General features: G+C 43.5%; 2 protein-coding genes and 1 non-coding gene across 3 annotated transcripts in view; 2 read left to right on the top strand and 1 right to left on the bottom strand.

Moving 5' to 3' along the window:
- The first annotated feature begins 732 nt into the window (after positions 1–732).
- Positions 733–28,235, top strand: GP6 (glycoprotein VI platelet). The gene is given in 15 exon segments (XM_029245583.1): positions 733–850; positions 1,097–1,132; positions 6,591–6,728; positions 6,823–6,865; positions 6,955–6,992; positions 7,199–7,251; positions 13,077–13,100; positions 13,102–13,165; positions 16,685–16,720; positions 16,836–17,093; positions 20,535–20,819; positions 23,772–23,825; positions 24,952–25,011; positions 26,179–26,229; positions 27,168–28,235. Coding segments are annotated over 15 exon segments (1,395 nt in total). The 5' UTR covers positions 733–816; the 3' UTR covers positions 27,389–28,235.
- Positions 28,236–32,206: 3,971 nt separating this feature from the next.
- The window catches only part of LOC114908066 (NACHT, LRR and PYD domains-containing protein 7-like), a 582,624-nt gene continuing 553,882 nt past the window's right edge, over positions 32,207–60,948 (top strand). The window contains 7 exon segments of the mRNA XM_029244321.1: positions 32,207–32,227; positions 40,822–42,417; positions 43,567–43,737; positions 54,571–54,741; positions 56,943–57,113; positions 57,420–57,590; positions 59,170–59,337. Of these exon segments, the coding sequence (XP_029100154.1) occupies positions 40,856–42,417; positions 43,567–43,737; positions 54,571–54,741; positions 56,943–57,113; positions 57,420–57,590; positions 59,170–59,337 (2,414 nt within the window). The 5' untranslated portion in view covers positions 32,207–32,227; positions 40,822–40,855.
- Positions 53,162–53,268, bottom strand: LOC114890097. The gene has a single exon (XR_003792234.1). It is a non-coding gene; the product is annotated as a U6 spliceosomal RNA (small nuclear RNA).

Raw genomic sequence — 60,948 nt, 5'->3', positions numbered from 1 at the left:
TAGCCCCCACTCACCGCAACTAGAGAAAGCCTGTGTGCTGCAACGGAGACCCAACAGAGCCAGAAATAAAGAAAGAAAGAAATTAATTTAAAAAAAAGAAGCCTATATAAGACATCAAATACTCAGGAATTTACATGTTTCTCAGATTAAAGGAAGGTCATTGATCATCCCAAGCAAACTAAAACACTCATTTCTAGTGAGTTGATATTAATGCCCCCATCAGAGATTTTTGGTCAGGACATAAACCTTGGAATGCAGCCATTCAGGAAAAATTTACTCTTAGCTGAACCTTTTCATACCCACTATTACTACAGAGAATCCATATCCTACAAAAGATCTGATCTTCCAGGCATCTTCCCTGGACCCACATTGCTCTCCACCAAATTCTCTAGTTTGATTTAGGTCTGCAACACCATCCCTAATAGCTTCATATATTAGATTCAGTCTTTTCGAACTACATTTCACCTCATTTTTGGGGGGCTGGGTAAAGCTGCCTTCAGTTCTTCTATGGTAGATAAACAAATCATTGTGGAGAGCATGGCACAAATCTCCCACGTCTTTGTGGCTGTAAGATCACAGCAGGAAACCGACAGAGTAACTCATGCCCAGCGGGGTGATATGGTGGAGGGTTGAGAGGCAAAGCCTTAGTCTTGCACAAGGAGCGGTTCCCCTTTATGTTTAGCAGGGGATGTTGTCACTCCTCGGCAAGGGGTTTAAAGCCCCAGGCTGTTCCATCCACGGGCGTGTCCTGCTGCGAAGATTTGCTGCCCAGTTGGCTGTGCTGCATGGTGTGGAGCTGTGGACTTAGGCACTGCCATGTCCCTGGGGGTCATTTTTCTTCTTGGACTTGGTGAGTGGGGCCAGGGAAGTTGTGTGGGAGGCTGGTGAGGGAAGAGGATGTAGATAAGAGGTTTATAACCTGGGTTCCTCTTGTGGGACTCTTCCTTTATGAGGTCCTAGGGTCAGTGACTTATAGAGAGATCACCCATAGGGCCACTTTTCTTCAGTTTGGTCTAGATGTGATGCCCTGAGCTCAGGTGTTTGGGAATCATGTATTATCAGGAGACATCTCTTACCAAGTCTTTCTCTGTTTTAGTGTCTTGCTGGGATCAAAGGATTTGGGCACAAACGGGTGAGTGTTTTCTCCCTTTTCTGCCTAGAGAACTCTGAATTGGGCCGAGTGGACTGAGGGATGAGCTTGAGTAGCCTTGAAAGAATCCCAGCCTTTAACCTGCACCATCTCTTCATCCACTCGTCGTGTTATTTATTTTTAATGTTTTAATTCTTCACCATTATGCCAATCTTTGGTGGAAAACCTCTCCCCTTCTCTGGAAAGCTTCCTGATCCCCTGCTCTTGCCCATCAGCACAGATGAGTCAAGAAGGGAATGCCCAGGTTTTCAAATAATGCAGAAAGGGAACACAGTTGAGGTCGACATTCATAACGCAGACACAGAGAACTGGGGACATTTGTACGGGCACCAGACCCCACTGTGGGTATGGGACCATCACCCATTGGGTGTGTTGTGTGTCCTTTCCATTTGCTATCACCTCAACTGCTTCCATCTCCCTCATCTATGGAAGGTTTGTTTACAGGAAGGCACTCTTGCTTGGGAGGCAGACTTGCAGCAAAATGAAGACCTCGGGCTTCCCTGGTGGCGCAGTGGTTGAGAGTCCGCCTGCCGATGCAGGGGACACGGGTTCGTGCCCCGGTCTGGGAAGATCCCACGTGCCGTGGAGCGGCTGGGCCTGTGAGCCATGGCCGCTGAGCCTGCGCTCCGCAACGGGAGGGGCCACAACAGTGAGAGGCCCGCGTACCACTAAAAAAAAAAAAAAAAAAAAAGTTATTTAAAATGAAGGCCTCAACATTTACTGGTTCTGGGACATTTTGCAAGCAGTTTCCTGCATTTGGGTCCCAAGTTCCTTCTTTCTAAAATGAAATAACGGGAGTTCCCTGGGGGTCCAGTGGTTAGGACTTGGCGATTTCACTGCCATGGCCCAGGTTCAATCCCTGGTTGGGGAACTAAGATCCCACAAGCCACGGGGCATGGCCAAAAAAAAAAAAAAAAAAAAGAAGAATGGTGTTGCATCAGTTAAGATACAATGCATGTCAAGCTCAGACAACAACATTTTGCTCAGATTAGGGGTCATTGCGTAATGTTAACAATTGCTAGATAACATTTATTGAGGTTTTCCCATTGCCAAGGGCTAGTCTTAGCTTTTGTATATATGATCTCATTTTAATCTTATTAACTCCACCAAGAGGTAAGTTGATTTTTTCATGTTCCAGATATATTGAGCCCTGGATGTGACCTTGACATTGTACTATGTGTTTGGCATAGGTTTTTAATAAATTAATTAAAGTATAATTGAAGTACAATGTTACATTAATTTCAGGTGTGCCACATAATGATTTGACAGTTATATACATTATGAAATGATCACCACAATAAGTCTAGTAACCGTCTGTTCCCAAATAAAGTTATTAGCACATTATTATTGACCACATCCCCTGTGCTGTATATTTCACCCTTGTCATTTATTTATTAGATAACTTAAGGTTTGTACTTCTTAAACCCCTTCACTTATTTTGGAAGCTACCCGTTTATTTCTCTCTGGTTCTGGACTCTATTTTCATTTTGTTTGTTTTGTTCTTTAGATTCCACATATAAGTGAGAGCGTATAGTATTTGTCTTTTCTCTGACTTATTTCACTTAGCAGAATACCCTCTAGATCCACCCATGTTGTCACAAATGGCAAGATTTTTTTTTTTTTTTCGGTATGCGGGCCTCTCACTGTTGTGGCCTCTCCCGTTGCGGAGCACAGGCTCTGGACGCGCAGGCTCAGCGGCCATGGCTCACGGGCCCGGCCGCTCTGCGGCATGTGGGATCCTCCCAGACCGGGGCACGAACCCGTGTCCCCTGCATCGGCAGGCGGACTCTCAACCACTGCGCCACCAGGGAAGCCCAGCAAGATTTTTTTTAATGACTAATATGCCATTGTATATACCTATATATCACATCTTCTTTATCTATTCATTTACTGATGGACAATTAGGATTGATTCTATGTCTTGGCTATTGTAAATAGTACTGCTATGAACATCGGGGTGCATGTATCTTTTAGAATTTGTGTTTTCATTTTTTTCGAATGTATACCCAGTAGTGGTAGTTCTATTTTTAGTTTTTTGAGAAGTCTCCATACTGTTTTCCATAGTGGCTGCTCCAGTTTACATTCCCACCAACAGTGTATGAGGGTTCCCTTTTCTCCACATCCTTGCCAACACTTGTTATTTGTGGTCTTCTTGATGATAGCCATACCGACTGGTGTGAGAGAATGTCTCGTTGTGTGTGTTTTATTTTTTAATTAATTAATTTATTTTTGGCTGCATTGGGTCTTCATTGCTGTGTGTGGGCTTTCTCTACTTGCGGCAAGCAAGGGCTTCTCTTTGTTGCTGTGCGCGGGCTTCTCATTGCAGTGGCTTCTCTTGTTGGGGAGCACAGGCTCTAGGCACGTGGGCTTCAGTAGCTGTGGCTAACGGGTTCTAGAGCGCAGGCTCAATAGTTGTGGTGAACAGGCTTAGTTGCTCCGTGGCATGTAGGATCTTCCCGGACCAGGGCTCGAACCAGTGTCCCCTGCATTAGCAGGCAGATTCTTAACCACTGCGCCACCAGGGAAGTCCCTCGTTGTGGTTTTAATTTGCATTTCTCTGATGATTAATGATATTGAGCATCTTTTCGTGTGCCTGTTGGCCATCTGTGTGTCTTCTTTGGAAAAATGTCTGTTCAGTTCTTCTGCTAATTTTAAATCAGGTTGTTTGGGGTTTTTTGCTGGTGCTTTGTATAAGCTGTTTACATATTTTGGGTACTAACTCCTTGTTGGTCGTATCATTTGCATATATTTTCTCCTATTCAGTAGGTTGTGTTTTCATTTTTTAAAAATCTTTATTTATTTATTTATTTTTGGCTGCATCAGGTCTTAGTTGTGGCACGTGGGATCTCTTGTTGTGGCCCACAGGCTCTTCGATGTGGCATGCAGGCTTCTCTCTAGTTGTGATGCGTAGGCTTCAGAACACGTGGACTGTGTAGTTGTGGTGCACAGGCTCCAGAGCGCATGGGCTCTGTAGTTGTGGCATGCGGGCTCTCTAGTTGTGGTGCACGGACTCAGTAGTTGCGGTATGAGGGCTTAGTTGCCCCGCGGCATGCGGGATCTTAATTCCCCGACCAGGGATCGAACCCAAGTCTCCTGCATTGGAAGGCAGATTCTTGACCACTGGACCACCAGGGAAATCCCTGTCTTTTCATTTTGTCATTGTTTTCTTTTGCTGTGTGAAAGCTTTTATGTTTAATTAAGTCCCATTTGTTTATTTTTGCTTTTTTTCCCTTTGCTTTAGGGAGATAGATTAAAAAAATATTGCTACAATTTATGTCAAAGAGTGTTCTGCCTGTATTTTATTCTAGGAATTTTATGGTTTCCAAGCTTACATGTAGGTCTTTAATCCATTTTGAGTTTATTTTTGTATATGGTGTTAGAGAATGTTGTAACTTCATTCTTTTACATGTAGCTGCCTGGTTTTCCCAGCATCACTTATTGAAAAGACTGTCTTTTCTTCATTGTATATTCTTGCCTTCTTTGTTGCAGATTAAGTGGGTTTATTTCTGGGCTTTCTGTCCTGTTCCATTGATCTATATGTCTGTTTTTATGCCAATACCATACTGTTTTGATTATTGTAGCTTTGTAGTATAGACTGAAGTGGGGAGTGTGATAAATCCAGCTCTGTTCTTCTTTCTCAAGATTGTTTTGACTATTTGAGGTCTTTTGTGTTTTCATAAGAATTTTAAAATTATTTGTTCTAGTTCTGTGAATAATGCCATTGGCATTTTAATAGGGATTGCATTGAATCTGTGGATTGCCTCAGGTAGTATGGCTATTTTAACAGTGTTAATTTTTCCAGTCCATAGACATGATGTATCTTTCTCTCTGTATCATCTTCAACTTCTTTCATCAATGTTTTATAGTTTTCTGAGGGTCTTTTATCTCCTCAGGTAGGTTTATTCCTAGGTATTTTATTCTTCTTGATGTAATGGTAAATGGGATTGTTTACTTAATTTCTCTTTCTGATGTTTTGTTGTTAGTGTATAGAAATGCAGCAGATTTCTGTATATTAATTTTATATCCTACAACTTTACCGAATTCATTGATGAGCTCTAGTATTAGTTTGGTGGTGTCTAGGATATTCTTTTATATATAGTGTCATGTCAACCGCAAACAGGGAGCTTCACTTCTCCTTTACAATTCAAATGACTTTTGCTTATTTTTCTTGTCTGATTGCTGTGTCTAGGACTTCCAATACTGTGTGAATAAAAGTGGTGAGAATGGACATCCGGGTCTTTATTTCTGATTTCAGAGGAAATGCTTTTGGCTTTTCACTGTTGAGCATGATGTTGGCTGTAAGTTTGTCTTATATGGTCTTTATGTTGAAGTATATATGTTCCCTCTATGCCCACTTTGCTGAGAGTTTTTATCATGCCAAGCAATGATATTTGTTCTTAAGTTGACAGGGAAGACTAACATTGGATTAAAATGGGTAGATTAAAGATGATCTGCTTCAGTTGTCCAGTATCTGCTGATGGCTATCAAACTTATCACTCACTCCAGTCAAAAATGCTCCTGTGAATTTCTTATCCAATGGAATCTTTGACATCTGCTCAGACACCTAATGAGAATCTCGGCAGAACTCCCAACACATCTCAGAACCTCCTCCTTGTATTGGTCTTCCCATCTCAATAGATGCCATACATCCTCTCCAATGATCAATTCATTGAGAATGATATATGATGCTCCTCTTTTGCTCTCAGTGCCCATCTGCTCCATCTCTAAATCTCAAAGCTCATCATTTCTATCCTCAAAAACTCAAATCCATTCCCTTCTTTCTTTCATCACCACCGCATTGTCATTACATGATCATTTGTCATGTAGCTGCCTGTAGCATGTTCCCTAATTGTCCCTCCACTTTCCACCTGGCCCCTTAAATCCATTTATCACACCAGAAATGTAATTTAAAAAATTACAAGCTCACTGCTTGTTAATCCCTTTGTGGGTCATTATTACATTTAGACTTAAATCCAGACTCTTCTCCTCAGCTTCCAATGTTTTGGACCTTTGCTGATATCTCCTGACCTTTCTATCTTTACCAAGAGCCATTTTTCACATTATGTACCATTTGTCCTTTCTGTGTGTGGGTCACGCAAAACTCCTTCTCACCTCTGAGTTTGCATATGTTGTTCCCTCTTCCTGGAAGGCAGTTCTTCTTGCACTTCGGAGATCTATGTGTTTCTTATCCTTCGGGGATCATCTCCCCAAAAAATCTCTCTTATAATGCAGGGTAGATAGTTTTATCATATAATAAGAGTAACAACTTCTGTGTATTGGTTCACATGTCTAGACTCTGTTATTGGGTAGGTTCACTACAGTTTCCAAAACATCCAATAACTTGCCTCATATATGGAAGACAGACAATAAATATTTATTGAATGGATGAATTAATCCAAGAGGAGATCAATAACAGATCTTCACTGTTTACTAATTCCTAGATCTACCTGAAGTCTACCTAAATCCTCCTGGAGATGAATACCTTCCCACTGTGATTGTGACCTCAGTCATCAGCATTCTACCTTTCCTCTTCCTCCTTATCTTTCTCCTCTGCTGGTGCTGGTGTCGAGCCAAAAACAGTACGTCCTGGAGGGGGAAGGGTTAACCTGGGAGGAGTGTGGGGAGGGGCTTTGTGCGTCCCCTACCAGGACTCTGATCACTGACTCTCTGTAGGAGCCACTGAGGGTGACACCAAGGGCCAAGCGAATGATAACAGGTAGGAACATTTGGACTCTCTCAATAGACAATGCTGTGTCTGTCTCATTTCTCAGACCTACCTGAATGCGTCTATCTCCTTTCCCTTAGCTCCAGCCCAGACATGGACTTCCAGGAAGAAAATCAATGTAAGAGGAGTGAGAAGTAGGGGTAGCCAGGGTGGGGAAGATAGAAGGCATCCTAGAAGAAGCCGAGAAGGTTGGGGGCAAACCTCACTGGGTGTGACGTCACCGCCCTTCCCCGATTTCAGTCATCCATCTCTGAAATATAGATGGCAAGACTGGGTAATCTGAAGGCTCTCCCTGGAAGCCTCTCCTCTCCTCTTTTCCTGCAGATGACGTCTCAGTGGATATCCCGCCTGAGGAGGACAGACAAATGGACATGCATGTGAGTCTTTCCTCCTTCCCCTGCCCCCTCCCCCAGGTGTTCTCCCCTCACTTTGTATCTTCATGCGGGCAGGTCCACACAGAGGAAGACCCACCGGAGTCTTCTGAGTCTTCTGCTCAGCTACACCAGGACCCCCTTACAGGGAGCGGGGATTCACTCCCGTCCTGTACCACTGAGGATTCCATAAAATAGCCCTGTGTGTATGCCACCTTCACCTTGTCCAGAGAGCAGAGCCAGAGCTGGCTGTGTGGACTCCAGGGTTCAAGTGCCCCTTAAGGAAAATGGGGCTTCGTGAGTTGTCCTACTCATGTACCCACGCCACTCATCATCCTGGAGCCCCCGCAAAGGCTCAAGAATAGAGAAGCCTTGTCAACCATAAAGAAATTCTGGGACGCATCACATATCTCTCAACGGATTCCTGGTTCCTTGTGTATTTACCCACTCATTTGCTTATTTAACAAATGTTCACAGAAGCTGACGATATACATATTAGTAAGATATAGCTTCTGGTCTTTTTTTTTTTTCCTTCTATTTTGCATATTGGTTTTTATTTCAAATCAATGTCAAAGAGAACAATTGCAAAAATAGGACAAAAACTCCAATTTACCCTTCACTTGGCATAGCTTCTGGTCTTAAGGAACTCATGGTCTACTGAGAGAGGCAAATCACATGATCTGGCCCTTAGAAAGCAAAGAGGGAGCAGGCATTAAGGATGAGTTGGGTCACTGAGCAGGAACAATTGTCCAAGCATGTTTAAGGAGAACTCACTGGTACCAAAATACAAGGAGAAGCCAAGAAGTAAGAGTCGGGCTTCCTCGGTGGCGCAGTGGTTAAGAATCCGCCTGCCAATGCAGGGGACTTGGGTTCGAGCCCTGGTCAGGGAAGAGCCCACATACCACGGAGCATCTAAACCCGTGCACTACAACTACTGAGCCTGCGCTCTAGAGCCTGTGCTCCGCAACAAGAGAAGCCAATGCAATGAGAAGCCCACGCACTGCAAGGAAGGGTAGCCCCCCTACTCGCCACAACTAGAGAAAGCTTGTGTGCAGAAACAAAGACCCAACGCAGCCAAAAATAAATAAATAAAATAAATTTATAACAAGAAGTAAGAGTCAAATTGGGCAAGGAGGAGGGCCTTTTCTGGCGGTCCAGTGGTTAAGATTTGGCACTTCCACTGCAGGGGGCACGGGTTGGATCCTTGTCGGGGAACTAAGATCCTGCATGCCACATGACAAAAAAATTGGGCAAGGAGGCAGTTCCTAATGGCGTTTCAGTCTAACGTTCTAGGAGTTTCTGAGAGCTGAAGCCTTCAGAGCAGCAAAAAATGAACAAGGAAATGTTCTTTGTAAAGGAACCAAATTGCAATAATTCAACTACAGACTTGGGGAAGGGAATGATGCAGAGGGTGTTTAGGCCGGGGATTTATGGTTTTTCCCTAGTTTTGGTGAACTTCCCCCTTTAGTTATGCAATTAAAATAAATAGAACACAAACTTAAAAACTTTTGCACAGCAAAGGAAAACGTAAACAAGACAAAAAGACAACCCTCAGAATGGGAGAAAATATTTGCAAGTGAAGCAACTGACAAAGGATTAATCTCCAAAATTTACAAGCAGCTCATGCAGCTCAATATCAAAAAAACAAACAACCCAATCCAAAAATGGGCAGAAGACCTAAAAAGACACTTCTCCAAAGAAGATACACAGATTGCCAAAAATCACATGAAAGAATGCTCAACATCATTAATCATTATAGAAATGCAAATCAAAACTACAATGAGATATCATCTCACACTGGTCAGAATGGCCATCATCAAAAAATCTACAAACAGGGCTTCCCTGGTGGCGCAGTGCTTGGGAGTCCGCCTGCCGATGCAGGGGACACGGGTTCGTGCCCCGGTCCGGGAGGATCCCACATGCCGCGGGGCGGCTGGGCCCGTGAGCCATGGCCGCTGGGCCTGCGCATCCGGAGCCTGTGCTCCGCGACGGGAGAGTCCACAGCGGTGAGAGGCCCGCGTACCGCAAAAAAAATAAAAATAAAAATAATAATAGTAATAATAATAATTCAATACGTTTTGATGAGAGGAAGTAGAGAAGAAAGTTAATGGTAGGGTCAGTGAAATACAGCCAAGTGGTTTGGAGTGGAGAGTAGAAGAAATAGAGGGGAATTGAGAATGTGTGTTGATTGATGGAAATAGACCCAGGGAGAAAAATAATGTGGACGATGTTGGGGAGTGACATTTGGTGGGAGAGCATAGTAGTAAGAGCTCAGAGTCTAGAATAGATGGGTTAATTAGGATTCACATTCTCTTCTGCACCCACTAGCTGAATGATCGTGTACACATTTAAAAATTATTCTCTTCAATATCCTGTAATAATCCATAATGGAAAAGAACATGAAAAAGAATATATATACGAGGCACTTCCCTGGTGGCACAGTGGTTTAGAATCCACCTGCCAGGGCAGGGGACATAGGTTCAATCCCTGGTCCAGGAAGGTCCCACATGCCACAGAGCAGCTAAGCCTGTGCACCACAACTACTGAGCCTGCGCTCCAGAGCCTGAGAGCCACAACTACTGAAGCCCGTGCGCCTAGAGCCTGCGCTCTGCAACAAAAACCACCGCAGTGAGAAACACACGCGCCGCAACTAGAGAAAGCCTGCGCGCAGCAATGAAGACCCAACACAGCCAAAAATAAATAAATAAAATAAATTAATATATAAAAAAAAGAATGTATATAGGTATAACTGAGTCATTTTGCTGTACGCCAGAAACTAACACATCTTCAATCAACTATACTTCCATTAAAAATTAATAAAAAGATAAAAAATATAAGACAAGGGACACCAAAGATTGCCAGCAAGTCGCTAGAAGCTAGGAGAGAGGCACGCACCAAGTCCTCCCCACTCTGCCCCGACCTCTACCCCGCAGTTCTCAGAAGGAAATCTGCCAGTATCTTGATCTCAGACTTCTACATTCCAGAACCATGGCACAATAAATTTCTATTGTTTAAGCAACTCAGTTTGTGATACTTTGTTATGGCAGCCCTAGGAAGCTAATATACCATCGGACTGGCAAAGATTAGAAGGCTGGGTAATCCCACATTTTTAAAAACTTCTTACTTTATATTGGAGTACAGTTGATTAACAACGTTGTGTTAGTTTCAGGCATACAGCAAAGTGATTCGGTTATACATAGACATGCATCTACTCTTTTTCAAATTCTTTTCCTATTTAGGTTGTTACAGAGTACTGAGCAGAGTTCCCTGTGCGGTACACAGGTCCTTGTTGGTTATCCATTTTAAATATAGCAGTGTGTACCTGTCAGTCCCAAACTGGGTAACCCCACATGTTGGGGGTATTGGGGAGGTATGGGGATCCTCTTGCACTGTTGCCGGGGAAGAAACTGGTGCGGCGAATGAGGAGTTCAGTTTGGCAGTAAGTAAATGAAAGATACACTTAAGAGCTGGTTTGCCGTTGGGTGCATGTTTCAAGGACATTTCACATATGTCCACAGAGGCACATGTAGAATGGTATTTAGCTCAGAATTGTTTATCTTGGAGATATTTGGATATGATGTGGCTGTCTGTTACTGGGACAGTGGAGGGATAAATGTGTTGGAAGCAAATCAATATTCTACAGATCTATGAAATCTCTGTGGGCAATGGAAAGACGAGAGACTTCCACGGCATTGCACAATTTACAATACAGTATACATTTTGCACGGTACGAAATCACATTTTGCAGAAATGAACTAATTCACATGAGATATTGTAGAGTTGTTCCTTGGAGATGGAGAAAAGAAATGAGAACTAAAGGGCATACGTAAAGTAAACAAGGGAGAGACTCTGCCTAGATCCATGTGAACATGTGCTAAACCAAAGGAAAATGATTTATTTGGCTCCCAGCACCCAAGCTTCACCTAGAAAAGCACATTTTCTTCTAAGCTCAAGTTTTCTCACCAGAATGGGACTAAAGCAGAACCTGTTTCTCAGCCTTGCGTGAGGATCAAATGAGGGAATGCTTGAGAAGTGAGGAGTATTATAAAGGGATATTTGTGCATCCAAATTTATCTTGCCCTCTAAGTCCCTGAATGATGTAACCCAACGGTTCTCAACTGGGGGTGATTCTGCACCCCCCCAGGGGACATCCGGCAATGTCTGGAGACGTTTTTGGTTGTCACAACTGGAGGGGGCATAGCGCTAGTGACATCTAGTGGATGGAGACCAGGGATGCTGCTAGCCCTATTAATACACAGGACAGACCTCCCCTATTCCAGCAGAGTCACCTGGTCCAAATGAACTCATTTACAAAACAGAAATAGACTCACAGAGAAAACAAACTCATGGTTACCAAAGGGGGTAGCGGGTGGTGGTGGGGAGATAAGAGTTTGGGGTTAATAGATACACACTACTTATATATAAAATAGGTAAACAACAAGGATCTACTGTATAGCACAGGGAACTATACTCAATATCTTGTAATAACCTATAAGGGAAAAGAATATGAAAAGGAATGTACATACCTACATATATACATACATACATGTAAGAATACACATGTATATGTATGTATGTATAACAATTGCTGTGTGTACAAGTGAAACTAATACAACATTGTAAATTAACTATCCTTCAACTAAGAGAAATAAAAGATAATTAAAAGGAAAAGAATCACCTGCGAAAGTTGGGCCATCCTGATCTGACCCTTATAATCGCTTCAGTCTTAGTTTTCTGCTCACTTAAGTCCAGCTACACCAGTCATTTTCTGGTTACATGAAAATGCCAAGCTCTTTATTTCATCAAGACTTTAGGGCAGGCTGAACGTGCTGCCTTTCCTCTATGAATATTTCTTACCATCAGGCATGCCCTCAAACATCACCGCTCCAAAGAGAAGTTCCCTGAAACCATGCTATTACAGAGATCCGTCAGACAGTATTCCGTGTCAGCACCTTGCTCAAAACACTTATCAAAGTTTCCATGCATTTTACGCCGGTAGAGGTCTAAAATGGTGCCTTAACTTCCCATTCTCCCTTCCCGCAGCCCCTGATAACGTCCAGAGCCCTTTCTGTCTCTATGAATTTGCCTATTCCGGATATTTCATATAAATGGGATCATATAATGTGTGGTCTTTTGGGTCTGGATTACTTCACTTAGCCTAATAAAGGTTCATCCAGGTCGTAGCCTGTGTCAGAATTTCGTTCCTTTTAAAGGCTGAACAATATTCCACTGTGGTATGTATACACCACAGCTTATTGGTCCTTCCATCAATGGACATTTGAGTTGTTTCCATGTTTTGGCGATTGTGAATAATGCTGCTGTGAACAGAGGTATACAAATATCTGTTCAAGTTCCTGCTGTCAGTTCTTTTGGGTATATACCCAGAAGTGGAGTTGCTGAACCATTCACTGCTTGACGTTTTGAGGAAATGTTTTCCACAGCGGAGGCACCATTTTATACACCTACCAGCAAAGCATGAGGACTCCAACTTCTCCATTTCCTCACCAACATTTGTTAATATCTGTCTTTTTGATAGAGCCATCCTCGTGGGTGTGAAGTGATATCTCATTGTGGTTTTGACTTGCATGTCCCTAATGAATGCCAGGGAGCTTCTGGGAGTATCAGAACGCAGACGATGCCTCGCTAGGCAGACCTGCTGGGACACTGGGCTGGTGACGGGAGATAAGCCAGGCTCCTTGGAGCTTGTGTGCAAGTCATTCTACTGAGGGGACGCCTCCAGCTTGATGAGTCTCAATTAGGAAAAGCCAGGCCGATGGGGGAAGGGAGGAGAGCATTCTTCATTCCCATCACATCCTGTATCTCTGCTCCAGCCCGCACCCAGGGCTTCCCTCCTGGGCTATACAGCTCAGGACAGGCCGAGGAACCATGTCCCCAACCATGGCTGCCTTCTTCTGTCTTGGTGAGTCAATCTGCAAAATGCTGAGGGATAGGCAGTGGGCTATGAGACAAAGAATTTTTTTTAAATTGTATCAGTACAAGAGGCAAGAGGAAACTTTCAGGGCAGGAGGTGACCAAGGGTCACCGCATTTATTTGTTGGGTGGGAAAACTGGAAGATGGTGTTTGTCTGAATTACTCTAGTTTATTCATGGCTGAGTTAAAAAATAAATACAGGTTTCCCAGTGTTGACTGCAACGTTCCCACTACTCCATGCTGTTTTAATTTTAATTAATTAATTAAAATATAGTTGATTCACAATGTGGTGTTAGTTTCAGGTGTACAGCACAGTGACTCAGATATATACATATATATGTTCTTATTCAGATTCTTATAGGTTATTACAAAATATTGAGTATAGTTCCCTGTGCTATAGAGTAGGTCCTTGTTGTGTGTGAGTTTTTTTTATTAAACTGTTATTAGATTCTTTATAAAAGTTTATGCTTCTTTTTACAAGTTGTAAGAGAACATATAAGAAAACAATAAATTCTGTTCTAAGCCCCCCTTAACTCACCAACAGTAGCCAATACTTGTTTATCCTTCTACATTTATCTTAATTTTTTAGTACAAATGTGTACACATATGTACATAGAGTTTTTTCTTATAAAAATAAGAACATATGGTACACATTCTGCAGCTTACTTTTTGACACATAGCAGTAGACATGTATAATTTTTAATTTATTCTTTTAAATAGCTGAATATTATTCCACAGTATTTAAACATTTCCTTGGCTCTTCGCTTTTTCTTGTTTTTTTGTTTTTTTTTTTTTTTTTTTTTTTGCGGTACGCGGGCCTCTCACTGTCGCGGCCTCTCCTGTTGCGGAGCACAGGCTCCGGACGCACAGGCTCGGCGGCCATGGCTCACGGGCCCAGCCGCTCCGCCGCATGTGGGATCTTCCTGGACCGGGGCACGAACCCGCGTCCCCTGCATCGGCAGGCGGACTCTCAACCACTGCGCCACCAGGGAAGCCCTGTTGTTAATTTTTATTGGAGTATAGTTGATTTACAATGTTGTGTTAGGTTCAGGCGTACAGCAAAGTGAATCAGCTATACATATAAATATATCCACCTTTTTAAAGATTCTTTCCACATACAGGCCATTATGGAGTATTGAGGAGAGTTCCCTGTGCTATACAATTGGTCCTTGTTATGTTTTAATTTTTAATTTTGTTTAATGTGGATTTGGTATCAGGGCTAGATTACAGATTTAGCTTGTCAGTATCCCTCATGATACTGGTGCAAACAATTCTGCCATTTGTGACAACGTGGACGGACCTTGAGGGTACTATGCTGAGTGATATAATCCAGATAGAGAAAAACAAATACTGCAGGATCTTACTTATACATGGAATCTCAAAAACCCACAAAAGCAGAGAGTAGGTTGGTAGATGCCAGGGGCTGGGGCAGGGGGGTGGGGGAAATGGGGAGGTAGATGTTGGTCAAAGGGTACAAACTTCCAGCTATAAGATGAAGAACTTCTGGAGATCCAAATTATAGAATGATAATCATAGCTAATAATACTGTAGCATATACTTGAAATTTGCTAAGAGAGTACATTTAAATTTCTCACCAAAAAAAAAAAAAAGATAATTACGTGAGGTGATGGATGTGTTAATTAGCTTGATTGTGGTAATTATTTCACAAGTCATCATGCTGTAAACCTTAGATATATAAGATTTCTGTTTGTCAATTAACCTCACTAAGGCTCTAGTAAGAGTCCCCCTTAACAGGACTGGGGGTGGGCTCAGATGCGTTTTTACTGCCTTCTCCATATCAAGCTTTATTCTGGGCACGTGTGTGCATTATTTCCTTATTTCTTCAAAAGAACTTTATCGCTAAAAGGACCAGAGGCTCCAAGCGGCTAAGAAGGAAGGAAACAGTTGGTGTTACTGGGGATAAGAGTGTATACTATGAAAACAAACTGCCTCTCATTCACTTATTCACTCTTTAAAGACACTCATGTAGCACTTACAGATACATTATTTTATGTTTTTAAACGGACACTTACTCATTTAATCCCCATAACAGCCTGATGAAGTAGGGCCTACGATTATTCCCATTTTACAGGTGAGAAAACTGAGGCCCGGAAGGATGAAGTAACTTGTTTAAGGTCACACAGCTATGGCTCGAATACAAACTAAGGAATGTTTGCACCAAATCCACATTCTTTACCACGAAAATATGCTGCTAGTGTTTGAATCTACCTGGTCGTGGGCCTCATGGGACCTACTATGCAATATATGCTGTATATTATTTGTTGTTTACCTGAAATTCAAATTTCACTGGGAGTCCCATGTTTTTATTTGCTAAATCTGGCAACCCTAGGGAGACTTAAATTGTTAATGCTACTAACTCAGCAAAACGGTTTAAAAAAAAAAGTCTTAGCTTGAGAGAAAAAGGGCAGTTTTTCAACCTAGAGAAGAATTAGTTCAGTTAGAAGAGAAAATGGGGGGAAGGCACCTCCAAGGATAAAAGTGGAATTTATAGATGATGCAGTTTGATAGATGTGTAAAGTTACATGGAAAGGCTATTGAAAATTGTGAAAAGAATTAGATATAGGTTCAAGGAACACTATGTGGATGGAAATAAACCATACAATTATTGATCCTAGGGAAAATAAATAGAAAAATAGTATGTAGGTACATTATAATGCTCAGGTGTGAATAATATTTGCACAGTCATAATAATGACTTAACCCAAAAGCACAAAATAGGGAGAATATTGATTTAACCCAAAAGCATAAAACAGGGAGGAATCCAGTATTAATGCACCCTGAGAGCTCTTGACTTATGATTTAATGCAAGACACCACATCGGGATCTAATATATAGCATGGTGATTATAGCTAATAATACTGTAATATATACTTGAAAGTTGCTAAGAGACTAGATCTTCAGTGTTCTCACCACTAAAAAGAAATAGCAACTATGTGTCCGGCTAGAGGTGTCAGCTAGAACTATGGTGGTAACCATCCTGCAACAGAAAAATGTCTCAAATCAACACTGTTACACGTACACCATGTTACATGTCAATTACATCTCTATGAAACTGGAAAAAAGTGAGAGCCCCCTTCTACCACCCAGCTCCCACCACTCCAAAAGGAAACCTCATACCCGTTACAATCACTCCCCAATCCCCGCTCCTCCCGGTACCCGCCACCCCCCTCCCCCATCTACTGTCTCTGGACGGATTGATCCATTCTGGATGTTTCATATAAATGGAATCATACAATCATGGCCTTTTCTGGCTGGCTTCTTTCACTTCAATTACATGCATGTGTGTTTTTGAAAAAAAATTATGACAAAAGAAAGCGAACACCTGAAACTAACACGTTGTTAATCAACTATACCCCCAACATAAAATAAAAATTAAAAAAAAAAAAAAAAGCCAATGCATGCAAGTTTCTCATCCCGGTGCCCAGCACGCAGGAAGTGTGGATTCATGCTGAGGTCCTGGTGACTGACCCTTTGCTTCTTTCCTCAGGGCTGTGTCTGGGGCAGGTGATACAGGCTCAGAAAGGTGAGTCCAGATCCCTCTTCTGGGTTCAGCCAGCGAGAGGGCAGGAGGGGGTGGGAAAGCCCAGGAGGAGGCTCTGTTGGAAGCTGACCTCTGCTAGACTCTGCTTCCCTTCCAGGCCTGCTGCCCAAGCCTTCCCTCCAGGCCCGGCCCAGCTCCCTTGTGCCCCTGGGGAAGCCGGTGACCATCAGCTGCCAGGGCCCTCCAGGCGCGGACTTGTACCGCCTGGAGGAACTGATATCCCGGAAGTATTTGGACCAGGCGGAGCTCTCCATCTCGGCCATGGAACAACGCTTCGTCGGACGCTACCGCTGCTCCTATCAGAGCGGGACCAGCTGGTCTCCCCCCAGCAACCAGCTGGAGCTGGTTGCTACTGGTAACTGGGCATGGGGTGCGGCTGGATTTGTAGCCGCAGGGCTGCGTGGTCCTCAGTTCTGGGCTCAGACAGTGGGGGTTATGGTGACCGTAAATCCAAAGTCCCAATCCAGAGTCCCAGAGGCGTTGGGCTTAGGGTGGGGCAAGCGAGGCATTGGCTTTAAGTGCTAAATTTAGGTGCCAAAAAACTCAGTAATCAACATAAGTAATACGTTAATGCAATATCTTAAAAAAAAAAACCCAAAACCCAAATCAATGCAAAAACATCCACGATGTACACAATACCGCAATTTTAAGTAAAGACAAATTCCAGGAATGCCGTTCCAAGCCACATCCAAACCTGACACAAGAGGAAAAATGCGTACCCCTCTAGCCACGTTTATGCACTGAAAAAATAAATTTATTTATTTCTTTATTGGCTGCACTGTGCAGCATGCGGGAGCTTAGTTTCCTGACTAGGGAGCCAGCCCATGCCCCCTGCAGTGGAAGCACGGAGTCCTAACCACCGGACCGCCAGGGAAGTCCCACGTTTATGCCTTTTTATTTTTATTTTTTGATGGAATAAAATGTTCTCAGCATATCCTTTTCTAGCTAATGCATTTTTAAATGATTATTTTCTGAAGTGGCTTCAAAAAATATTGAGTTTGCTTCCATCAAAGCCAGGAGAGTAAAATGAAAATGAATTCTGTTTATTTTTTGTATAAATAAAATATTTAAACTTAAAATAATGTGAGTTTTAGTAATCTACTTTTAAACTTTTCAGTCTTTTTTCAGCTATGTTCATAACGTGGAAAAAATGAACCGTAAAAAGCCATAAAAACGTTTTGAGCCTTTTGCCTCCAATTATCAGGCAACTTTCACTGTTGTGGGTACTTGTGTGCCAGGCGTGGATTGGGATGCTCTGTGATGATAATAATAGCAAGTTATATAGCAGGGTAGGTTCATGTTTCAGACTTCAACATGGCTCCCCTGGGCACAGGTGGATTCTGTCTTTGTTTAAAATCTTGATATTTTGTTTCCTGTAAATGTGTTTGCATTCATTTTTATTTTAAAATTTGCGTTAAAATAATATTTATCTTGATTACTGAAGGTTTTTTTTTTTCATCCGAAGAGAGTGCCTAGCTTGCCTCACCCTAACTCCTGACTACTTGAGGTACAGTGGTCCACCAGTGTGCCTTGGGGGCTGACTCAAATACTATCTTTTTTTAATTTAATTTTTTATTTTTAAAAGAAGGTAGCTTATTTATTTGTTTATTTATTGGCCTCACCACGCAGCATGGGGGATCTTAGCTCCCCCACCAGGGATCAAACGTGCGCCCTTGCACTGGAAGTGCAGAGTCTTAACCACTGCACCGCTAGGGAAGTCCCCCATCAAATACTATCTTCTCATTATTTCCCTCACCACCCTACTTAAAATTCCATCTCGATTTAAAATGGCACTCATCATTATCTGGTATGCCATGCATTTACTTATCTATTTTTTTCTTAACTTATTTTTATTTATTTATTTTTGGCGGTGTTGGGTCTATCGTTGCTGCGCACGGGCTCTCGAGTTGCCGCGAGCAGGGGCTACTCTTCATTGTGGTGCCTGGGCTTCTCAGTGTGCTGGGTTCTCTTGTTGCAGAGCCCGGGCTCTAGGCGTGCGGGCTTCAGTAGTTTTGGCACGTGGGCTCAGTAGCTGTGGCTCGTGGGCTCTAGAGCACAGGCTCAGTAGTTGTGGTGCACAGGCTTAGTTGCTCTGTGGCATGTGGGATCTTCCCGGACCAGGGCTGGAACCCATGTCTCCTGCATTGGCAGGCAGATTCTTAACCACTGCGCCACCGGGGAAGCCCTACTTATCTATTAGCTGTTGGCTATTCTTTCTTCCTGACGGGATGTTTTTTTTTTTTCTGACGGGATTTTTATTTCTAGAGACTAATACATAATAGTTGCTCAGAGGAAAAAATTGTTGAATGAATGAATGAGCCATAATTATCAGGCAACTTTGGCTGTTGTGAGTATGGCTTTCCAGGCGTGGCTTGTGACGCTCCATGATGATAATAATAATGTCAAATTACATAGTAGGATAGGTTCGCCTTTAGGAGCAGACAGCCTGGAGCCAACCTCCGTGATTGCAAATTTCAGCTCCGCCACTTATACTATCTTGTGACCTCGGATAAGTGATTCAACATTGTGGACTTTAGTTTCATGTATAAAGTGGGGATATTTATAGGAATGAATGCATAGGTCTTTGTGAGGGTTCAGTGAATTGATAAATGGCATGGTCTCGGAACAGCACCTGGAATCTGGCACTCTAATACGTTTACAATATAACTATTGTATACTGTAATACAAGCTTATGGTATAATATCAGGTTAAGCTAGTTTGTTACTACCATTATATTTTGGGTGCTTGCTATGCACTCCGTATTCTGTTAAATGCTTAATACATATTGTTTCATCCAATCATTCCCGTTTTATAGTAGAGAACACGGAGGCACAGATATAGGGGGAGATTCGTCCAGCCCCTAAGCTGCAAAACCAGGATTTGAGCCTGGGTACCGTCATGTCACTCCTGTCATGCTCCCTTAACCACTTTGTGAGCTGGTGGTGGGAAGAGTAGCTTCTCTAGGCTGGATACAGCTGGAAAGTTCCCTAGCCTGTAAAGAGGTGGGGGAGCCTTCCCAACCCCACAGCTGAGACACTGGCCACCATCTTTATTTATTTATTTATTTTCAGTTTTAATACTTTTTTAATGGTTTACAATGGTGTGTTAATTTCTGCTGTACAGCAAAGTGATTTGGTTATATATATATATATTCTATTTATTAAAATATTCTTTTCCATTATGGTTTATCATAGGATATTGAATATACTTCCCTGTGCTATACAGTAGGACCTTGTTGTTTATCCATTCTGTATATAAAAGCTTACATCTGCTAACCCAACCTCCTACTCCATCCCTCCCCTAGCCCCTTCCCCCTTGGCAACCACCAGTCTATTCTCTATGTCTGTGAGTCTGTTTTTGTTTCATAGATATGTTCATTTGTGTCATATTTTAGATTCCACATAGAAGTGATATCATGTGGTATTTGTCTTTCTCTTTCTGACTTACTTCACTTAGTATGATGATCTCTAGTTACATCCAGGTTGCTGCAAATGGCATTATTTCATCCGTTTTTATGGCTGAGTAGTATTCCATTGTATATATGTACCACATCTTCTTTATCCATTCATCTGTTGATGGACATTTAGGTTGTTTCCATTCTTTGGCTATTGTGAGTAATGCTGCTATGAACATAGGGGTGCATGTATCTTTTTGAATTAGAGTTTTGTCTGGCTATATGCCCAGGCGTGGGATTGATGGATCATATAGTAATTCTATTTTTAGTTTTCTAAGGAACCTCCATACTGTTTTCCACAGGGGCCACCATCTTTAATACCAGAGTTTTCTTCTCTCCCAGGAGTTTTCACCAAGCCCTCGCTCTCAGCCCAGCCCAGCACAGCAGTGGCCCCAGGAGTGGACGTAACTCTACGGTGTCACACCCAGTATAGTTTTGACCAATTTGCTCTGTACAAGGAGGGGGACACTGGGCCCTACAAGACACCTGAAAGGTGGTACCAGGCTGATTTTCCCATCACCACGGTGACTGCTGCCCACAGTGGGACCTACCGATGCTACAGCTTTTCCAGCAGATCTCCATACCTGTGGTCGGCCCCCAGCGACCCCCTGGAGCTCGTGGTCACAGGTTAGGGGGTGCAGACCAAACCTTTTCCCCCAGCCTTCACAGGCCCTGGTGGAAGCTCCAAGGGGAGGGAGCAATAGGCATGAAGAAAGTGGGAGGGCAGGAGAAGACAGAGGCTTTGGAGGGTGTATGAGTGTCTGAGTGCTGCTGTAACAAATCACCATGAATTCACTGGTTTAAAATATCACAAATTTATTACCTTACAGTTCTGGAGGTCAGAAGTCAAAAAGGGGTCCTGCGGGGATAAAACAAAGGTGTCAGCCAGCCTTCTTTCTGGAGGCTCAAGGGGAGGTTTCTGGTGCCTCTTCCAGCTTCTAGAGGTGCCTACATCTCTTGGCTTCCATGGTCCATTGCTCCATCATCAAAGTCAACATCATAGCATCTTCTAATCCATCTCTGACTCTTCCTCCTTCCTGCCTCTCTCTTATGCTTTTAAGGACCCTTGTGATTGGCCCCACCCAGGTAGTCCAGGGTAATCTCCCCAGCCCAAGATTCTTTTTAAAAAATTTTTTATTGAAGTATAGTTGATTTACAATGTTGTGTTAGTTTCAGGTGTACGGCAAAGTGAATCAGTTATACATATACATATATGCAGTCTTTTATTTTATTTTTATTCTTTAAAATTTTGTTTCTTCCTTTTTCCTTTTTTTTTTTGGCCGCACTGTGTGGCATGCGGGAGCTTTAGTTCCCCGACCAGGGATCAAACCTGTGCCCCCTGCAGTGGATGCACGGACCCCTGGACCACCAGGGAATTCCCTACTTTATTTTATTAATTAATTAATTTATTTTTAGGCCGGGCCATGCAGCGTGTGTGGGATCTTAGTTCTCCGAGCAGGGATCGAATCTGCGCCCCCTGCATTGGGAGTGTGGAGTCTTAACCACTGGACCACCAGGGAGGTCCCTTATTTTTATTTAAAAATTTTTTTTTATATTTTATATTGGAGTATAGTTGATTAACTATGTTGTGTTAGTTTCAGGTGTATGACAAAGAGATTCAGGTATACATATACGTATATCCACTCTTTTTAAGATTCTTTTCCCATACATTACAGAGTATTGAGCAGAGTTCCCTGTGCTATACAGTAGGTCCTTATTAGTTGTCTGTTTTCTACATAGTAGGGTGTAGGCATCGATCCCAATCTCCCAATTTGTCCCTCCCCCGCTTTCCCCCGGTAACCATAAGTTTGTGTTCTATGTCTGTGACTCTGTTTCTGTTTTGTAAATAAGTTCATTTGTACCCTTTTTTTAAGATTCCACATATGAGCGATATCTTGTGATGTTTGTCTTTCTCTGTCCTGCTTACTTCACTCAGTATGACAATCTCTAGATCCATCCATGTTGCTGGGAATCAGCCCAAGATTCTGAATCATATCTGCAAAGTCCCTTTTGCCATGGAAGGTACCATAGTCAACGGTTCTGGGGATTAGGATACTGTCATATTCGGGAGGCCATTATTCTGGGTATACACACTAAGAAAAATAAATTTTATTTATTTATCTGTTTATTTATTTTTGCGGTACCTGGGCCTCTCACTGTTGTGGCCTCTCCCGTTGCGGAGCACAGGCTCCGGACGTGCAGGCTTAGCGGCCATGGCTCACGGGCCCAGCCGCTCCGTGGCATGTGGGATCTTCCCGGACCGGCACACGAACCCGCGTCCCCTGCATCGGCAGGCGGACTCCTAACCACTGCGTCACCAGGGAAGCCCTAAATTTTATTTTTAAAAATTTTTTGGTCATGCTGTGCAGCTTGTGGGATCTTAGTTCCCCAACCAGGGATAGAACCCGTGCCCTCAGAAGTGAAAGCACAGAGTCCTAACCTCTGGACTGCCAGGGAATTCCCAAGAAAAAAATGTTCATTGCAGCTATATTTACAATAGCCAGGAGATGGAAACAACTTAAGTGTCCATCATCGGATGAATGGCTAAAGAAGATGTGGCACATATATACAATGGAATATTACTCAGCCATAAAAAGAAACGAAATTGAGCTATTTGTAATGAGGTGGATGGACCTAGAGTCTGTCATACAGAGTGAAGTAAGTCAGAAAGAGAAAGACAAATACCGTATGCTAACACATATATATGGAATTTAAGGGAAAAAAATGTCATGAAGAACCTAGGGGTAAGACAGGAATAAAGACACAGACCTACTGGAGAATGGACTTGAGGATATGGGAGGGGGAAGGGTAAGCTGGGACAAAGTGAGAGAGTGGCATGGACATATATACACTACCAAATGTAAAATAGATAGCTAGTGGGAAGCAGTCGCATAGCACAGGGAGATCAGCTCGGTGCTTTGTGACCACCTAGAGGGGTGGGATAGGGAGGGTGGGAGGGAGGGAGACGCAAGAGGGAAGAGATATGGGAACATATGTATATGTATAACTGATTCACTTTGTTATAAAGCAGAAACTAACACACCATTGTAAAGCAATTATACTCCAATAAAGATGTTAAAAAAAGAAATTTTAATACTATGAATAATGCCTTGTGACTTGTCTAGGTAAAAAAAAAAAAATCCACAAGCAAGCAGCAAGGGTGGTGCGAGGGGAAAGCGAGGCTGTGTTTTATTCCTTAGGCAGTTCCCTTTTCTCCCCACGTGGGATGCCTGTCTTCCCCAGATGTATCCCATAGTTTCTGTCTCCTCCTCTGCTTCCCAGGAGGCAAGAGCCCGGTTTGTTCCCAGGGAAGGCAGGTAAGTAAGACGGCAGGTCACAGAGATCCAGAAGAAAGGAAAGCACTGAGGTTCGAGAAGCAGGGAAGGCAGCTGCAGGGAGTGTCATTAATCAGCCCCAGAACGTGCTAGGTGTGCCTTTCAAATGCGATTTAACACCCACGACAGTCCAATGATGGAAGCATCTTTATTTTTATTTTCCAGGTGAGGAAACTGGGTTTGCTCAGGATCCATACCTAACAGAGCACAGAATTCTCTGTCTTTTCTTTTTCTGATTTCTCAGGGACCTCTTTTACCCCCAGCTGGTTGCCTACAGAACCACCTTCCTCTGTGACAGGTAAGTTCCGGAGGATTCACCCTGGTTTCTGTGGTATAAGGCACATGGACCCCCTTTTCTTTCTCCTCTTTGTCTAGATTTCTCAGTTCATTTCATTTGCCTCTTTCACAGATTTGCTTTATTTTTAAAAATTCCTTATTTCTGCTTGTAAAGAAGGTATAATAAATGTATAGATATGACTATCCCCTCTTCTCTCCAGCCTTTCGGGGATGGTTTATGATGTCTAACCTGTAGAAGAATAAGCAGGGTGGCTTGTAAAATTGTAGATTCCTGAGCTCCAGTTCTGAGTCTCTGATTCCATTGATCAGTGGTTCTCAAACTGTAGTGGGCTTGAGAATCACCTAGAGAGCTTATACAGGACAGATTCCTAGACCCGTAGAGTTTCTGATTCAGAGGGTCTGGGGTGGGGTCCAATAATTTTCAAGTTCCCAGGGGATGCTGATGCTGCTGGTCTGGGGATGCTACTTTGAGAACCACTGCACTATCTTTTGTGTGAGCCATGGTCTTCCCAATTTTCATGGCATCTCAGCTGCTTCCGGCGGTATCGGATGTCAGCCTGTGTCTTAAGAAATAGTACGCTAGGTCTTCCCTGGTGGCGCAGTGGTTAAGAATCCACCTGCCAATGCAGGGAACATGGGTTCGAGCCCTGGTCCGGGAAGATCTCGCATGCCGCGGAGCAACTAAGCCCGTGCGCCACAACTACTGAGCCTGCGCTCTAGAGCTCGTGCTCCACAACAAGAGAAGCCACCGCAATGAGAAGCCCGCGCACAGCAACGAAGGGTAGTCCCCGCTCGCCGCAGCTAGAGAGAGCCCGCACATAGCAACAAAGACCCAGTGCAGCCAAAAGTAAATAAATAAAATAAATTTAAAAAAAAGAAAGAAAGAAATAGTACGCTAGGCTGTGACATCTCGAAATGACACCTGACACCTCATTTCTTATTAAGCCACTCAGAAGTAGAAGGCAGTATATTTTGGGCTTTTTGAGTTTGTCTTTCCTCTGTGTCTGGGCAGTGTGTGTTAGAGAAACGGGTTCCAGGGAGACTGGCTATCTGAGAAGGGGTATGGAGAGTAGGGACTTACTGGGCAAACCTGGCATTACCCAGTTCCTTATAATCTTCTTGCTTAGAATTCTCAGAAGCCTCCAAGAAACTGAACCACTCACTCGTGAACGAAGTTGCCACCACTGGTGAGTAGCCAGGCGCCCACTGCTCAGCAGAAAGGAGTTGGAGGATTGGGCTCTCTTCCATCATCTCAGGCTGTAGGCTTTTTTTTCTTTTAATTTTTAAAAATTTTACCGTGTTGCGTTTCTACTGTACAGAAAAGTGAATCAGCTATACATATACATATAATCCCCTCTTTTTTGGATTTCCTTCCCATTTAGGTCACCACAGAGCACTGAGTAGAGTTCCCTGTGCTCTACAGTAGGTTCTCATTAGTTATATATTTTATACATAGTATCAGTAGTGTATATATGTCAATCCCCCTCTCCCAATTCATCCCACCCCACCCCCGCTTCCCACCTTGGCGTCCATACATTTGTGCTCTACGTCTGTGTCAGGCTGTAGGCTTTTAATCTGCTTCTCAAAACCACCTGATTCTTCCCAGGAAAGTCCTGGGTTTGAAGATGAGGATGGGATGGAGATGGGCTCTGAGCTTGGGGGCAGAAGAGTGTTCTGGGTAATGTGGCTCTTTCCAAGATGGCGGCACCAAGGCTATCATGGGAAGGCCATTGCTCGTCCCTACACATTGCTCTTCTGACTTGGCTCTGATCCATGTGTGTAATCTCATTCCCATTGCTTCCAGGCAGAGCCCATGCTTCAGCCCCAAATAGATCATAGTTACCTGGACACAGTACATTTTTCTTATTCCTCCAGTCCAATGCAAATATGCTTCCTTTATGTTGCCATTCTCTTTGCCCTTGGCTTCCCCAGAAAAAAGTCTCCATTTCCCCCAAGATGGAAAACCTTTGACAGATCCCCAGACGACAGGTTAGATATCTCCACTGCGTCCACACAGCTCTAGCTTTTTTTAGGTTCCTGATGCCAGCAGGGTCTTTCTAAGACCCTGATGAGATTCCTCTTCACCCTTTGTTCAAAACCTTTCTGGGTTCCCAGTCACTCTCAGGACAGATAGGAAAACTGACTCATACATGTGAAGTCATTTGCCCGAGACCCTGCATCTAATAAGTGATGGGTCTGGGGTTCAAATTGGAACACCCTGACTCTACAGTTCATGCTCTTCTTATAACCCTGGAATTCCAGCTCCCAAGTGCATGTGTTCAGGATAGCGGTAGAAGCAGGGGTAGGAGAAGAGATGGTTCCACCCCTTTACACTTATCCTTTTTGTTTCCCAGAAACTTCTAGGAATATCACCATCCTTCCAAAGGAGTCAGACCCTCCATCTGGTGAGCAAGTGTCCTTCTCTGGACCAACTTCCTTTCCCCGTCCCATGTCTTTACCCAAAGCTGGCTGCTTTCCCTACACAGAAGCTGCAGCTCTGTGATCTTGGGTTCTGGTGTGTGAAGTATGAAGTGGAGGGGGACTGTTAGTGTGTGGAGCTCCGAACTGGGCAGGGATCAGGTGTGAAGGTGACCTTCTCAAAGGTCATCTCTCTCCCCACCCGTTACAACTGTCTCCTGATCCACAATTAGCCAAATAACCAGGTAGTGTCTGTGTGTGGGGTGAGGCTGTATCAGAGGCCTGCGAGGGGGTGTATGGAAGAGGTGATACTTAGACAATTGGGCTTATCTAATCCTAACCTGTGTGTGGGGTGAGGCTGTATCAGAGGCCTGTGAGGGGGTGTATGGAAGAGGTGATACTTAGACAATTGGCCTTATCTAATCCTAACCCTTGGTAAGGAGGAGAGGAACCTTCCAGAAAGGAGACTGGCATCCTAGCTAGCCGGGAGTAACAGAGCCTCAGATGAGGGATACGGCTATGAGAAACCCAATATGCATGTGGGTCTTGGAGAAGGGCTTTTTTGTTTTGCTGCACCGTGCTGCATGTGAGATCTTTTTTAAAAAATTGATTATTTACTTATTTATTTTCTTTCTTTCTTTTTTTTTTTTGGTTGCGTCAGGTCTTAGCTGCGACACGCGGGGTCTTTGTTGAGGCATGCGGGTTCTTTCATTGTGGTGCGAGGGCTTCTCTGTAGTTGTGGCGTGCAGGGTTTCTCTCTCTAGTTGTGTCACTCGGGCTCCAGGGCGCGTGGGCTCTGTAGTCGTGACACGTGGGCTCAGTTGCCCCACGGTGTGTGGGATCTTAGTTCCCTGACTGGGGATCGAACTTGCGCCCCCTGTGGAGATGGGCTTTTATCATCTGCTCCTGTCTCTTGTTCCTCCAGGTCTTGCCTTCCACTATTACACTAAGAGCAATCTGGTCCGGATATGCCTCGGGGCCGTGATTCTAATACTCCTGGTGGGGCTTCTGGCAGAAGATTGGCACAGCCGAAAGAAACCCCTGATGCACCGGGTCAGAGCTGTCCACAGGCCGCTCCCACCCCTCCCTCAGACCCAGAAGTCACACGGTTGTCAGGATGGGGGTCGATCAGATGAGCATAACTGAGGATACCATCATTAGAATCCCAAGGCTTGGTTGTATCTGAGAGATAGGTCATGGGAGTGGGGAGGGGACTTGGTGTGGAGTGTGAGAGTAAAAGGATAGAGCCTACAGCTGTGGAAAAGGAGGGCGGTGGCGGGGGATGTTCTTCTTGGTGCCCCATCAAGGAGTTGAGTCATTGTCTATTTGGCTGTATGTCCTAGGACTCTCTTTGTTTGGGATGGAAGGAATCTAGTGGATGCCATAGTCTCCTCACCGATATCTTGCTCATTGTGGACCTTGTGGCACCTCACTTGGGCCATCACACTTATCTCTTTCTTCAACCTCCCCTAATACGAGTTTCAGATCGACTTCTAATATTCCCACCTCTCACAGCTGACCTGTTCTATCCTTTGCACAAAACTCTCCCACGTTTCCCCCGTGCACACCCCGTGCTTTTTTTTCTTTTCTTTTTTTTTTAACTGGAGTATAGTTGATGTACAATGTTGTGTTAGTTTCTGGTGTACAGCAAAGTGAATCAGTTCTGTGCTTTTTTTCCTGATTATCCCCAAACCTAACCCTTGCTCTAGCCCTATCTTAAGCTGTAGTCTGAAAAATCTCCTTTTGTTTCTCGAGATGTGCCTGGTTCTTTCAGGCTTTGGGGCATTCTGTTCTTTCCCCTTAGAATATAATAATAATTATAACCAACATGCCAGTGGCTTGCCTTTATATTAGAAAAAAAGTCCAAAGTCCTAAGTTTGTGCTAAAGGCTAGAATATGTAAATCCATAGAGATAGAAAACAGAGTGGTTGGTTGACAGGGGTTGAGGGGAGAAAGGAATGGGAGTAATTACATAATCAGTATTTTTTTTTTTTTGCGGTACGCGGGCCTCTCACTGCTGTGGCCTCTCCCGTTGCGGAGCACAGGCTCCGGACGCGCAGGCTCAGCGGCCATGGCTCACGGGCCCAGCCCCTCCGTGGCATGCGGGATCTTCCCGGACTGGGGCACGAACCCGTGTCCCCTGGCATCGGCAAGCGGACTCTCAACCACTGCGCCACCAGGGAAGCCCTACGTGTGAGTTTTGAAAAGAGGATGAGATGTGACTTTTTACACAGTGAAGGAGAAGTATATTTTCAGGGTTTGTGTTGTATGTGTGTGTATAGAAGCATCAAAGTGCCAGGTACTTTTTATAAATAGTAAGTTGACACATAGCAAGATGTGATTTCACTTCCCATTGGCTTAGGCTGATTGATAAGGGCAAACATAATATTACACAGTTTAATTTATTTTCAAGGGAGACAGAAAGAAAAGTTGACAACAGTTATCAAGGTTTTTCTCCTATGTTTTGAGTAAAAATATCCAGAACGTCTCTGGCCAAAGATCTTTCAGTTTCAGCAAATCAGGGCAAAATAGAAAACACTTCTTACACACACACACACACACACACACACACACACACACACTGTGTGAGGTGATGGATGTGTTAGCTTGATGGCGGTGGTCATTTCACAATGTAAATGTATAACAAAATATCACACTGTACACCTTAAATATATAAAATTTCTCTTTGTCAATTATATCACAATAAAGCCGGAAAAAAAGCAGACTCATGTAATAAAGCAAAATGTAAATATTTCTAGGGAAACCAAAGAAATAAAATCAGAAATTTAAAATCTCCCTCGGTAACTCCCACTTCTAGCTATCCCAGGTGTATCAGACCAAATGTCTCACTGAGAATAACTATAATAAACATTGGATTAAAATCACACAGCTGTATCTGTCACTTATATATCAGCCAAGGCTACAAGATCCCCCTAATGTCTGATGAATCCTGGTGTGCAGCATTGGGAGGATATGACCTCCTTCTACTGTTAGAGAAGAATTTTATTGGAGAGAGGTTTTAATATCTTTCTGTTCTGGGTTTATCTGCCCTGATAGTTCTGAGACTTTTGTCAAGCTCTGCAATGTCTTTGGACTTCAATTCTCAATAGTATAGTTGAAATATTGTCCTTTTCACAGATGTGTGGTGGAGATTTCACATGTTTAATTATGTAGAGAACCTACTGTGACCTGGAGAATGTCCTTGACATTAGTTAATTCTCATTTCTGTCTTCTTTATTCCTTTAACTCCTTTCCTCTCCCCATCTCTCTCCCTCACCCTTTCCCTCTATTTCTCCAATTTAAAATAGAAAGTTGAGAATAACAGACAACAGCAAGGACCAGCAACCTGTGGCCAGTGGCTGAATCTGGCCCACCACTTGTTTTTGTCAATAAAGTTTTATTGGAACACAGTCAGCCCATTCACTATATATTGTCTGTGGCTGCTTTCTTTCTGCAATGGCAGAATTGAGTAGTTGCTACGGATAATATATTTCCTGAAAAATTGAAAGTATTTACTATCTGGCTCTGCAGAAAAAGTTTGCTGACCCCTGGTTAAGAGTATGTGCTCTAGGGCTTCCCTGGTGGCGCAGTGGTTGAGAATCTGCCTGCCAATACAGGGGACACAGATTGGATCCCTGGTCCGGGAGGATCCCATATGCTGCAGAGCAACTAAGCCCCGTGCTCTACAACTACTGAGCCTGTGCTCTAGAGCCCGTGAGCCACAACTACTGAGCCCACGTGCTGCAACTACCGAAGCCCACGTGCCTAGAGCCCGTGCTCTGCAACAAGAGAAGCCACCGCAGTAAGAAGCCCGTGCACCTCGACAAAGAGTAGCCCCCACTCGCGGCAAGTAGAGAAAGTCCGTGTGCAGCAGCAAAGACCCAACGCGGCCAAAAATAAATAAATAAATTTATTAAAAGAAAAAAAAAAGAGTATGTGCTCTAGATTTTGACTGCCTTTCACACTCTCTGTTTCAGGTGTACAAAACAGTTATGATAATAGTAATACCTGCCTCATATTATTGTTTGAGAATTGAATGAGATAATATATGCAATGGGCTTAGAATGTACGTGACATGTTATCATCACTAAATTTTATGGTTTTAAAAAATTGAAGTAGGGGCTTCCCTGGTGGCGCAGTGGTTGAGAGTCTGCCTGCCGTTGCAGGGGACACGGGGTCGTGCCCCGGTCCGGGAAGATCCCACATGCCGTGGAGCGGCTGGTCCCGTGAGCCATGGCCGCTGAGCCTGCGCGTCTGAAGCCTGTGCTCCGCAACGGGAGAGGCCACAACAGTGAGAGGCCCGGGTACCGCAAAAAAAAAAAAAAAAAAAATTGAAGTAGAGTTGATTTAAAATATTGTTAGTTTCCGGTGTACAGCATAGTGATTTAGTTATTTTTTTCTGATTATATTCCATTATAGGTTCTTACAAGATATTGAATATTGTTATTTAGCCACAGGCTATTTTCCAGTCATAGAGCCTGGAGAGTCCTCAGGTTTTCAAATTTTTTCCTTGAAAAACATTGGCTCTCAAAGAGGCAAAATGAGTTAAAATTAATACTGATAAGAATTGATACAAAATAAGTGACATGGATGCACACTTAAATGTCAACAGTAACTAATACCATCAACTGTAGAACAAATGAACTTGACCATTGTGATAGATACATTTTAGTTAACATGGAATATGGATGCATTTCAATATCCTTGGTGTGATGGAGTCAGCTAATTGCACCTGTGTCAGTGGTTCTCAACCAGGGGTGATTTTTGTTCCCCAGCGGACATTTGACAAAGTTCGGAGACATTTTTTGTTGTCAGAACTGGATGGTGCTACTGGCATCTAGTGGGTAGAGACCAGGGATGTTGCTAAACATCCTATCATGCACAGGACAGCTCCCCATAACAAAGAATCATCCATCTCAAAATATTGCTAGGTGCCAAGGTTGAAAAACCTGACCTAGTCGGTCTGGGAGAGAGATTGCACATTAGAATTGAGACAGGCTGGGGAATCCCCTGGTGGTACAGTGGTTAAGAATCTGCCTTCCAATGCAGGGGGCGTGGATTCGATCCCTGGTCGGGGAACTAAGATCCCACATGCTGCGTGGTAGCCAAAAATTAAAAATAAATAAATAAAATATAGTAAACAGCAATTTTTAAAAATTAAAAAAATTACAAGAATTGAGATGGGCTGGGACCTGGGACCCTTTGCCGCAATGCTTGCACCTGGACTCCTCGAGCAACAAAATACAAAGAAACTACATGGGACTAAAAATAACTGCGTGCCTACCTACAGGTGGGGCAAATTCTGGACAAAAGATACAAAGAGACCAGAAAACGCAACTGACAATTTTGAAGAGCCCGGAGCAAAAGCGGGGGGGCGGGGGGTTGGGAGCAAAAGCAGGGTACTGAGCATGCCCCTTGCACAAAACACCACCTCATGGGTGGGCAAACCACCTAAGCCCCCCCTCCAGCCCGAACCCCTGGACACACCCCTACCCTCTCCCCGTATAAGGAGAGAGCTCACCCCTCCCCCTGCCTTGGGGAGCAAGCCAGCAAGGGAACGTGAAGTTTGTTCTCTCTCCCCCCAGCTGCAGCAAGTGCACCAATAAAACCTTGCACGAATTTCTTGTCTGGCCTCTGATCAATTTCTATTGCTTGGGGAAGGTCAAGAACCCTGGTCAGTAGCAGAATCACCTGGGGGGCTTTTGAAGGCTTCTGGCTTCTTAAAGCCCACCCCAGACCAATTCAAGTTGGATGACCAAGGATTGGACCTGGGTAATTTCAATGTGAGTCTCACTTTAAAGATTGAGAACCACCGGTTGACCATTATAAGGAGAGCCATTTCACCCTGGGCAGGAAGTCCTGCCCTCCCGCCAGGTCCCATGGGCCAATCACAGAGTGCGAGCTGGTAGAAGAATTCCTCTTGGTGGAGGTTTTGCTTTGCGTGAGATAACCCACAGGTTGCAACTGAGTTGTAGCCGAAGGGAGGTGAGTACCTACTCTTGTACCTGTTTCTCTGTGTGATCTCTTAACTCAGTGGCAATTATTGGTGGAGTCTCTAGCACAGAATGTTGCGAGCTTGAATGGCAGCGTGAGACTTTGAGAAGGTTTTTGCAGGCCTCAAGTTGAGCTCTCTCTTTATAAGGAGGAGACGAGATTTGGAGGGGGGACAGCTGCCAATGATTTCATGTGTAACTCTTTTTTTTTTTTTTTTTTTTTTTTTTGCGGCACGCGGGCTTCTCACTGCTGTGGCCTCTCCCGCCGCGGAGCACAGGCTCCGGACGCGCAGGCTCAGCGGCCATGGCTCACGGGCGCAGCCGCTCCGCGGCATGTGGGATCTTCCCGGACCGGGGCACGAACCCGTGTCCCCTGCATCGGCAGGCGGACTCTTAACCACTGCGCCACCAGGGAAGCCCCTCATGTGTAACTTTTTTCTTCCAATGTTATTTATTTATTTTTGCCGTACGCGGGCCTCTCACCGCTGTGGCCTCTCCCGTTGCGGAGTACAGGCTCCGGACGCGCAGGCTCAGCGGCCATGGCTCACGGGCCCAGCTGCTCCGCGGCATGTGGGATCCTTCCGGACCGGGGCACGAACCCATGTCCCCTGCATCAGCAGGCGGACTCTCAACCACTGCGCCACCAGGGAAGCCCCCAATGCTATTTTTAAGTGTTTCTTTAAGGTATGATTTCCATCTTGCAAAACCCACCCATTTTAAGTGTACAGTGACTTTTAGCAGACTTACAACAGAGTTGTGCAACCATAACTATAACCCAATTTTAGGACGTTTCCATCACCCCAAAGAGATCCCTCAGGCCCACCTGCGGTACCTTTGCATTCCCACTGTAATTTCGAGCAGAGGACTACTGTGTCAGAGCCTCAGTTTTGCATCTATAATTTGGGATGGTATCACTCCTTGATCTCAAAAGACGGATGCAAGTGTCACTGTCATGAAGGGTAGGGGACAGCAACGTGGTCATGAATTTATAAATTTGTATTTTTTTCCCCCCACATGCTTGTGGCGACAGAGCATCAAGGGGAACTACTGCTGCTAATTAGATGCAGAGTCCTGAGCAATTCTGTAGTTCCAGGCAGCAGCTTATCGCTTCCTTTTCAGCAAGTGCCTTTGCTTTTATCTTGCTGTCACAGCGGAGCCTTTCAGGCTTGTTCCAGCTCAGGTCCTAAGTTTCTCAGCACTGGTCTTCACCCTTACGTTGCTCATACCTATTTCAAATAAAGAACTGCTTGGGACTTGCCTGGCGTCCAGTGGTTAGGGCTCTAAGCTTCCACTGCAGGGGGCACGGCTTCCATCCCTGGTTTGCGAGCTAGGATCCCACGTGCCCCGTGGCACGGCCAAAAAAAAAAACAACCCACCAAAACAAAGAACTGCTTTCCGCTAAGGGTAAAGCTATTCACCTGTAGTCTATTTGACTCCATCAACTCATTTTGTTATTCATTTTTCAAGGCTACCTCTCAGGTCCTGCTTTTATCTGCCTATGAATATGCCCGAGTCACGGACTACCCCCTTTTCCCGTCACCCATTCAGTCTGGGTGGGAACAATCCGCTTTCACGATGGTAAGAGCAGAGAGAATGACCTAAGCGGGAGTGTCTCTGCCGCTGTAATAACAAGGCATCTTCACTCAGGGAAGGAGCCGCTATATTCCTGGCATCGCATGGTTTCAGGTGTGGCTCTTGGCCAAACAGGCTTAGCAGTGGGAACTGGAAATTAAATGACTTATCCAGTTACTTGAGCAGGGTTAGGGTAGGAAGCCAGAGGTTTATGTCACTCTCCACTCCGGGGGTTCTCACATGTACACGTTCATCCTTACCCATTTGTAGGGAACCAGAAATTCCTCTTTTGTTTCCTTCTCTGACTTTATTCGGGTTTCCCCCCAATATCTCCTTCAAGGAATTATGCTCCGTCTCCTGGGGGGTCCAGAGAGCTAACTACCTCTGTGCACCCTTTAGTCTTGGGCATTTACCTCCCTTGTTTTCCCACGTGGCTCTAATGCGGTTTTGCTGTACTGGGCTACCTCGTTTAGTCAACGAGCGGCTCGTGGTGTTACCTGCAATCCTAACTGGTCGTCCTTCAGTTACGTGAGAACCACATTACTGATGTGTAAGCAGTGCCCAGGCTGGAGCGAGATGGTGACTTTCGGCCTATTTTAATGGTCCGCTTCATTCACGCTGAGCTGCTGTGCGCTCCGTCTTCGGATGCAAAAGCCTTCTTCCTCGTCACTGTCTGATCCAAAATTCCAGCAGCTTTTGTGCCCCCCTCCCTATGCTTGTCGAGCACCTTCACCCCTCCCTTCACCTGTGGGCTCTTAAACCCGAAATGTAGGTTTTCACTCTCCCTGTCAGGTTTCTAAGAAGAGCTCTATGTGGCTCCAAGTCGCCGTCACTCCTGTGTGTCCCAGTCTACTCCGTCTGGCTTCTAACCTCATCACCCGCCACCTTCCTGGAATTTCTTCCTCCTCATCTCAACTGGAAAACATGACAGGCGGTGTGTTTACCCTTTGACTTTCTATGATCTGGGTGACTCATTTCCCTTTAACATTTTTTCTTCCCCAAACCACATGCATGTTCACCAGAGGCAGCATTGAAATAAAGGGACAATATCTGGATAAAATCATCCATGGCATGGAAACTCAAACACAGTCGTTGGGTTTTGGGGGTGTATATGCTTCCAGCACTTTTCTGGCTGAGGAGTTGATTGTCTTGCTTCAGTTGGCACGTTACAGGTGTGATGACGCTTTTTAGTTATTGCGCTCTTCTGACTTAGCATTTTATTTTATTTTATTATTATTATTTTTTTGCGGTACGCGGGCCTCTCACTGTCGTGGCCTCTCCTGTTGCGGAGCACAGGCTCCGGACGCGCAGGCTCAGCGGCCATGGCTCACGGGCCCAGCCGCTCTGCGGCATGTGGGATCTTCCCGGACCGGGGCACGAACCCGTGTCCCCTGCATCGGCAGGCGGACTCTCAACCACTGCGCCACCAGGGAAGCCCATGACTTGGCATTTTAGCATGAGCATTTTTATATTAAATATAACAATTGTGAGCTCTTATCATATGTTGTGATTTGAAACATTTTTCACAATAAATCTTCTAATTGGGTGTAATTCCCCCCACGTACTTACTTAACAGTGTTTTTCTTTTTGTGAATCTTCCCCAGTGTTGCCCATTTAATGCCCGAGGATGTAAGGATTTTTTATTTATTTGCTTTTTGTTCCATTGAGGAAGTGCCAGTGGTTGAGAGCACAGGTTCTTGAGTTAAACTCCTGGATATAATCTTGGCTTCAGCTTGAGCAAATGTGAGTACTTGGGCCTTTGTTTCCCTATGCCCGTGATTCTAAAACTAGCATTTATCATGATCACCTGGAAGCTTTGTTAAAACACGGTTTTCTGGGCCCACCTCCAGAGTTTTTGATTTTGTAGGGCTGGGGATAGGGCTGAAGAGTCAGCATTTTCATGAGTTCCCAGATGATGCTGTGGTCTGCGGGCCATACTTTGAGAACCACTTCCCTAAGCCTCAGATTCCTCATATGAAGCATAGATAATAGAATTTACCCAGTAAGATGGTTGGAAGAAAAAAATATGATCTATAGAAGAGCTTATAATAGTTCCTGTACATGGTAAATACTCAGATGTTGACTATCATAGTGGCTCCTTAGAAAGACAGGGATTGCAGAAAATGTAGAGGAGATTATCCAGATAAAGGGGGTATGTTTATAAAGTGAACATCTTATGTAGGCATATTTTGTCTTTTATCCTGTCACTTCTCAGTTAAAAAGCTATGCTAACTTCCTCTTGAGTTTTTGAAACATTTTTTCGTGTGTGCATTTGTATGTGTATAAATATAATCTCTGGTTGTACATATTTACTATCATACTTAATTAGCTAATCATACTTGATGAGAGATTACATCAGTGTATGTTCATGTATATAGTCACACTCCCATGTAATCACTTACCAGGTCAATAGACAACTTTTCCAGTGGAGGTTTACTCTTCTCTCTGAGCTGTTTGGGAAAGGCAACCTCTATTCTGACTACTACCACCACACGTTAGTTTTGCTTGTTGTAAACTTCATATACATTGAATCAACTCAGAGTTCTCGTTGTATGGTTTCTTTTACAAGTACAGTTTGGGGACATGAAGAATAAAGGTTCTGTGAACAGATGTGCGTGCATCTTTTGCAGACCTAAGCACTGATTATCGTGGGGTTTCTAATTGGAGGTAAAATTGCTGTGTCATAGAGCACATGTGCTTAGTTAGCTGTAGCGAAAACCACCCGCAAGTTTGGCAGTGGTGTTTTCTCAATTTAAATTTACCTACTTATTTATTTTTGGCTGCGTTGGGTCTTCGTTGCTGCGCGTGGGCTTTCTCTAGTTGCGGCGAGCGGGGTCCACTCTTCGTTGTGGTGCCCGGGCTTCTCCTCTTGTTGCAGAGCTTGGGCTCTAGAGTGCAGGGTCAGTAGTTGTGGCTCGCGGGCTGTAGAGCACAGACTCAGTAGTTGGGGCGCGCGGGCTTAGTTGCTCCACGGCACGTGGGGTCTTCCCGGACAAGGACTCGAACCCGTGCCCCCTGCATTGGCAGGCGGATTCTCAACCACTGGGCCACCAGGGAAGTCCCTGTTTTCTCCGTTTAACTCGTGCCAGCATGTAAGAGTTGTCCTTCATTGTGTGAAGTGCTTGTGCCCGTCTTTAATTTTAACCATTCTGATGGGGGTGTCGTTTTTTCTGTTCATCAGGTTCTTAATTTGTATTTCTCTGAAGTCTAACGAGGTTGAAGGTCTTTCAATATGCTTATTGGCTATTTGGCTGTTCCTTTTTTGAAGTGCCTTTTCCACATCTTTTGATTTCTTTCCATTGAGTTTTATCTTGTTTTAATATGTCAGGGAGGAAGAAATGTTCCTCCACCCTTCTAGGTTCTTCTGGCTGGCCTAAGAATTGACCTGGGACTGATAAACAAGAAAAAAATCTGACAGTTGTTTAGCACCATATGTATAAATGGGAGAGAGTCAGGGAGACTGCGTAACTGGCCATAATGGCCCAAACCCTTACCTTAAGTACCATCTTCAGCTAAAGACTGTCGACTAAAAAAATATTTTCACCACCTAAAAGTTGAGAGTTATGTTATATTTGGGGGATTTGCTGAGGACTTCAAGCCTGGGAGTCAGGGTCTCAAGTAACCCTGAGAGAACTGCTCTGAGGAGGTGAGGGGGGAGCTAGGATATACAGGAGTTTTGCAATAAAGGGCAGGTGGTAGGAACAAAAGGTTACCGTTGATAAAAGACAACCAGGTATCTCGAGTTAAGGCACTTAGCACTTTTCTATGTATGGGAAGATGCAAGAGTCTGGGCTCACTGAAACCATTCCTTTGACAGGCACCTCGGCTGAGGTCAGTATCCCGCGTTTTCTCATCCTGAGTTACCTCAGGGCTCACCGTGGGGACTGGCTGCAGTCTGATGGCTGCTAGATGGCGGGTATCCTTTGTTTCCTTCCTGAGTTCCCTCAGGGCTCACCAGCTCACTGGTGGCTGTAATCGCTGATGACTGTGACATCCTTTGTTTACCGATATGGCAGGAAATACTCCATTTCTCAAGACAAAAGGGGATGTTGTGGGTAGCGGTTTGGGACTTCAAAGGGGAGAAGGGCAATTCACCTGAAGACGGACAAGCAAATGTTTGGTAAACAAGTGTTTGCTGGGCCAGGCAGGAACGTAGAGTGGCCTCTGATCTCCAGGCCCTGCTGAGTTTCCCCTGCCACACTTAGCTCGTGTTCTTTGCATATACCTCTGGTGGCAGCTCTATTCCAAGAAGAGACCCTCTGTCTAAAATTTTTTAGGAAGTTAGGGGGAAAGTCATAGTTTCTTCCTGAGTCTTTTGGGCCTCCATTGTTTTCAGCTCGAGGTAATGCACATGCTCCAGAGACGTTTTGGGGCACCAGGTTTTGCTCCCCTACAGTGGAAGCTGTAGAACAATTTGGAAAGAATGGATACTGTAATGCAGAGCCTTCCAACTCATGAATGTTATTTCTCCATTTACTGATGATTTCTTTTGTTTCTTTCTTTTTTTTTTTTTTTGGGTGCGCCACATGGCGCAGCTTGTGGGATCTTAGTTCCCTGACCAGGGATTGAACACAGGCCCTTGGCAGTGAAAACACGGAGTCCTAACCCCAACATTTTTTTTTTTTTTTTTTTTTTACAAACTTGTGGCTCTCAAGGGAGAGATCGGATGCATGATCCTAGACTTATTCTTAGGTATTTGGTGTATACGTATGTAACTCTTCCCCCCAGCATATAGACCTGAGCAATTCAGTCACTTCTAATAGCGTGTGTATTCTTTGGGTTTACTTTTTTTTTTTTTTTTTTTGGCGGTACGCGGGCCTCTCACTGTCGTGGCCTCTCCCGTTGCGGAGCACAGGCTCCGGACGCGCAGGCTCAGCGGTCATGGCTCACGGGCCCAGCCGCTCCGCGGCATGTGGGATCTTCCCGGACCGGGGCACGAACCCGCGTCCCCTGCATCGGCAGGTGGACTCTCCACCACTGCGCCACCAGGGAAGCCCGGGGTTTACTTTTGACGTCACAGTTTAAGATGGATGAGCCAAGAAGGCAATACAGACTTAATAGTAGAGTCTCTATGAAACTCACATATTGTGCTAAGTGAAGGAAGCCAGACACAGAAGGCCACATTTTATAATTCCACATATGTGAAATGTGCCCAATAGATAAATCCACGAAGACAGAATGCAGGTTATTGATGGCCAGGGACTGGGGAAGGAGGAAATGGGGAATGAATGCTTGATGCATATGGGGTATCTGTTTGGGGCGATGAAAGTCTTCGAACTAAATAGTGGTGATGGGGTTGCATAGCTCTGAAAATGTTTTCAATGCCACTGAATCGTACACATTAAAGTGGTTAAAAATGTTGTGTATTTTACCATAATAAAAATAAAGTAGACTCAATACTTAAAGTTCTCTATCTACAATAATGTCTAATCTAGGAAGCACAGATAGCCCTGTGGGTCGAGCTTTCATCCACGTGGGTTTAACGAAGTGTTCACAGTACAAAGAATAGATAACTCAAAGCTAGTGCAGCCGAATCTGGCCTCTACCCCGATACCGAATTAAATCTCGGAGACAGAGTTTTGAGTGACGTAGAAAAGAATAGCTTTATTGCTTTGCCAGGCCAAGGGGGCCACAGTGGGCTCATGCCCTCAAAACTGTGCCCCCCCGCCCCCTTGGAGAGGGTAGTGAGAAGTTTTATAGTAATGGTTCAAAGAGGCTGTGATCAGCTCATGGGCATTTCTTCTGACTGGTTGGTAGTGAGGTAAGTGGAAGTCAGCGCCATCAACCTTCAAGTTACAACTGGTTTGGGGTGTACATGCTTTTGGGCAGCATATCATCATTAACTGTTAACTTCTCCCACCTGGAGGGGTTTCAGTATCTGCCAAACAGCTCAGAGATGTTGTTGTGTGTATCCCTTGATGGGGAACCGGGACCCTGCCCCAAGGCTGCGCAAATGTTTCTCTTGACTGTTTCTCCCTGGTCTCACATCCCCTCCTTCCCCCTGATTAACAACTGCTTGAATCTGCTTCTTGGAACCCAGGGAAGGTCATGGAGGCTGAATGAAGGCTATTTCCTGTAATCAAGAAATGGGGGGACACAGAAAGGCTTGGTGCCCAGGAGTCCCACAGGGCCCTGCTAGGTATCATTGGAAGAGGCAAAAGGAGACTTGGGGGTTAGAAAACGCAGGTGGAGAACTACTGCTCCCCCTGCTTTTCTTTTTTCTTTGGCCATGTAGCGTGCAGGATCTGAGTTCCCCTATCAGGGATCGAACCCACAACCCCTGCGTTGGAGTCTTAGCCACTGGACCGCCAGGGAACTACTGTCTTATAGTCATAGCTTTGGTGTTCGGTCGTGTGCGTGGTAATTTTCCTCTTCTTGCTTCCTCATTTCTGGTGTAGGGGAGCAAAACTTAGCACCCCAAAATGTCTCTTTGGCCTGCAGATTATTTCAAGCTGAAACGATCGAGGCCCAGACTACTCAGGAAGAAACTTTGACTTCCTCTTAACCACCTTAAGACTTCAGATAGAGACCCTGTTCCCAGAACAGAGCTGTCACCAGAGATGTCTGCAAAGAACGTGGGCTAAGGGTGGTGGGGAAACTCAGTGGGATCTGGAGACCAGAGTGCACTCTGGGTCCCATAGTCCCTGCTGGCCCAGCAAAGCTTTGTCTACCGAATATTTGCTTTTCCATTTCCAAGTGTATTTCCTTCCTCCCCTTTGAAATCCCAAACCATTACCTTCAACATCTTCCTTCTTTTGTTTAGCTGAGATGGTATTTAAGGTGAGCGTTTCAGCCATTTTGGTGAGTAATTCAGTGCTCCTGGGTCATGTATATGTTATTAAAATTTTGTTTTTTTCTCTTGTTAATCCATCTCATGTCAATTTAATTCTTAGACCAGCCAGAAGAACCCAGAAGCGTAGAGGCACATTACTTCCTCCCTGACGCTGGTCCTTTACAGTATGAGTTTTTCCAGCTACGTGTAGTCAGTGGTACCTCAATTCTCTCCCATTACAGATCAATATAGGTGAAGAGGAGAGAGAGAAACACGATGGAGAAAGTTTCTATCTGGAAGAATACACTTTGGCCAGGAGATGATGGTGGCTTCCACAACATTACCCAGAGAAGCCCAAAGTTGATATCATACTTGAAACCGCAAACGTCCATACAGTCGATGCCACTTACGGTGGTGCTGCATGGTCCTGCCGGTGTCGGGAAAACCACAGTGGCCAAACAGCTGATGCTGGACTGGACACAGGACGACCAGGCAGAGACATCCAGTTCCGCCTTCTATCTCAGCTGCAAGGACCTCAACCACAAGGGGACGTGCACTTTTGCAGAGCTGATATCTGCGAATGGGCCGGATTTACAGGATGCCATTCCAGGGATCCTCACCCAAGCACGGAAAATCCTGTTCGTCGTTGATGGCTTTGATGAGCTGAGAGTCCCCTCGGGGGCGCTCATCCATGACATATGCGGCGACTGGAAGAAGCAGAAGCCAGTGCCCGTCCTCCTGGGGAGTTTGCTGAAGAGAAAAATGTTACCCAGGTCCACTTTAGTGATCACCACTCGACCGGGGGCCCTGAGGGGGCTCCGGCTCTTGGTTGAACAGCCACTCTTCATAGAAATCGAGGGGTTCTTGGAGCTGGACAGGAAGGCGTATTTCCTGAAACACTTTGAAGAGGAGACGCAAGCCCTGCGAGCTTTCGAGTTGATGAAGGAGAACGCAGCTCTGTTCCACATGGGCTCAGCGCCTGCTGTGTGCTGGATTGTCTGCACGTGTCTGAAACGGCAGATGGAGAGGGGGGAAGACCCTGCCTCGACCTGCCGGACCACCACGTCCCTGTTCCTGCGATTTCTCTGCAGCCAGTTCACAGCAGCTCGCAACAGCTGCCCCAGTGACTGTCTCCAAGCTTCGTTGAAGTCTGTGTGCCTCTTGGCTGCCGAGGGCATATGGACACAGACATCTGTGTTTGATGGAGAAGACCTCAGGAGACTTGGGGTAAAGGAGTCTGCCCTCTGTCCTTTCCTGGACAAGAATATTCTCCGGAAGAGCAAAGACTGCGGGGCCTGCTACTCTTTCATCCACCTCAGCGTCCAGCAGTTCCTTGCCGCCATGTTCTATGTCTTGGAGACGGAGAAGGAGGACGTGGGTGGCCACAGGTGCCACATTGGGGATGTGCAGAAGCTGCTGTCCAAGGAAGGAAGACTGAAGAACCCCAACCTGACCCAGGTGGGCTATTTCGTATTTGGCCTCTCCAACAAAGAAAGGGCCATGGAGCTGGAGACGACTTTTGGCTGTCTGGTATCCACGGAGGTCAAGCAGCAGTTACTGAAATGCAGATCAGTGCCCCATGGGAAGAAGCCCTTCTCAACCGTGGACACGAAGGAGGTTTTGTATTGTCTTTATGAATCTCAGGAGGAGGAGCTTGTGGAGGATGCAATGGCCCCCGTCACGGAGATCTCTATCCACTTGACAAGTACATTGGAAATGATGCAGTCTTCTTTCTGCCTTAAACACTGTCAAAACTTGCAGAAAATCTCACTGCAGGTAGGAAAGAGGATATTCCTGGAGAATGATACCACGTTGAAATCAGATGCTCAGGTTGAGAGGTAAGAACCCATTTAAAAAATATATATATTTTTTAATGTTACTAGTTCTCCCATCTTCAGTCTCAGCCCACACTCTTTTAGGAAGAGGACAGAGTCCCTACTGCTCCCTGTGGCTTAGGGTCAGAATTCTCTGGGATGCCTGGCTGAAATTTCTTTCTGCCAACTCACCATTAAAGTTGGGAAACACGATGTTCAGATTAGGAATGGGAGCTTTGGAACCTTACTTTGTTTTAGTATCATAGTTTTATAGTATACTACTATATATTATATATATTATAATACTATAGCATAGTATACTATAATACTGGAGTACAATACTGTAGTATTATAGTTTCCGTGTGGCAAATGGGCTCAGGACACTCCAGACATTTCATATAACTTCCCTCCCTGCCAGTTCTTTCAAAAACTTTGTTTTAATACATAGCCACCATGCTGTACATTACATCCCAGGATTTAGTTATCTTATAACTGGGTGTTTGTACCTTTTGATCAGCTCACCACTTTTAAAAAAAATAAAATTTACTTATTTATTTTTGGCTGCATTGGGTCTTTGTTGCTGCGCACGGGCTTTCTCTAGTTGTGGCAAGTGGGGGCTACTCTCCGTTGCAGTGCGCGGGCTTCTCATTGCGGTGGCTTCTCTTGTTGTGGCGCACGGGCTTAGTTTCTCCCTGGCACGTGGGATCTTCCCGGACCAGGGCTTGAACCCATGTCCCTTGCATTGGCAGGCGGATTCTTAACCACTGCGCCACCCGGGAAGCCCGTTACTTGTCTTTCCGATGATAGTCATTCTTACAGGCGTGAGGTGGTATCTCACTGTGGTTTTGATTTGTGTTTCCGTGGTGATTAGTGATGTTGAACATTTTTCATGTCCCTGTTGTCCATTCGTATGTCATCTTTGGAAAAACGTCTATTCAGGTCCTCAGCCCACGTGTTACAATCGTTTTTCTTTTCTGTTGTTGAGTTGTATGAGTTCTTTATAGATTGGAGATACTAACCCCTATCAGACAAACAGTGTGCAGACATTTTCTCCCATTTAGTAGGTCCATGTTTATTTTGCTGATGCTTTTCTTGGCTGTGCAGCCTACCCGTTCTTGTTGCTTTTCCTGTACGTGCTTTTCATAGGTGGTCTTGTCGATGCCTTTCTCCTAGGTCACAGCACGACCATCATTCTCTTCACCTCTGGGCAGATCTCTGCTCTGTGTTCAGTTCAAACAAGAACCTGAACTTTCTGGATGTGAGGGAAAGCTTTCTGAGTCAATCCTCAGTGAGGATTCTTTGTGAGCAGATAACCCATGTCACCTGTCATCTCCAGAAAGTCGTGTAAGTAGCAGCTGACCTTGCAGTGGTGATCCCCAGGTGTTTTAAATGTGGGAGCAGTATTGGAATGCCCAACCAGGCTCTGACCAGCCAGGTGCTCAGAGTGCTATCCTTAAATGTGTCTAGTTGGAGAATCATATTATGTTGAGTCATTTTTATGAAATTTGGCCAGGAATTTGGATGTTCGCATACATCTGCTGTGGGGCGTATTCAAAACTCAGCCTATAGAAAATATAGCCACACGCATGTTAGGAGAACTGGGTGGGAATTGGGGAAATAAATATTCCAGAGAGGAAAGTTTCAGATATGTGAGTAAGAATGTGTTGATGAAGCGGGGGTGCACTTATGACTAATGTGTGGGATGGGATCGAGAAATTAGTCTGAGTAGAGTAGGTTGTGGCAGAAGCAACTTAAGACGTGGGTCACCTGGGCAGGTGATTATTAGCACATCCTTTTAAACCAACACATGTTCTTTTTGATGATAGCCATTCTGTCAGGTGAAGTGATATGTCATTGTGGTTTTGATGGGCATTTCCCCAATTAGTGATGCTGAGCATAATTTTCATGTGATTATCTGTTGGCTATCTGTATGTTTCCTTCCGAACAATGCCTGTTTAGATCCTCCACCCATTTTTATTTTTATTTTATTTATTTATTTTTTTGCGGTACGTGGGCCTCTCACTGTTGTGGCCTCTCCCGTTGCGGAGCACAGGCTCCGGACGCGCAGGCTCAGCGGCCATGGCTCACGGGCCCAGCCGCTCCGCGGCATGTGGGACCTTCCCGGACCGGGGCACGAACCCGTGTCCCCTGCATTGGCAGGCGGACTCTCAACCACTGCGTCACCAGGGAAGCCCCCTCCACCCATTTTTAATTGGATTGTTTATTTTTTGATATTAATCTGTATGAGTTCTCTATTTGGAATATTAACCCCTTACTGGATATATTGTTTTGCAAATATCTTCTCTTATTCAGTAGATTGCCTTTTTGTTTTGTTGGTTTCCTTCACTTTGCAAAAGCTTTTCAGTTTGTAGTCCCATTTGTTTTCTGTTTTGGTTTCCTTGTCTGAATATACAGATGCAAAAAAATATTTCTAAGAGCAGTGTCAAGGAGCACTGCATGTTTTCTTCTTGGAGTTTTATGGTTTCAGATCTTAAGTTTAAATCTTTAATCCATTTTGAGTTTATTTTTGTATATGGTGTGAGGAAATGGTCTGGTTTCATTCTTTTACATGTAGCTGTCTAGTCCCCCAGTCCCCAAAGGGAAAAAAAAAAAAAAAAAGGAAAACACAGCACATATTCAGGGGATAAACTTTATAAGTTATGTTTAAAATTACACAGATACATTGAAACTTCCCCCAAACCAACATACCTTAGAAGGCTTAATTAAGCCACTGGAAAGGTTGTGTTATTTCCTTGGACAAATTGCTATGCCGAACGTCAGCTGACTGTACCTGCTGATGTCAGGTGACATGTATCTGGTTCATCACAGAATGCCATAGGACTTGTGTGTACAAGGCCACAAAAATCTAACATAGGTTGATGCCAGCAAAGGTGGCAGTTCTTCTGTATGACTTTGAAAAGTTTACATTGTTCTGGCTTTATAAGGTGTGCATGAGAGAATGAAAACTAGGAGGTACATTTAATTTTTTCCACTAAGAGTTTAGGACCCTTTAGGCAGGAGCTTTGAACAGTAGCATCTCCCTTATTCTGGCTCTCTCTGTGCTGAAATTTAATTTTGAACTTCTTCTGAATGAGCCACAGGGAATGTTCATTATCTAAAAGCGAAGCGTTGAGGGTTATAAGACCAAATGCTTGTTTATGGAGAAAAGTATTTCATAGTGCGTGTGGGGGGGTGAATTGCCAGGTTTGGAGGTACTAGATAAAAACAGATTAAGAGGACTTTCCTGGTACCGCAGTGGTTAAGAATCTTCCTGCCAACGCAGGCGACGTGGGTTCGATCCCTGGTTCAGGAAGATCCCACATGCCACAGAGCAACTAAGCCCATGCGCCACAACTACTGAGCCCGCGGGCCTAGAGCCCACGCTCTGCAGCAAGAGAAGCCACCGCAGTGAGAAGCCCGCACACCTCAATGAAGAGTAGCCCCGCTCGCCGCAACTAGAGAAAGCCTGTGCGCAGCAATGAAGACCCAACACAGCCATAAATAAATAAATAATAAATAAATAAATTTATATTAAAAAAAACAGGTTAAGAAGCTCTAAAAACAAAAACGAAAATGAAGATCTGAAGTAAAATTGTAGAGGAAGAGGCAGTAATCCAGAAGTTGATTTTTTTTTTTCCCCCCTCAAATTAGGGTGGATTAAGCATGCTTTAAAAAGAGGCCCTGACAAAAGTCCTTTCCCCAGTTATTTCCTACTATCTGCACAGGAAAACTTATGAGCTAGCTTCATTATTGTATAACATGAGGTTGACAGAGTCTTATTCTCAAGAAGGTGGCACAGTTAGGTGCTGGGAAAATCTTTTTTAAACACTGGAATGTTTCTTGAAGCCCAGAGTTTGATTAGAGAAAATTATGTTCCACTTAAGATTTATTCAAATCCCAGTTAAAATCCTACAGTCATGCTAGATGACAAGAAAATAAAAAACAAACAATGCATTTTAAAAAAAAATTATTGTATAGTTGATTTACAACATTGTGTTAATTTCTTGTGTACAACAAAGTGATTCAGTTATACATATGTATTCTTTTTCATATTCTTTTCCATTATGGTTTATTACAGGATATTGAATATGGTTTCCTCTGCTATACAGTAGGACCTTGTTGTTTATCCTATATATAAATAGTTTGCATCTGCTGATCCCAAACTCCCAATTCTTCCCTCTCCCACCGCCCCTCCTCCTTGGCAACCACCAGTCTGTTCTCTATGTCTCTAAGTCTGTTTCTGTTTCGTAGATATGTTCGTTTGTGTCATATTTTAGATTGCACATATAAGTGGTATCATACGGCATTTGTCTTTCTCTTGGCTTACTTCACTTAGCATAATAATCTCTAGGTCCATCTATGTGGCTGCAAATGGCATTATTTCATTCTTTTTTATGGCTGAGTAGTATTCCACTGTATATAACTACCACATCTTCTTTATCCACTCATCTGTCGATGGACATTTAGATTGTTTCCATGTCTTGGCTATTGTAAATAGTGCTGCTGTGAACATAGGGGTGCATGTATCTTTTTGAACTATAGTTTTGTCTGGATATATGCCCCGGAATGGGATTGCTGCATCATGTGGTAACTCTATTTTTAGTTTTTTAAGGACCTTCCATACTGTTTTCCATAGTGACTGCACCAATTTACATTCCCACCAACAGTGTAGGAGGGTTCCCTTTTCTCCACACCTCCTCCAGCATTTGTTACTTGTAGACTTTTTAATGAAGGCCATTCTGACCGGTGTGAAGTGGTACCTCATTATAGCTTTGATTTGCATTTCTCTAATAATTAGCGATGATGAGCACCTTTTCATGTGCGTATTGGCCATCTGTATGTCTTTTTTTTTTTTTTTTTTTGCGGTACGTGGGCCTCTCATTGTTGTGGCCTCTCCCATTGTGGAGCACAGGCTCCGGTCGCGCAGGCTCAGCGGCCATGGCTCACGGGCCCAGCCGCTCCGCGGCACGTGAGATCTTCCCGGGCCGGGGCACGAACCCGTGTCCCCTGCATTGGCAGGCAGACTCTCAACCACTGCGCCACCAGGGAAGCCCTGTATGTCTTCTTTGCACAAATGTCTGTTTAGGTTTTCTGTCCATTTTTCAATTGGGTTGTTTTTGTTGTTGTTGTTTATTGAGTTGTATGAGTTGTGTACTTTGGAAATTAAGCCCTTGTTGGTCGCATTGTTTGCAAGTATTTTCTCCCATTCTGTAGGTTGTCTTTTCATTTTGTTTACGGTTTCCTTTGCTGTGCAAAAGCTTGTAAGTTTGATTAGGTCTCATTTGCTTATTTTTGATTTTATTTTTATTGCCTTGGGAGACTGACCAAAGAAAATGTTGGTATGATTTATGTCAGTATGTTTTGCCTATGTTCTCTTCTAGGAGTTTTATGGTGTCATGTCTTATGTTCATGTCTTTAAACCATTTTGAGTTTTTTTGTGTATGGTGTGTGGGTGTGTTCTAACTTCATTGGTTTGCATGCAGCTGTCGAATTTTTCCAACACCATTTGCTGAAGAGACTTTTTCCCATTGTATATTCTTGCCTCCTTTGTCGAAGGTTGACCATAGGTATATGGGTTTATTTCTGGGCTCTCTATTCTGTTCCAATGATCTATATGTCTGGGTTTTTTTTTTTTTTAAACATCTTTATTGGAGTGTAATTGCTTTACAATGGTGTGTTAGTTTCTGCTTTACAACAAAGTGAATCAGTTATACATATGTTCCCATATCTCTTCCCTCTTGCATCTCCCTCCCTCCCTATCTTTCCTTTATGTCTGTTTGTTCCTATCTATTTAGGTCTTCTGCCCATTTTTGGATTGGGTTGTTTGTTCTTTTGTTATTGAGCTGCATGAGCTGCTTGTAAATTTTTGAGATTAATCCTTTGTCAGTTGCTTCATTTGCAAATATTTTCTCCCATTCTGAGGGTTGTCTTTTGGTCTTGTTTATGGTTTCCTTTGCTGTGCAAAAGCTTTTAAGTTTCATTAGGTCCCATTTGTTTATTTTTGCTTTTATTTCCATTTCTCTAAGAGGTGGGTCAAAAAGGATCTTGCTGTGATTTATGTCATAGAGTGTTCTGCCTATGTTTTCCTCTAAGAGTTTTATAGTGTCTGGTCTTTAATCCATTTTTTAAAAAATCCATTTTGATTTTATTTTTGTGTATGGTGTTAGGGAGTGTTCTAATTTCATACTTTTACATGTACCTGTCCAGTTTTCCCAGCACAACTTATTGAAGAGGCTGTCTTTTCTCCACTGTATATTCTTGCCTCCTTTATCAAAGATAAGGTGACCATATGTGCATGGATTTATCTCTGGGCTTTCTGTCCTGTTCCATTGATCTATATTTCTGTTTTTGTGCCAGTACCGTACTGTCTTGATTACTGTAGCTTTGTAGTGTAGTCTGAAGTCAGGGAGCCTGATTCCTCCAGCTCCATTTTTCGTTCTCAAGATTGCTTTGGCTGTTCGGGGTCTTTTGCATTTCGATACAAATTGTGATGTTCTAGTTCTGTAAAAAATGCCAGTGGCAGTTTGATAGGGATTGCATTGAATCTGTAGATTGCTTTGGGTAGTAGAGTCATTTTCACAATGTTGATTCTTCCAATCCAAGAACATGGTATATCTCTCCATCTATTTGTATCATCTTTAATTTCTTTCATCAGTGTCTTATAATTTTCTGCATACAGGTCTTTTGTCTCCCTAGGTAGGTTTATTCCTAGATATTTTATTCTTTTTGTTGCAGTGGTAAATGGGAGTGTTTCCTTAATTTTACTTTCAGATTTTTCATCATTAGTGTATAAGAATGCTAGGGATTTCTGTGCATTAATTTTGTATCCTGCTACTTTACCACATTCATTGATTAGCTCTAGTAGTTTTCTGGTAGCATCTTTAGGATTCTCTATGTATAGTATCATGTCATCTGCAAACAGTGACAGCTTTACTTCTTCTTTTCTGATTTGGATTCCTTTTATTTCTTTTTCTTCTCTGATTGCTGTGGCTAGAACTTCCAAAACTATGTTGAATAAGAGTGGTGAGAGTGGGCAACCTTGTGTCGTTCCTGATCTTAGTGGAAATGGTTTCAGTTTTTCACTATTGAGGACGATGTTGGCTGTGGGTTTTGTCATACATGGCCTTTATTATGTTGAGGAAAGTTCCCTCTATGCCTACTTTCTGCGGGTTTTTTTTTTATCATAAATGGATGTTGAATTTTGTTGAAAGCTTTCTCTGCATCTATTGAGATGATCATATGGTTTTTCTCCTTCAATTTGTTAATATGGTGTATCATGTTGATTGATTTGCGTATATTGAAGAATCCTTGCATTCCTGGAATAAACCCCACTTGATGATGGTGTATGATCCTTTTCATGTGCTGTTGGATTCTGTTTGCTAGTATTTTGTTGAGGATTTTTGCATCTATGTTCATCAGTGATATTGGCCTGTAGTTTTCTTTCTTTGTGTATATGTCTGTTTTTTTGTGCCCGTACCATGCTATTTTGATTACTGTAGCTTTGTAGTATTGTCTGAAGTTTGGGACGGTTATGCCTCCTGATTTTTCTTTTTCCTCAGGATTGCTCTGGAAATTCTGGGTCTTTTGTGGTTCTGCATAAATTTTAGGATTATTTGTTCTAATTCTGTGAAAAATGTAATGGATAATTTGATAGTGATTACATTGAATCTGTAGACTGCTTTGGGTAGTATGGCCAATTTAGATATATTAATTCTTCAAATCCAAGAGCGTGGGGTATCTTTCCATTTCTTTGAATCGTCTTCAGTTTCCTTTATTAATGTTTTGTAGATCTCAGCATATATGTCTTTCACCTCCTTGGTGAGGTTTATTTCTAAGTATTTTACTTTTTAAATGTGATTTAAAAAGGGATTGTTTGTTTACATTTGTTTACATTTCATTGTTAGTGTAAAAAAATGCAAGCGATTTCTGTATGTTAATCTTGTATCATGCTACATTGCTGAATTTGTTGATCAGTTCTCGTAGTTTTTGTGTGGAGTCTTTAGGGTTTTTTTTAATATAGTATGTCATCCTCATGTAGTGACAATTTTACCTCTTCCCTTCCAATTTGGATTACTTTTATTTCTTTTTCTTGTCTGATTTCTGTGGCTAGGACTCCCAATACTATGTTGAATAGAAGTGAGAGTGGGCATCCTATTCTTGTTTCAGATTTTAGTGGAAAGGGTTTCAGCTTTTCACCATTGAGTATTATGTTGACTGTGGGTTCATTATAAATAGCTTTTATTATGTTGAGATATTCCCTCTATACCCACTTTTGTAAGTTTTTATCATGAATGGGTGTTGAATTTTATCAAATGCTTTTTCTGCATCTATTGAGATGATTATGTGTTTTTTGTCTTTTCTTTTGTTGATGTGGTGTATCACATTGATTTTGCATATGTTGAATGATCCTTGTGACCCTGGGATGAATTTAACTTGGTTGTGGTGTATGACCTTTTTTATGTGTTGTTGGATTTGGTTTGCTAATATTTTGAGAATGTTTGCATCCATATTCATCAAAGATATTGGCCTGTAATTTTCTTTTTTTTGGTGGTGTCTTTGTCTGGTTTTGGTATCAGGGTGATTGTGGCTTCATAGAATGTCTTTGGGAGTGTTCCTTCCTCTTCATTCTTTTGGAAGAGTTTGAGAAGGATCAGTATAAGTTCTTCTTCGTTAGTTTAGTAGAATTCACCTGTGGAGCCATCTGGTCATGGACTTGTGTTTGTAGGGAGTTTTAAAAATTACGGATTCTATTTCACTTCTAGTGATCAGTTTGTTCAAATTATCTATTTCTTTTTGATTCAGTTTTGGTGGGCTGTATGTTTCCAGAAACTTGTCTGTTTCTTCTAGGTTATCAAATTTGTTGGCATATAATTGTTCATAGCATTCTCTTATGTTTTTTAGTATTTCTGCAGTATCAGTTGTGATTTCTCATCTTTCATTTCTTTTGTTTATTTGGGTCTTCTGTTTTCTTCTTGGTAAGCCTGGCCAGAGGTTTGTCAATGTTGTTTACTCCTTCAGAGAACCAGCTCTTGGTTTTATTGATTGTTTTTTCTATTTTTTAATCTCTATTTTATTTATTTCCCCTCTGATCTTTATTTCCTAACTTCTGCTGATTTTAGGTTAGGTTTTGTTCTTTTTTTCTAATTCTTTTAGGTGGTGGGTTAGGTTGTTTATTTTAGATTTAGCTTGCTTCTTGAAGGCCTGTATCACTATGAACTTCCATCTAAGAGCTGCTTTTGCTGCATGCCATAGGTTTTGCAGGTTTTTTTTTTTTTTTTTTTTTTTGCAGTACGCGGGCCTCTCACTGTTGTGGCCTCTCCCGTTGCGGAGCACAGGCTCCGGACGCACAGGCTCAGCAGCCACGGCTCACGGGCCCAGCCGCTCCACGGCATGTGGGATCTTCCCGGACCGGGGCACGAACCCGTGTCCCCTGCACCAGCAGGCGGACTCTCAACCACTGAGCCACCAGGGAAGCCCTTGCAGGGTTGTTTTCATTGTCATTTGTCTCAGGTATTTTAAAATTTCTTCTTTGATTTCATCATTGACCAATGGGTTTTTTTAGTAGCAACTTGTTTATTCTCCATGTAATTGTTTTTTCTTGTTTCTTTTTCTGTTGTTGATTTCTACTTTCGTGCCTTTGTGGTCAGAAAAGATGCTTGAAATATTTTCTATACTCTTAAATTTTTTTGTGCCCTAGTATGTGGTCAATCCTAGAGACTGTTCCATGTGTACTTGAAAAGAATGTGTATTCTGTTTTTTTGGGGAGGGGGATGTAATGTCCTGAAAATATCAATTAAGGCTAGCTCTTCTATTGTATCATTTAGGATCTCTGTTGCTTTATTGATTCTCTGTCTAGAAAATCTGTCTATTGATGTCACTGTGGTGTTAAAGCCTCCTACTGTTATTGTATTCCTGTCAATTTCTCCCTTTATGTCTGTTACTATTTGTTGTATGTATTTGGGCACTCCTATATTGGGTACATATATGTTGATGAGTATAATAGCTTTTTCTTGTAATGATCCTTTTATCATTATATAGTGTCCTTTATCTTTCTTTATAGCCTTTGTTTTAAAGTCTGTTTTGTCTGAGTACTGCTACCCTTGCTTTCTTGTCATTTCTGTTTGCATGAAATATCTTTTTCCATCCCCTCACTTTGAACCTATGTATGTCCTTTGCCCTTAAGTGGGTCTCTTATAGGCAGTATATTGTAGGCTCTTGTTTTTATCCAGTCTGCCACTCTGTGTTTTTTTTTTTAAAAGGATAGTTATCTTTTTCAAAAAAATTAATTTATTTTTGGCTGCATTGGGTCTTTGTTGCTCCGTGCGGGCTTCTCATTGTGGTGGTTTCTCTTGTTGCAGAGTGTGGGCTCTAGGCGTGTGGGCTTCAGTAATTGTGGCACGTGGGCTCAGTAGTTGTGGCTCACAGGCTCTAGAGCACAGGCTTAGTAGTTGTGGCGCATGGGCTTAGTTGCTCCACAGCATGTGGGATGCTCCCAGAGCAGGGCTTGAACCCGTGTCCCCTGTATTGGCAGGTGAATTCTTAACCACTGAGCCATCAGGGAAGCCCCCACTCTGTGTTTTTGATTGGAACATTTAGTCCCTTGACACTTAAGGTAATTATTAATAGATTTGTATTTATTGCCATTTTAAACCTTGTTTTCCCATTGATTTTGTATTTCTTCTTTGTCCCTTCCTTTTTCTTTTTGTCTTTCCTTTTGTGGTTTGATTTTCTTTTGTATTATACTTGTGTTCTCTGTTTGGTTTTTATGAAAAATATGGAATGCTTCACAAATTTGCTTGTCATCCTTGCACCGGGGTTATGCTAATCTTCTCTGTATCATTCCAATTTTAGTATAGGTACTACTGAAGTGAACACCAAACAACTCTCTTTTTTTTTTTTTTTTTTTTTTTTTTTGCGGTACACGGGCCTCTCAGTGTTGTGGCCTCTCCCGTTGCGGAGCACAGACTCCAGACGCGCAGGCTCAGTGGCCATGGCTCGTGGGCCCAGCGGCTCCGTGGCATGTGGGATCTTCCCGGACCGGGGCACGAACCCGTGTCCCCTGCATTGGCAGGCGGACTCTCAACCACTGCACTACCAGGGAAGCCCAACAACTCTTAATGGTACTTACTTTTAAGGAGTCTGTAATTTATTTGCTAACTTATAAACCACAACTTACTGTAGCCTAAATGAAAACTGCTTTGTGGAAATGCAAATGACCACATGGGGATAAAGTAGGAAGTGATTTATTCTTACTGGAAAAAGTCAGGCATTGAGGGAGGAGGGAAAGTTGTATGTGAACTGAATGTTGAAAGAAATAAAGGATAAAATGTTGTCTGAGAGGAAGAAAATTTTCTCTGTACTTCTAGGTTCTGGCTGGTGTAAAAGTGAATTTGACATGAGACAGATTAACAGGAGAAAATCAAACATTTAATAGCGTGTGTACATGGGAGAGACCCAGAAAAATTGAGTAACTACCCCAGTGGCTGAAATCTTCACGTTAAATACTACGTTCAGCTAAAGATGATAGAGGATGTTGGGGGCAGTTGTTTGAGGCTTCAGAGGAGAGGAAGGCAATTCACATGGGGATGGAAAAGCAAATGTTTGCTAAACAAATGTTTGCTGGGACTTGCAGAGACAGTGGGACACAGGGTGCGCTCTGATCTCTAAGAGTTGACCCTACCACAGCTAGCCCATATTCTTTGCAGAGATCTCTGGTGATAGCTCTATTCCTGTAACAGTCCCTCTATCTAAATTATTCAGGAAGTTAGGGGAAAGGTCAAAGTCTCTTCCTGAGCATTTTCAGCCTTGGTTGTTTTCAGCATGAAATAATATTCATGTCAAAGAGAGATTTTGTAGGGGAGCAAAATGTGTCACCCCAATACAAAAAATAAGGATGGGGATATTTTCTCTGAAGATCGGCGTGAGCAAAGACAAGGGCGTATCAAGCCCTTTGCCATCCAATTCCATCTTCCTTCCCATCACCACATACTACATCCGTTGGTAGTCTGTCCTCCTCTATCCAGCTATCGCTCGGTTGACTCGTCCTTCAGTTCAGCTTACCAGACCAGCTCGCCATCCCTGTCTTGACTTGTGACTTCTCATCCCACTGTGTGTTCTCAGCACCAACCATCTACAGCACCCAAGATGGAATGAATCCCTTCTTTTTATTTTCCCTAGGATTAAGAACGTCTCCCCTGCCGATGCTTATCGGGACTTCTGTCTGGCTTTCATTGGTAAGAAGCCTCTGACACACCTGGTTCTGGAAGGCAGTGTCCACGGTGATGAGATGCTGTTGCTGCTGTTGTGTGAGATCCTGAAACATCCAAGATGTGATCTGCAGCATCTGAAGTAGGTCTCCTGTCGTTGCTGTTCTCAGCATGGAAAGGATGCTGTGAGCTCTGTAAACAAGAAAGAAGAGGGTGGCCACTCTGATTGGGTACCACGTTAAACAGGGGAACATATTCTCACATAGAATGTGGATGGCATGTCAGCCTGTAGTCTTTCCCCAGCCAGCTAGCCTTCTGCATTGAATAATGAGTCCTGAATGCAAGCAAACACTCAGAATTCTGTGTCATCTTCTAGCTTAGGGACATGGCATCTCAGGTTGCATGTTACCTGCCTGTTGTGATTCAGAGTAGCCATCAGCCTTAATTGGTCACTCAGTGATGCTGTAGAAACATCGAGTGTTCTGGTTCCTGGTAGCTCCCTGGTTTGACAGATTCCCTTATCCTCAATGAGATCTCGTAATGAGTGCTCCGATTATCATCACCCATCGTTAGGGTACCATTCCATCCCCCTCTACTTAGTTGAGTAGCAACGTGAGGTACTGGCTAGTGACACAGGTTTTTGGATTTGGGAACCTTGCTTTGACCTTTATGACCTGTATGATGTTGAGCTGTTCCCTCATCCATGATATGGGGTTTTGAGGACTGAATGAAACATGGGATGTGAACTGCTTTGCATAGGCACCAGGCACAAATGTCAGCTCTTACCATTATGGATGATTCCTGATGGTGCTGTCTTTCATTAAATTAGAAAAAGCATCTATTACTCTGAAGTGTGTTTTTGTTTGTTTGTTTCTTTAGATTTTTATTCGAACAAGTAGAGTTGACGCAAAAGAGTCTTGAGAAATGAGGGTAGTGAAATAACAATTGAAAGTACACGTTTTAAGCATGATATTAAAAAAATCAGATTACAGACTTAGATTTAGTGTTTGTGTGTTTTATAAAATCTCAAATTTATAGAAAACATGCGTTTTGAAATTCTTGAGGAAATTATACTTCATAATTTGTGGCAAAGATGTTTACTAGTTGACATAGTGTAAAAGTAAATGTTTACTCTGAAGTTGTGATAAATGACATTTCTAAGTGGATATACCGAAGCTCCAGAATGACAAATGGCTGGTGCAGAATCTCCTGTTTTTTTGCTCATTGATTTGAGACACTTTACATTCTACCTTGTATTGAAATTACGTAAACTTATAATGTCCTTGTTATAGGTTAAGCTTTGAGGGAAGAAAGGTACTGATCTTAAGAACTCCAGTTTTGCTTATGACGTACATTCTAATAGGTAGAGTATATGGATTGATTATATCCTTTATTTGCGTGGCAAAGTATCATCTCTCCCCAAAGAACAGATGAAGGGAAAAAAGAATATTAAAAAGTTTAACTAACGTGAATATTTTGAACATTAGGGGCAGAGCCATTATTCAAACAAGCTTGTCCTGGAGTCCTGTACTCTGATTTGTGTCTACAAGAGCAGCTGAGTTTCCAACCCAGTATAATGGATTGCCTCAACGTTCTCTAAAATAGCTGTACCACATTCGTATTTTCCATCAACAGAAGGAGTTTGCAGTTATTCTTGTTCTTGCAACACAAACTCAAACTTGGGACATGGCTGCCTAAGTGTCAAATTGTATCTCCTTGTTTTAATTAACATATTCCCTAATAACTTACGAAATTGAACTTTTTGAGTTTCAGGCATCAGTTTTTTTAAAAAAGTTTTTTTTTGATGTGGACCATTTTAAAAGTCTTTATTGAATTTGTTACAATATTGCTTCTGTTTTATGTTTTGGTTTTTTGGCCCCGAGGCATGTGGGATCTTAGCTCCCCGACCAGGGATCGAACCCGCACCCCCTGCATTGGAAGGCAAAGTCTTAACCAGTGGACCACCAGGGAAGTCCCCAGGCATCAAATTTTTTTTTTTCAATAGAATCACATTTAAATTTAAGTGGGATTGGGATAGACTCAGGTCAGGGAAAGTGATATAAAAAGTGGGGTTTGAGAAATAGGCCATGTTGGTGAAACTTCACACAGAATTGTATTACTGATTGTTATTTTCCTCTTAGTGATGAGGCTGGATGGTGATCAAATGGCCACAGAGATACTTGAAGAAGCAAAGGAGATCAGTTCTCTAATAGTTCAGGCCAGGGTCTGACGCATGTTGGAGTAGAATGACGTGAGAATCAAGGATACAGTCTGCAAGCATAATTAGCTGACAGGGTCTCTTTGTCCTCCCAGAAGAATGACTTTCCCCCATGTATCCCGCAGGTTGGGTTCTTGTTCTGACACCCCTCAGCGGTGGGCTGATTTCTCCTCGGCCCTCAAAATCAACCAGTCCCTGAAATGCCTGGATCTCACGGCCAGTGAGTTTCCGGATGAGGGTGTCAAGTTGCTGTGTTCGACTCTGAGACACCCAACGTGTTTCCTGCAGAAATTGTCGTAAGTCTCTCCTCTCTTCCCATGAAACATCTTCATTTTAGGTCTGGGGCCACACAGAGAAGAGCAATGGGAAGACCAGACTTACAGGGCAAACCCTATGGGACCTCTTACAGATGGAGACCCCTGGTGCCCATTTTGGTCCCAGGTAGATGATGCATGCATTTTTGCTTGCCCTTGTCTCATTTCTGGTCCTTCAGGCTTTGATCACTAGCACAGGATAGAGAGGGTGGAGACTTGCATTAAGGGCTGTCAGCTGGGAAGTTTGGACTTTGGAAATGTCTTACCACTTACGTGGTGCTTTTGCAGGTTGGAAAACTGTCACCTTACAGAAGCCTGTTGCGAGGAGCTGTCTTCTGCTTTGATTGTCAACCAGAGGCTGACCCACCTGTGCTTGGCCAAAAACAACCTTGGCGTTGGCGGGGTGAAAATTCTGTGTGAGGGCTTGAGTTACCCCGAATGTCAACTACAGACCTTGGTGTAAGTCCCTGCTGGCTTGTGTGTGTGTGTGTGTGTGTGTGTGCACGCACATGGTGTGTATTGTGTGTGCATGTGTGTATATCGTATGTACATTCACACACCTGGATTCAAGTAGGACAGAAACAAGAGTACTTAGTAATTCCACTTGAATGAAACCAGCAAGATCCTGGTGGAAATTAGGGAAAGAACAGTTAGAAACAGATGTTAATGTTTGCATGTCTTGTAAGAGTAAGGTTGACCTTCCAGCCTCTTCCTCTTCTGAGAATTTGAGATAAGCAGCTGGTTCTCAGGTCCGATGTTCTGTGTATATTCTGAAAATTCACATGACATCTTCCAGCAGGTGGGAGTGGATTGAGTTATATAGTAGGGTTCAAGACCGGAGAGGAAGCCAGGTATGCAATTTATAGTGGCAGAGAGAGAAAAGGAGAAGGTCATATTTCTGCTTCAACGGTATTCATTAGAAGAATATAAAATTTTCCGTATGACGTCACTACATAGGCTGCTCTGTTTTACAGAGTTGCTTTAGGCGTCTCCACAACAGCAAACGTCTGATACTTGTAAGCGCTTATTGTGTATCAGGTGCTCTACTAAATTTTGAGACTTTTTAGTCCTTACAACCACAAGCAGTAGTTACCTTTGTTTCAGTTTTGCCAATTAGCTAATTAGAAAACCAAAGTTTAGCCACTTAGTTTGCCTATGGTCACATCTGTGTAGTGGGTATGATGCCCCCTCTATAAACTGAGGTATCAGTGATCACTACCTTAAATACATAAAGGCAATGTTTGACCAAACCTCCAGTTTGTAGGCTGTCAAAACTTAATTTTAGATTTTGTTTTAACTTCTCTCCCCAAGCGCCCTAGATTCAAGTATGGTTTTCAGGTGTCACATCATACAAAGCATGGCATCTTTTGGTCCAGTTATCATCCACCTGCTGTTTGTCATGTCACTTCAGGCTCTACAGCCTCTGTCGCTGTTATGCCGTACGTGGGGCACAAGGCTTTTTAGGGATGATTGCAGTCCACCTGCCTAACTGTACCATGGGAACATCCTTCTCTATGGTCAGGAGGAGCTGTAGGAGTCTAAGCTTGGAGGAGTCTGCAGTGTTTAAATTAGAGACATAGCCACTCGTATCATGAATGTTGTGCATTTGATGTACCACGGTTATGCTGGGACAGTTAAATACAGGACTTGAAATAAAACATAAGACAGGGAGAATGGAATCCCAATGACCTAACCGTGCAGAAAATAAGTGAGGCCTCAGATCCAGTCTCAGGTCTGTCTGAATCCAGAGCCCTTCACCTATGTGATATGCTATCATGCTAGGAAAACCTGTATCTTAGGAGATGCGTGTCTGTTTCTCCATAATAACAGGTGGCAGACAGAGGCCAGTTTAACACTACCATCTAGGCAGGGTCGACATAATGTAACCATCATTCCATGTGTTTTATGTTTCTATGTAGCCTACCTGAAAGCATATGGCTCAAGGCAGCATCTAAGTGATGCTGGAAGTAACAGCCGTTTCACAGGATGTGTGTCACAGAGGGATGATAGACTTCTCTTCATATGACTATAATTGTAGGTTGTGTCATTGCAACATAAACAGACATGGCTGCAAATACATCTCAAAGCTTCTCCGAGGAGACTCCAGCCTAACAGACTTGGACCTGAGTTTCAACCCCATAGCCACTGGACTGTGCTCTCTCTCTGAAGCTTTGAAGAAACCAAACTGTAACCTGAAATGTCTAGGGTAAGTTGCTTTCTTCATTTTAAAGATGTTTGGGAAATATTTAATCTTTCGGAGATTTTGGAACACAAACTGCGATAGTATCGCTTTGTCCAGTTTTAGGAGCGGAAATTGAATACAGGTAACTGGGTGTTTACAAAGTTGATCAGAGGGCCAGAGGGAGTGGTTTTAAGTGGGAAGAGCCTCCAGTGAAGTAGACTTCAGATCACACTGCTTCTGGTGGGGTCCAGTGATCAGGACACAGTGGGCCTACTCCAGTTCAATACCCAGGGAACCGTAGATGGATACTACCCTCAGGATAGGCAATGGCCCCAACAGGATGGCGAGCTTTGAATCACTTCTCTCTTCCAAGTCTGTCAAAGGTATCTCATTGACGCAACCTGCTTTGCAACCAGAAGCCTACTGGAAAGAGAATCTGGGTTATATAAATGTAAAGACTTCCTGAGCCTTGAGCAGAGAGCACACTAGGATATACGGTGGTTTTGTTTACTATCCTGGCATCTTGGCTGTACCTGGGGAACTTAAAATTCTTGATGGTCATGCTTCCCCCAGATGAACTCAATCTTGGAGGAAGTAGAGCCCAGGTAGCAGGATTTTTAAGGATATTCTGGTTGGTTCTAATACAGTCAAGTCTGAGCTCCTCTGAAGTAGAAGTTGGAGAGGAAAATCCATGGTATCCACAGATGGGAATTCATCTCTCTGGATCAGTGAACACGAGCCCAGCACCATAGCGAAGGCATTGAACAGGGGCTTTGACATCAGAAGTTGGTTCAGATCCCATCTGATATTAATTAGCTGTGACTTAGGACATTTAACTCTTCCCTTACAGAATGGACAAGTCTTCTCTATGACCCATCCTGATAACAGCACAATTAATGCACTGGGTGAATTACTTTGTAAACTCATCAGCCTTATTGTACACATTTTTTTTTTTTTTTTTTGGTGGTACGTGGGCCTCTCACGGTTGTGGCCTCGCCCGTTGCGGAGCACAGGCTCCGGACGCGCAGGCTCAGCGGCCATGGCTCACGGGCCCAGCCGCTCCGTGGCATGTGGGATCTTCCTGGACCGGGGCACGAACCCGCGTCCCCTGCGGACTCTCAACCACTGCGCCACCAGGGAAGCCCTCATTGTACACATTTTTATATAACAAGCATGTGAATCCATATTTGCTACCAAGTCTCAGACCATTGTCTATGAGGGACCCCCTTCCTGTCCGTCGAACTTCATCTCACGCTTTTCTCCCCACCTTGGTGTGTACATCACTCAACTAGCCCCTCAGTTCCCAGAACCCACCCAATTCTTTCTCTCATTGCAAGGTCTTTGTCCTTAGTGTTTTAAAAAAATTTTTATTGAATATAGTTGATTTACAATCTTGTGTTTCAGGTGTACAGCAAAGTGATTCAGTTTTATATATATATTCTTTTTTGGATTCTTTTCCATTGTAGGTTTTTATAAGATGCTGAGTATACTTCCCTGTGCTATACAGTAGATCCTTGTGTGTTATCGATATTATATATAGTACCATGTATATTTTAATCCCCAACACGTAATTTATCCCTCCCCCCACCTTTCCCCTTTGGTAACCATACATTTGTTTTCTATGTCTGAGTCTAT

Source organism: Monodon monoceros, unplaced genomic scaffold (genome assembly GCF_005190385.1).
Source record: "Monodon monoceros isolate NGI ecotype Baffin Bay Population unplaced genomic scaffold, NGI_Narwhal_1 Super_Scaffold_10, whole genome shotgun sequence".
Lineage (NCBI taxonomy): Eukaryota > Metazoa > Chordata > Mammalia > Artiodactyla > Monodontidae > Monodon > Monodon monoceros.
This window is presented reverse-complemented; position numbering and strand designations above follow the sequence as displayed.